At 43.2% G+C, this 72,089-nt stretch overlaps 2 protein-coding genes and 1 long non-coding RNA gene across 4 annotated transcripts; all 3 read left to right on the plus strand.

The window, feature by feature from the left end:
* The first annotated feature begins 31,323 nt into the window (after positions 1 to 31,323).
* On the plus strand, positions 31,324 to 36,790 carry LOC110504324 (oligodendrocyte transcription factor 3-like). Its single transcript, XM_090220708.1, has one exon. It carries the CDS (start codon positions 31,677 to 31,679, stop codon positions 32,445 to 32,447), a length of 771 nt encoding a protein of 256 aa, XP_090076834.1. The 5' UTR covers positions 31,324 to 31,676; the 3' UTR covers positions 32,448 to 36,790.
* Positions 36,791 to 45,178: 8,388 nt separating this feature from the next.
* LOC110505447 (BSD domain-containing protein 1) lies at positions 45,179 to 52,088 on the plus strand. 2 transcript variants are annotated; one of them, XM_021584671.3, is made up of 11 exons: positions 45,179 to 45,455; positions 46,381 to 46,444; positions 46,699 to 46,815; positions 46,944 to 47,111; positions 47,582 to 47,636; positions 48,543 to 48,658; positions 48,816 to 48,884; positions 49,402 to 49,486; positions 49,588 to 50,079; positions 50,207 to 50,310; positions 50,429 to 52,088. In XM_021584671.3, the coding sequence occupies exons 1-11, from the start codon at positions 45,445 to 45,447 to the stop codon at positions 50,453 to 50,455; spliced, it is 1,308 nt and encodes a 435-aa protein (XP_021440346.3). In that variant the 5' UTR covers positions 45,179 to 45,444; the 3' UTR covers positions 50,456 to 52,088. The 2 variants fall into 2 exon arrangements, with proteins under 2 accessions (XP_021440346.3, XP_021440347.3); XM_021584672.3 differs by having other exon boundaries at positions 45,443 to 45,762.
* A 179-nt stretch (positions 52,089 to 52,267) lies between these two features.
* On the plus strand, positions 52,268 to 52,846 carry LOC149972084 (uncharacterized). The gene is made up of 2 exons (XR_016491936.1): positions 52,268 to 52,495; positions 52,616 to 52,846. It is a non-coding gene; the product is annotated as an uncharacterized LOC149972084 (long non-coding RNA).
* Positions 52,847 to 72,089: the final 19,243 nt, after the last annotated feature.

The raw sequence follows: 72,089 nt of genomic DNA on the forward strand, positions 1-72,089 counted from the left end.
CGCTGCCAAAGATGCTTCAAAATAGTACTGAGTAAAGGGTCTGAATACTTATGATATGTAATATATATACAGTGCCTTGCGAAAGTATTCGGCCCCCTTGAACTTTGCGACCTTTTGCCACATTTCAGGCTTCAAACATAAAAATATAAAACTGTATTTTTTTGTGAAGAATCAACAACAAGTGGGACACAATCATGAAGTGGAACGACATTTATTGGATATTTCAATTTTTTTTAACAAATCAAAAACTGAAAAATTGGACGTGCAAAATTATTCAGCCCCCTTAAGTTAATACTTCGTAGCGCCACCTTTTGCTGCGATTACAGCTGTAAGTCGCTTGGGGTATGTCTCTATCAGTTTTGCACATCGAGAGACTGACATTTTTTCCCATTCCTCCTTGCAAAACAGCTCGAGCTCAGTGAGGTTGGATGGAGAGCATTTGTGAACAGCAGTTTTCAGTTCTTTCCACAGATTCTCGATTGGATTCAGGTCTGGACTTTGACTTGGCCATTCTAACACCTGGATATGTTTATTTTTGAACCATTCCATTGTAGATTTTGCTTTATGTTTTGGATCATTGTCTTGTTGGAAGACAAATCTCCGTCCCAGTCTCAGGTCTTTTGCAGACTCCATCAGGTTTTCTTCCAGAATGGTCCTGTATTTGGCTCCATCCATCTTCTCATCAATTTTAACCATCTTCCCTGTCCCTGCTGAAGAAAAGCAGGCCCAAACCATGATGCTGCCACCACCATGTTTGACAGTGGGGATGGTGTGTTCAGAGTGATGAGCTGTGTTGCTTTTACGCCAAACATAACGTTTTGCATTGTTGCCAAAAAGTTCCATTTTGGTTTCATCTGACCAGAGCACCTTCTTCCACATGTTTGGTGTGTCTCCCAGCTGGCTTGTGGCAAACTTTAAACAACACTTTTTATGGATATCTTTAAGAAATGGCTTTCTTCTTGCCACTCTTCCATAAAGGCCAGATTTGTGCAATATACGACTGATTGTTGTCCTATGGACAGAGTCTCCCACCTCAGCTGTAGATCTCTGCAGTTCATCCAGAGTGATCATGGGCCTCTTGGCTGCATCTCTGATCAGTCTTCTCCTTGTATGAGCTGAAAGTTTAGAGGGACGGCCAGGTCTTGGTAGATTTGCAGTGGTCTGATACTCCTTCCATTTCAATATTATCGCTTGCACAGTGCTCCTTGGGATGTTTAAAGCTTGGGAAATCTTTTTGTATCCAAATCCGGCTTTAAACTTCTTCACAACAGTATCTCGGACCTGCCTGGTGTGTTCCTTGTTCTTCATGATGCTCTCTGCGCTTTTAACGGACTGAGACTATCACAGTGCAGGTGCAGATATACGAAGACTTGATTACACACAGGTGGATTGTATTTATCATCATTAGTCATTTAGGTCAACATTGGATCATTCAGAGATCCTCACTGAACTTCTGGAGAGAGTGTGCTGCAGTGAAAGTAAAGGGGCTGAATAATTTTGCATGTCCAATTTTTCAGTTTTTGATTTGTTAAAAAAATTTGAAATATCCAATAAATGTCGTTCCACTTCATGATTGTGTCCCACTTGTTGTTGATTCTTCACAAAAAAATACAGTTTTATATCTTTATGTTTGAAGCCTGAAATGTGGCAAAAGGTCGCAAAGTTCAAGGGGGCCGAATACTTTCGCAAGGCACTGTACATGTTAAAATATATGTCAATATATTATTTTTACGTAAGCGGCAGCTCACACGCTCTCCCTTTTTAAGCCGGGCCTTGAAATGGCCTGTGTTGTTTGTTATCCCATAAAAAGCCCACAAAACAGATGTCCTTGACTTAAAAAGAGTCCTCAAAGTCACAGTGATGAGAGAGTTGACCGGGCCCAGAGATGCCTCTGTATGTTGGTTATATTCCCTACTAGAAAACCAAAGTAAGGAGGTCTGGGACATCTGTCCCACTATGCAGGAGGCTAACAATGGAGGGACAAAGTTAATACAGCCGTGAGCCCCTCCAGCTCTTCCTCTCCTCCTCTCTTTCTCACAACGGATAAATGGGAGGCGGATTTAAATTACTTTTCAGAGCGAAGAGAACAGGCTTCAAGTGCCCCGAGACATATCTGCTTCCTCTTCCAAAGCTGCTGAGCTTTAGAGCTGCAGATTTGGAAAGAAAGGCGATAATGTAGCAATTTATCTGTAGAGTGCGAGTGGGATTCTGTAATCTGCTTCTACTCCACACCAGCAGTCAGAAAATAATATCATTTGTTTTGTCTGGATGTTCTATTAGTAATGGTCATTTTAAGGGCATGGGTTGAAATTCAGGCAAATTACATGTCGAGGAGAAAATTGGAACAGAAAATAAGTTGAGCTGATGGGCTTTGTGTCCTTTAGAAGAAGGACATGTGAAATGTGATCCTCTGCTTTACGGCAGAGCATCCTTTACCTCCTTTCATGTCTCCAATACAGAGGAGGTTGATAAACACAGACCTAAACCACTACAGGTCTAGCAACACTGTAACAAGCACACTGCACTCTGAGTCCCTGCCGCTTTGCCATCACGCTCCAGGCAGTAGTCACGCCTTAACCACAGATCTAGGATCAGATCACCTTATACTTCCCTTCCAAACTATTAGGGGGATGAAAATATCAGTGAGGCGCAATATCTACCACCTGCTCTGGCCTACTGTTCTGTCGGCATCTTTGACTTAGTCCTGATTTGTAGTTTTGTGGTGGCCTTAGCTCCCGTGGTGGAGGAGGTTTTCTCCTTGGCCTCGCTTTGTGCATTTAAACTCATGAATGTCTGACAACGCACATGTCTTCCAGGATCTTCGGCCCCCTCCTCTAGCCGCCCTGACGCCATTATATATGGAGCGGACACCTTCACCTTCCCATGTGTAACTCTGTGTTGTTGTTTTTGTTGCACTGCTTTGCTTTCCCTTGGCCAGGTGGCAGTTGTAAATGAGAACTTGTTCTCAACTCGCCTACCTGGTTAAATAATGGTGAAATAAAATGAATAAATAAAAAACTCGCAGATAGGGGCGAGATGGAGACGAAAGAGGAAGGAAAGGAGAGAGATGGAGAGATGAAGAAATGTAGAGGGTTTCCGAGGTTTGCCTACGGAGTCATGTAAACATGTATCTCCTCCCCTGGGTGGCTTTTAGCATAATATCTTTCGACATAACACAAAAACTAATGAATAATGCAACCCAATAGAAGAATGAGTGATGCATTAATTACCTTAATGGTCATAACTACTATATGTCAGTAATAAATATCCCATGATAATCAATCCCTAATCTACCATGCACACCGTGTCATTAGTTATATGGGCTAACTAGACTTCACATCCTTCAGATTGTGCCATCCTGAGGGAACTCACCTCTCGAACCCAGTGTTACATCTATTAGTTACATCTATTAAATCTATCTATTAAACATCTTCCTACTTTCAAAACAAAATCACGACCTCATTCATACTGAGAGTCTTTTTCTGAGTTGACTGAGGGCAGACTGAACAAACATCTGGATGGGTAGAAGCCCCAGGGAATAGTAATATGAATCCCATAGGGAGGTGGTGGTGGTGAGGTGGCTGCCACTTCAAAAGACCAGACCAGCTAGCCTCAGCCTCAGCTCTCTCTCTCTCTCTCCCTCTCTTGCATAACGCTCTTCCTCTCCAATCTGCCAGGCAAATGTGTCTCACTGCATTATTCATCCTGCGAGCGGAAATGAGTGATTCTCAGAAAACACATCCGGAATGATTGTTTTAAGTCTGAATATTAAAAGGGCCCTCTGTGCCCTAATATGATGTGCAGTGTTGGGGTTGGCTGTGGTAACATGACGTCTTCCCTTGTAATCAAACATATGACTGAGCTGACCCACACAGTATGTTATAGTGGTTTTTAAAATGAATGTCATTTCAAAAGTTATATATTTGAAATACAGTAATAAAGTGTAATCTGCGACCGTCTAGCAATCCAAAGGCTGTGCATTCGTTTTAGCTAACCCTTCCGCTAGTCTTATTCTAGACTTAACCCATTTCACCTAACCTGCTACGTAAATTCTCCTAACCTTTGTCGTTTTAGTTCTCCTAACCTTTTAAATAAATGATCTTAACCTTTTAGTTAGTACCCCTAGTACCCCGCCAATGAGAATTATGGGGAGAATTTGTTGTTATATGCAACAAGAAACCTGGTCTCAGAGAATCACGCATAATGCTATACGTCCTCCAAGACATATGCTAAGGTACAGCATCCAATTCTTATGCTATTGTACGATCAGGTAAGACATATGATACATATGTACGTACAGAATAATACTAATTGCCCTGAGACCACGTTGATGGGCTGCACAGCACATTGCAGTTTTATAGAAATACTTAAAATAACCATGTTTGATTGACACCACTAGGGGGCACACCAGCTCTTATAAAGTTAGTCTCTAGATCCATGTCATCTGACGGCAAGCATAGAAGCCATCACTTTCATTACAGACAAGACAGCACCGGAGAACAGCCAAATAACCAGTGAGATATTAATAATAAAATACTAGCTGAAAGCAATTATCACAAATCTCTCTGAAATCTTTCCAATGTTTGCAGTGCCTCATTGCCCTGAAACCCTTGAGGTAAATGTGACCTTTCTCATCCACCTCACCACATTCCACAGTGTGTATGACAGCATGTGAGCAGAAAATAATCCAGTCTGAAAGGAAAGGAACAAATTCAATAATTTACAGGATATTCTTTAATATCTAAACCCTACCCAATTGAGGATCATGTTTTATACTATTGGCCTGTATCTAACCAAATCCTGAGGTATTGTGAATGTGATCTGATCCATTTCGGCTCTCTTTGTATTTGTTTTGATCTCAGTGAGTCCTCCCTGGTCTCCCTGTGTGTGACCCTACCCTGGCCCCGCCCAAAGCCATGTTCATTTTCTTAGGAGACAAAAGCGTGGCCCTTGGTCCCGCTGGTCCTGTGGTGGAGGTGGCGAGGCTCCGCTGCTCCCCTCCGGTCCCAGGGCCGTGTCACGCTGGGGCCCCTCAGGGGATCATGTCCTGAAGCCTGTAGTATCAAAGAGGCCCCTGGGTCAGGGGGCCGAGCAGAACCTGGGTTAACCCCCTGTGCTCCTTGCATTACAAAGACATGGTACGTTCCCACTCTTTAACACTCACTTTCGCAAAATATGCGTATATCAATGATCCCCTCAAAGACCTGTTGTTCACCCTCCCACTGCTACATACAGAGCAGAACAACTGGGACCTCACGGTGAAACTAGGGTCTCTCTGTATAGTTTGTTAGATCCTACTGCTCACCTATTCAGTAGGATTGTTGACCTTGATTGAAAGAATGGTCTCAATGATATTCATTCCATGTAACTTTATAGATGACTATCTTTGGCTATAACATGCCTACAGTAATTAGTCAGTCGTTGGAAAATGTGAAAATACGCATGACCTAGCTAACGATAAGAATGTTAAAACGTTTTGTTGTTCGGGGATACACAGTGGAAAATATGCACATCCTTTTATTGACTGTTACAAGCTGTGCGCTGGAGATACTTATTTTATCCATCTATTACAGCAGAAACGACATTCACCCTTCGGCTATTCTCCAACCAAAACCCTCCTCTTAGGTAACTCTGAAAATAGACTTTTTAGGTTGACAGGCCTCAGAGAGACAACTGCACAGCAACTTCTCTCTCATCCTCCAATACCATGTCCTCAGGATGTCCCTGGGTGGAAGTGGGAACACTGTTTTTGCCATTTTAGTCTTGATTTGAGAACGATCTGTTTGGTGTTGAGGGTGACAGTTGAATATGCTGTAATGTGACCTGTCCTTAGAGATTAGTATCCCTATTACTATTACATTGTGCATTCTGAAGCACCAGTCACGCTATGCTAAATGTAATTTTTCATTGGATGAAGTTGAAATGTTGATGATTCAAACTTTTTCATCATTTTTCATAGTTGATGGCCCCATCAGCCATATTATTACATTCATAAAGATGTCATTGCATCTCCAATCCCTTTATCTCCTCCATTTCCACTGATATGATGATTTTCCGTGGTGAGACACATTATGCAACACTATAATAGACTTGCCATTCAAAGTTAATGGGATTATATTTCAGTCTCTCCATTGACATGTTTATACACAGCATTATGCTGAAAACCTTTCTGAAATAGATTGTGTGAGATGTTTGTTGCTGTTGGATATTTAGTGAATTTAGGAATGTGAACTGACAAAACTGTAGTGAATTTACTGTGATACCATATCAAATCCAAGTGTATCTAATGGTAGGTTCATTCTTATAATAGCACAAAATCTATGTATATTTAAGTCTGTGTGCATTTAAACATGCAAATTCATTTTTACTGTTGGTTTTCAATGAAAGTCATTATCTCAAAACATGGCTTTTTACTCTCTATACAGATACACTGTGACCACTAGTCAGATTTGCTAGTGAGTCCATCCCTTCTGCTCAGTTGACCATAACAAAATTACATTTAGGCTCTGTTATTATTATCAGTCCCCTCAAGGCCTTCCAGCTGCTCAGCAGAAGGCGATTGTTTAAGAGATCATAGTTCAACTAAAATGATCAACTAAAATGGTGGGAGGCAGGAGACGTGTAGAGGGGGAATGGTTCAGTCTTACAAGAGTTTCCTCTTTCTCTGATGCACAATAAAACTGGGATAAAGACTGGAAGTGAATGGCTGAAATGGGGTCACTGATGGAAACAATGGCAGAAGAGGAGAGAGGAAATCTAATGTTTGCAGATGCTAAGTTTTATTGAGCACCAATGGAGGAGATTTCTTTATGACACTTTTTTGTAAAACAGAACAGCAGAGTTCCCCCAGTCCTGGTTGGGAGTGGCAGAGTGGCCCCTGTGCAGCAGTGAGAGGCCCCTCCATACGGCCTAGCCTAAATGGCAGAGCACAGGTCGTAATGGGCTGGCACCTCCTTTATGCCTGCCTTTGCCCACATTGTGGAAATGAGGCCATGTCTGTTTGTTGTTCTGGAGGCCTCATGTCCTGTCCATCAACGTCACAGACCAGAGACGCATAAGAGGAGGACTAGAAGGGGTCTCACCCTGTCCAATCTGTCCCGCATTGGGCTTTACAACCTGGGATCCTACATGTTGCCTATCCCAACCCAGACCCATACATCTCCATCAGAGTCTTTTGGGACTGACGGCTTTTGTATCGGCTCACTCTAGCTGCCAGGACCTGTCTCTACACTGCTAACAGGGGTCTAGGCAAAGCTGCTAACTAAACAATAAGGCATGGGCCTGACCAGCCCTGACTCTGCAATGGTTAACCAGTGCCCAGCCCACTCACTCCCCATCTGAGCCCCGTCCCGGCCCCGTAGCCCCCAGGGTCTTTGTGGGGACAGGGTTAATGTTTTAAAGGCTGGAGCGGAGCCTGTCCCCGTTCAACCCACTGTCCCCCGAATATACTGAAGTGCAGTCACTAGAGATGTACTTTTTAGGCCTTTTGTTAAGTACTGTGTGTTCTGCATTAAAATCTACAGCACATCATTGCCCTGTGGATCCCTAAAGGTTTGTTGCCCAATAGTTTTTACTCTGCTTAGGATATAAAGGTTTGATATTATGCTGAGTAAAAAGTTTACAAATCAATCCATCTTCATCAATGTAAAGATCATATTAGTGAACGCTATAAGTCGGCTTGAAGAGGATGATGAAATACAGATTGCAAATCAATTCCAGGTCGACAGCATCAATCATTTACTGCTGAAGGAATATCAGTATTACAGTCCCACAGGCAACAGGTGGATGCACATCTGTTACCGTGTGCTGCCGTTTTGATGTTTCCTTCCTTCTCTCAATCTCTTTATCCCTTTATCCACAACTCTCTCTTCTACTCCACCCTCCCTTCCTCCTAATACAGTTGGGAGGTGAGGTCTATGCATCTCTCTTTTCATTGTTCCCTCTCTCTCTCTGAGCCCTGCGTTTATGACCCTCATGAGCGTGTATTGATATTTGATGCCACACTCAGCAGGGCAGGTTCTGTAAGTCCAAACTCAGGGGCCTCTGACTCTCCATCAGGAAAAGAAAAGACAAAGAATAGTATGAATGACAAAAGTGCTTTAAATCTACAACCCGCATGCCACGGCAAAGCCACACATCCATATGGCATCGGCCTGTAGGATCCTATGAGGAGCAGGTGCCTGTTTGGCCTAATGAGACAACACAACAGTCAGGAAAAAGAGCTGCAAGTTAGCTCCATCCTATAAATCAGATCTGACATTATCACCAAGGGCCATGACAATGATGTTATTGGCATTTCCGTGGTAGTGAAACAGTGACAGACTGAATGACTTGTCTTTGTTCCATCCAGCCCTATAGAGAGGGGAGGTCTGGAACACCATCCCCCTCAGTCCTGTTCAATAACTCCAGTTCCACTAGTTAAACAACAGGAGGCTGATGAACCACAGGGTCGTGGCCTCTCCATTGTTATGCTATCAGAGTGGAACAGGACCTATTTAGGTGGAGAGGCCAGTGAGAGTTTGGGTTTCTGTGGTAGTGTGAGTGGGTGGGTGCATGTATGCCCATACATGTGTGTCAGGGGAGAACGACTACTCCGTCTCATTGAAGCCACGAAGTTCAAGGCCTACCACGGTACAGCAGGCATTGTTTTCTGAAAAAAAGGATCCCTCATTATTGTGAATGGGAAAATGTCAATCTACCTGATCAATCTTTGTGTAAAATAAATACAAAAATCGAAGACAGTCATGGTACCAATAATTGTTTCTATTACACCAGATGTATGTCCTTGAACCAATTATTTTAAAATCGCACACAAAGGTCGTAAGGATAATTTAGTTTCTGACAGCCTGCAGTACCCCGGTGCGCCTTCAACTTGAGATACTCAATGAGAGGGGGCAGCACTGAGCTAGCCTGCAACATCACATTCTGGAGTAGCTCAAACTGAATGTGTGACACCATCTTAACTGACTTCCTTGGCTTCAAATGAGTCTTCACATAGGAATGAATGGTGTCACCTGATCATGGCTTTGTTCATATACAGTTATCGGTGTGTGTTTTTGTGGAGATATCTCAGCCTGATGTCATAGACTAGACATAACATATTAAATGTAAATCCGGGACATTTAAATTAGTATGATATGATACGTTTGGTATAGTTACACAAGACAGATGGTTAATTAAGGCAAAAACTAAAGTAGGGTGGATGGTCGGGCTTTTAATGCTAACATTTAGCAACCCAAAGGTTGCGAGTTCAAATATCATCACGGACCACTTTAGCAATTTAGTTAATTAGCAACTTTTCATCTACATACTAATTTTGAGCTACTTTGCAACTACTTAACATGTTAGCTAACCCTCCACATAACCTTAACCTGAACCCTTTTAGCTAACCCTTCCCCTAACCCTTAACCTAACTTCTAAACTTAAACTTAACCTTAACCCTAACCCCTAACCTAGCTAATTTTAGCCAGTTAGCTAATGTTAGTCACATAGCTAGAATTCATAACATATCATACATTTAGAAAATTCTTAACATATTGTACATTTTGCAAATTCGTAACATATAATATGAATTGTAATTTGTAACATATCATACGAAATGGGTGATGGACTTCCACAAAGGAATAGATACCAAACAAAAACGTAACATATCATATTAAATGGCATGTCTCTGATTTATGTACAGAACAATACGAAATTCTCTGAGACCAGGTTGGATATCCTGACTATCTGTAAATTCTTAACCGTTACAGCTGTGGTATTTCCTAGGATTGTGACATGCCCAGGCAGAGCTAATCTCATGATTATAATTCAGATCTGCCTGAATGCAAATGAGCATTTCATGGGTATTCTTAATCTCCCACCTGAGCCCATCTGTGTGTGTGTGTGTGTGTGTGTGTGTGTGTGTGTGTGTGTGTGTGTGTGTGTGTGTGTGTGTGTGTGTGTGTGTGTGTGTGTGTGTGTGTGTGTGTGTGTGTGTGTGTGTGTGTGTGTGTGTGTGTGTGTGAGAGAGAGAGAGAATCGGGAGCAGTTATTGTAAACACACATCATCATAAAACAGAGTGCAAACGTTTCTGTAAAATGAAATTGTAACTACAATTACAACCCTGAATATCTCACATGGCCATAACCTTCTTTAGTTTTATTTCACCACAAGACCACAAGCACTTTGGGTATCTCGGATCAAACAAATCAGCGCAATAAACCTTGCAGTCCTTTAATGCCCTGACAAGGCATGTGACCATTGAAGTAAATTACACTTATTCATTTAAGTTCATCAAACCATCAGCCAATAAACCCAATTGTGTGTCACTAACCTGTCTGATGCCATCAAAGAGTTGATAGACAGAAGGAGCACACTTGATTTGAATGGGCCTGCACATCACTTCAGGAGGACGACGCACACACGCACACCCTCCACATCCCGTCAATCATTGGTGAATGAGGAGGCACAGTGGCCGCCAACACTTGTGTTTTGTGTGCTGTGACCTCGGGGTCAGCAGTAAGTAGCTCTGTGTTGACCACAGACAATAGGAGCGCATCATGTACTCCACATACAGTGGCGTCTCAATGGACACATGGCAGCTCCTATCCACAGATGGGAAAGGATGGGGGGGACGCGTTGCCGTGGTGAGGGAGCACAAGCGAAGGTAATGGGCTGAAACAATGGTGCTGATGAAAGCTAGGAGTCGTGCCTGGGCGTTGGGGGGAGAGATTATTGGGTGGCAGGTCTCCTTGTTATCAGTCAGGACGACACTGAGGGGGATGGGGCAGAAGGGCTGCACTGTGGCAGAAGTGTACAGATTGGGGACACAAAGCCATCTCCACGCACCAGTGAGCAGCCAACTGTTCAAAAGTGTGACCGGCACAATGGCAATCTGACACACTGGGCTCATCAGAGCCGAAAACAAGTGTTTGTGAAGAAGGAGATTGTGTTAGGGTGTGTTTGGGTATGTTAGGGGGATAGATTGATAGATAGAAATGACTTACCCAATACAAAGATGGAGAGATAATTTGATCAGCCTATTGAATTATTCCAATCTGACAGAAGAAATGTCCTGTTAGAATAGAGCAATAGGTACCTGGACTTGTCTGATGATTCTAGAATCAATACTGCCACTGACTTAATCTTTTCCCTAATCTTCTCACAGACTAGACTACCCAGGATAAAGTGTTGGTGATGGTATTGTCACATCTTCACATGGAAAAAAATAGGAAGTCACAGGATGGACTGTTGAGAAGATTGCACTGTGTCGCATGTGTGCACTATATGCCCTGCTGCCAATGGCCTTGTAGCATAACCAAACACAGACAGTGTATGCCTAAGAGAAAGTAAACCATCGTAGTAGGTATATTTAGGATATGTAGTCTACCCATAACTTCTTGTGGCATTTTGAGACACAGACGACCAAGCAGTGTGTAAGCGGCCCAGGGAGGGGGCCGTGATTGGGGTCTCTGACACCTGATGGAGAGCTGCTGGACTGGGCCTTCTCACCCCTGACAAGGGTCTGCTCCTCTCCTGGACCTGGGCTTGTCCCCTTACTGTCTCTGACAACACTCTTTCCCTCTCTCTTTTCTCTCCCTTCCTCCCTTTATCTCCTTCTCCCCTGTCGAGCCCCCCTGCACTCCCTGTGGTAGTTGTGGTGTAATTTATGAAGCCCTAGCAGCATGGAGCAGAGCTGTGTATGGGACAGCCTGCTGACTGAGTTCTATTCAGGTCCAGAGGACAGGGCCACAACTCCTTTCATCCCCCCATAATCAGCCTCCCTCCCTGTCCTGGGGAGTGGCGGGGATGCTCTCCTTCCAGTCCCGTCAACATGTTCCCCAGCCACATCCGCATAAAGATTAAGGAACCTTAAGAACAGTGTGCAGGGAAAGTTAGTGACTCATAAACAACCCAGGGGATTTCCATAGCGCCCTTGTCTTGTTTTTGTCATTCAGATAATGCAATTGTTTCAGGCTGTGTAAATGAATAAATCACAGTGCTGTTTGTGCTGATGCTCTGTGATAACAAAGGCTGCACTCCCTGTTAACAGAACACCACTCTGGCTGTTCATCTAAACTCTGTGAAACAACTTGTAAACTCTCTGCTAAGACAGTTGAAGTGAGCAAATGAATCAAACATGGAGTGTCTTTTTCTGATAACATTGCTGGTTGGCTACTGGGGAACCCATCCCACAGCTAGCTTCCAAAACAAAGTGGGGTTTGAGATGGAGATGAATAGTCTCTTGCCAGTCTATCTCTGTTGTTGTTCTCTGTGGTTTTGATGCTGTGTCCTCTGCAGTGCCCCATCACCCACAGGTCCAGATTAAGCCCTGATGTGTACAGAGCGTCTCTACTGATTCTGTTTAACAATGACAGAGAGAGAGTGGTGGAGCTGTAAGGTACACAGGACAGCGTTTGCTCCTCAGCTTAGTGCTTTATTGAGCCATGATGGGCCTAATCTGGCGTGATCCTCTGTCGCTACAAGCATATGCCTGTGATAATGCCCTCATTTTCTGGTCACCGGAGCACTTTCATGGGACGTGATCCCCAAGAGGTGGCAGAAGGGGGTCTCTAAACCCTAAAATGGAGGCTCACGGAAACCCTGAATGGAGGGAGAGGTCTTTAAAGGCGTGGGCCAGTGAGGAAAGTAAAACACTTTCATTCAGGGTTAAAGAGAGTGGCTACTCTTTCATCTGTTACAGCCGTGGCTCTGAGTCCCTTCTGTCTCTCTGTGTGGCCCATCGCTTCTGTAAACACATGAATACGAATGAAGGAGAGGGTTTAGTCAGGCTCTCACATTTACACATGCAGACTGAGCAAGAACCTCGTTGTCATCAGAAGGGGAGATGTTGTCGCCTTTGTGCTCTTATTGTGATCCGAAACAAGTAAAGGAAAGTATTGCACCAAATACTGTACAATATCTAGACTAAAATAGACACAAACGGATGACCAGTACATGGAATAGTGACTTCCCTGATACGTGTGGAACATAGTCTGGGTTTGAAGGTCAAATCATCCATTAGAAAGTGTATGTGACTAATAGGAGTGAAATAAGAGCCATTGTGTCTGACATTAATTAGGACCGAGCCCAATTAGGAGTCTAAGTTTCCAACAGCCATTTTGGCTAGCAGCCTAACGATGGGAAAATCCATATGTTCTGAATAAATCGCCTATGTTGTCTCTCAAGGTTTGTCCAATTATATGATCCTTGAGAATGGGCCAACCCTAGGAAACCTGCAGAGCCCCCCTCTTGTAACAGAGGTAGGGGGTCCTGTTGACCCACTTGATTCTCTTCTGAATAAAGTTTGTGCATGTGTGTTTGAGGAGCACATAGAAACACACACATGACTCACACAGAGTAAATGTACACTACCGTTCAAAAGTTTGGGGTCACTTAGAAATGTCCTTGTTTTTGAAAGAAAAGCAAATTTTTTGTCCATTAAAATAACATCAAATTGATGAGAAATACAGTGTAGACATTGTTAATGTTGTTAATGACTATTGTAGCTGGAAACAGCTGATCTTGTATGGAAGATTTTATGGAATAGCCCATTATCAGCAACCATCACTCCTGTGTTCCAATGGCAAGTTTATAATTTTAAATGGCTAATTGATCATGAGAAAATCCTTTTGCAATTATGTTAGCACAGCTAAAAATAAAAACTGGCCTTCTTTAGACTATTTGAGTATCTGGAGCATCATGTCTAGTTTGAGAAATGGAGGCCTCACAAGTCTTCAACTGGCAGCTTCATTAAATAGTACCAGCAAAACACCAGTCTCAATGTCAACAGTGAAGAGGCGACTTTGGGATGCTGGCCTTCAAGGCAGAAAGAGGAGTGGGAAAAATCTAATGTCAGAGTTTTTGCTCTGACATGCACTGTAAACTGTGTGACCTTTACAAATAATGTCCAATCAATTGAATTTACCACAGATGAACTCCAATCAAGTTGTAGAAACAGCTCAAGGATGATCAATGGAAACAGGATGCACCTGAGCTCAATTTTTGAGTCGCATAGCAAAGGGTCTGAATACTTATGTAAATAAGATATTTCAGTTGTTGTTTCTTTAAAGTAAATTTGCACAAATAAAAAGATATACAGTGCCTTGCGAAAGTATTCGGCCCCCTTGAACTTTGCGACCTTTTGTCACATTTCAGGCTTCAAACATAAAGATATAAAACTGTATTTTTTTGTGAAGAATCAACAACAAGTGGGACACAATCATGAAGTGGAACGACATTTATTGGATATTTCAAACTTTTTTAACAAATCAAAAACTGAAAAATTGGGCGTGCAAAATTATTCAGCCCCCTTAAGTTAATACTTTGTAGCGCCACCTTTTGCTGCGATTACAGCTGTAAGTCGCTTGGGGTATGTCTCTATCAGTTTTGCACATCGAGAGACTGAAATGTTTTCCCATTCCTCCTTGCAAAACAGCTCGAGCTCAGTGAGGTTGGATGGAGAGCATTTGTGAACAGCAGTTTTCAGTTCTTTCCACAGATTCTCGATTGGATTCAGGTCTGGACTTTGACTTGGCCATTCTAACACCTGGATATGTTTATTTTTGAACCATTCTATTGTAGATTTTGCTTTATGTCCCAGTCTCAGGTCTTTTGCAGACTCCATCAGGTTTTCTTCCAGAATGGTCCTGTATTTGGCTCCATCCATCTTCCCATCAATTTTAACCATCTTCCCTGTCCCTGCTGAAGAAAAGCAGGCCCAAACCATGATGCTGCCACCACCATGTTTGACAGTGGGGATGGTGTGTTCAGGGTGATGAGCTGTGTTGCTTTTACGCCAAACATAACATTTTGCATTGTTGCCAAAAAGTTCAATTTTGGTTTCATCTGACCAGAGCTCCTTCTTCCACATGTTTGGTGTGTCTCCCAGGTGGCTTGTGGCAAACTTTAAACAACACTTTTTATGGATATCTTTAAGAAATGTCTTTCTTCTTGCCACTCTTCCATAAAGGCCAGATTTGTGCAATATACGAGTCTCCCACCTCAGCTGTAGATCTCTGCAGTTCATCCAGAGTGATCATGGGCCTCTTGGCTGCATCTCTGATCAGTCTTCTCCTTGTATGAGCTGAAAGTTTAGAGGGACGGCCAGGTCTTGGTAGATTTGCAGTGGTCTGATACTCCTTCCATTTCAATATTATCGCTTGCACAGTGCTCCTTGGGATGTTTAAAGCTTGGGAAATCTTTTTGTATCCAAATCCGGCTTTAAACTTCTTCACAACAGTATCTCGGACCTGCCTGGTGTGTTCCTTGTTCTTCATGATGCTCTCTGCGCTTTTAACGGACCTCTGAGACTATCACAGTGCAGGTGCATTTATACGGAGACTTGATTACACACAGGTGGATTGTATTTATCATCATTAGTCATTTAGGTCAACATTGGATCATTCAGAGATCCTCACTGAACTTCTGGAGAGAGTTTGCTGCACTGAAAGTAAAGGGGCTGAATAATTTTGCACGCCCAATTTTTCAGTTTTTGATTTGTTAAAAAAGTTTGAAATATCCAATAAATGTCATTCCACTTCATGATTGTGTCCCACTTGTTGTTGATTCTTCACAAAAAAATACAGTTTTATATCTTTATGTTTGAAGCCTGAAATGTGGCAAAAGGTCGCAAAGTTCAAGGGGGCCGAATACTTTCGCAAGGCACTGTATATATATTTGTTTTGTCATTATGTGTAGAGTGATGAAAAAACGTTTTTTAATCCATTTTAGAATAGGACTGTAACGTAACAAAATGTGGAAAAAGGGAAGGGGTTTGAATACTTTCCAAATGCACTGAATGCACCTATTTAAGGTGTTTTCACACTTGGTCCCTTTCAGACAATTCTTGCGAACTCAATACGGTTTGCTTCATTTTTTGTGCAGTGTGAACACTCCAAAGGAACTAAAACCCTTCAAAAGAGCCCTGAAGCAAACTGAACTGAGACCATCGGGAGAGGTGTTCTGGGTCCGATTCCCTTTTGATGATGTGCAGGTTTGAGGAAAAAAAATGTGTGCTGTTTTTGGATATTAATTAGTGATTGTCATTGATGCACATTGAGTTTTTACCTCAGAATATTTGTTTGAAATATGTGTTCTATAGGCTAAGAGAGCTTCATAAACTGTTTATTCAATGGTGGGGTTTGAATAGTTTGAGAAGACAACAACATACTTAGGTTACAAAAGCAATACTAGCTCTTAAAGGGGAAGTAGCCTACATTGGGTGGAGAATGTTCAATTCCAGCATTATTTATTCTGCAGTTATTCTTATGCTATTTATTCCGTTACCAATAATATTTACATGTTAATAATATCTTCTCATTTCAATTATTATGTCTAATATTTGAACTCAATGCAATCTATTAGCTTCTAAAATGTAAGTAGGTATATCTATCTGTCCGATAAACCTTTATGATGGAAGGGCTTGTCCTGCACCTTGTGAAAACCAAGAGCGCATTGAGTGAATGTTGGGAAAAGATCTTGGTTCTGTTTTGGAAGCTAATTGATTTAATTCCATCAGAATGTCTTATTGGGAAGCTAGATATACCTACTTACATTTAAAATCAAATACAATTTTATTTGTCACATGCACCGAAAACAACTGGTGTAGACTTTACCGTGAAATGCTTGCTTATGAGCCCTTCCCAACATGCAGAGTTTAAAAATAATAAAATTGCATTTTAAAATAGTAACACAAGAGGAATAAAATAAAATACACAAGAACAGAGCTATATATATATATATATATATATATATATATATAGAAGTATGAGGTATTTGAGGTAGATACAGTATGTACATGAAGTCAGGCTAAAGTGACTAGGCATCAGTAAAGATGAGTCAAATAAAGAACAGAGTAGCAGCAGCAAATGATGAGTGTAAAAGTGTGCGTGTGCATGTGCATGTCTGTGTAATGTGTATGTATCTGTGTTTGTGTTGTGTTGGTATGTGTGTGTGTGTTATGTGTGTGTGGATGGCAGGTAGCTCAGCCCCAGTGATGTACTGGGCTGTCCGCAACACCCTTTGTAGCTCCTTGCGGTCTAGGGCGGTGCATTTGCCACACCAAGCGGTGATACAGCCAGTCAAAATGCCTCTCGATGGTGCAGCTGTAGGGCCCATGCCAAATCATTTCAGTCTCCTGAGTGTCACGAATACCACCGAAGGTGGCTCCCCTTCCTGTTCGGGTGGCGCTCGGCGGTTGTCGTCGCAGGTCTGCTAGCTGCCACCGATCCCTTTTTCCTTTTCGTTTGTTTCTGTCTAATTGTTTTCACCTGTTCCTTGTTGGGGTTTTGGGATGGGTGTTATTTAAGTTTGTTTTGCCCGCCGGTGTTTGTGCGGGGTTGTTGGTTGTTACGTTTGGTGATGTATCGTGTTTGTTTTGGGTTTTCGTTGTCCAGTGTTTGTAACTAGGTTTTGGGTTTGTTTAGCACCAGTGTTTTAGGGCATTCACCCATGTTTGGACCTGTTACATTTTGAAGGACATTAAAGCATTTTTCCGTTATCTTCGCTCTCTGCATTTGACTCCTCACTCATCACTCACCCGACGTTACAGAAGCCCGCACCACTAGATGGAGTCAGCAGGAGCAGCGACCACCCCTCTCCCCATGATGGAGGAAAGAGTCCTTCATCATACGTCCATCCTCCATCGCATTGGATCAGCAATGGATCAGATGATGGAGAGGATGGACTGTTGGGAGAGGAGTGGTCTCCCTACTACCCCACCTACCCTCCCACCAGCAACTCTACCATCTCCTCCAGCGGGATCCGGTGCCAGCGCTCTGCGCATCACGCCTCCGAGGGAGTACGATGGAGCGGCGGCAGGGTGCCAGGGATTTCTGCTACAACTCGAGCTCTACCTGGCCACCATTCGGCCTGCTCCCTCAGACGAGGAGAGCGTGAGTGTCCTCGTCTCCTGCCTGACGGGTAGGGCCCTGGAGTGGGCCAACGCCGTCTGGAATGGGCACGACTGAGCGAGGGGTCACTACCTGGAGTTCACCCGCCGTTTCCGGGCTGTGTTCGATCATCCCCCGGAGGGCCGAGCGGCGGGTGAGAGGTTGTTCCATCTCCGGCAGGGGACGAGGAGCGCGCAGGACTTTGCGTTGGATTTCCGGACTTTGGCCGCTGGAGCAGGGTGGAACGACAGGGCCCTGATAGACCATTACAGGTGTAGCCTAAGAGAGGACATCCGCAGGGAGCTGGCTTTTCGGGACACTACGCTTACCTTGGATGAGCTGATCGACATGTCTATCCGGCTAGACCATCTGCTGGCTGCTCGCGGACGTTCTGAAAGGGTCCTGTCAGTTCCACCTCCTGCTCCCCCCGCTCCTATTCCTATGGAGCTAGGAGGGGCTGTCTAGGGAGACCGGAGGAGGAGGCTCCTCCTGTACCCATTGTGGCCGGAGAGGGCACACTTCCGGTCGGTGCTGGAGGAGTCCATCTGGGAGTCGAGAGGGCAGGCAGAACACTCCTCGGTCACCCCAGTTGAGTCAGCACCACACTCTCCCAGAGCTTCCTGTTGGTCACATGTTTTTGTTAATCTGTTTTCTGAAGTTTTTCCCCTCTCTCCAACATAAGGCGCTAGTCGATTCAGGCGCAGCGGGGAATTTTATAGATCGCGGACTCGCCCAGAGGTTGAGGATTCCGTTGCACTCCTTAGATAGTCGACCGTTAGGGTCAGGGCTGGTCAGGGAGGCCACGATTCCTCCGGAGATGATTATGCAGGGGAATCATAAGGAGCGGATTAGTCTGTTCCTTATCAATTCACCTGTGTTTCCGGTGGTGCTGGAGATTCCCTGGCTGGCTATTCACAATCCGAAAATTTAGTGGAGACAGGGAGCTCTCCAGGGGTGGTCTGATGAGTGTTCAGGCAGGTGTTTAGGAGTTTCCATCGGTGCGACAACGGTGGAGAGTTCAGACCAGGTTTCCACCGTGAGCATTCATGCTGAGTATACCTGCTGGTGTTTGTGCGGGCTTGTTGGTTGTTACGTTTGGTGATGTATCGTGTTTGTTTGGGGTTTTCGCTGTCCAGTGTTTGTAACTAGGTTTTGGGTTTGTTTAGCTCCAGTTAACGCTAACGGAACTCCCCCCATTCAGCTGAAAAGGTGGCGCGGGATTATTATTATTTTTTTAAATATTTAACTTTCACACATTAACAAGTCCAATACAGCAAAAGAAAGATTAATCTACCCATCTTGTCCGATTTTTTAAATGGTTTACAGCGAAAACACAACATATTTATGTTAGATCACCACCAAATCCAAAAAAACAGCCATTTTCCCCAGCCAAAGTCACAAACGCAGAATTAGAGATAAAATGAATCACTAACCTTTGATAATCTTCATCAGATGACACTCATATGACATCATGTTATGCAATACATTTATGTTTTGTTCGATAATATGCATATTTATATCGACAAATATCGGTTTACATTGACGGCATGTTCTGAAATGCCAAAATATCAGGAGTAATTACAGAGAGCTACATCAGATAACAGAAATACTCATCATAAACTTTGACGAAAGATACGTTTTACATATAATTAAAGATACACTGGTTCTTAATGCAACCGCTGTGTCAGAGTTTTTTTAAACGTTACGAAAAAAGCATACCATGCAATAATCTAAAACGGCGCTAAGACGCAAATATATTTCTCCGCTCAACAGAAATACGAAATTACATCATAAATATTCCCTTACCTTTGATGATCTTTCATCAGAATGCAGTGCAAGGAGTCCTAGTTCCACAATAAATCGTTGTTTTGTTCCATAACGTCCATTACTAGTGTCCAATTAGCTGCCTTTGCTACCACTTTCAGCTCACGTGCCCAAAAGCTGACGCTGGTCCAGGCGAACACGGACGAAACCTTCAAAAATATATATTCCAGGTTGAATAAACTGGTCAAACTAAGTAGAGAATCAATATTCAGGATGTTATTTTCTTATATTTCCAATAACGTTCCAATCGGAGCATTCGTTTTCGTCTGCAGTCAAATGGAACGCAGGTGATATCAACAGACAATTGCGCAACCAGGAAATGGCATTCTGCCAGGACAGTGAGTCATTCCCCTCCCATTCGGTCAAAATTCACACTAGGATGTTCATTCCACGTTCTACTGAATGCTGACATCTAGTGGAAGGCGTAGGAAGTGCTAACAGATCCATATCTTGTTTGGAAGTGAATAGGCGATGACGTAAAATTCGACCCGCTTTCAGAATTTCCACGTCCTGTTTGGAAGATTGCCTGCCCTATGAGTTCTGTTATACTCACAGACATAATTCAAACAGTTTTAGAAACGTTTCTATCCAATAGTAATAATAATATGCATATACTAGCAATCTAGGACAGAGTAGGATGCAGTTCACTATGGGCACGCAATTAATCCAAAGTGAAAATGCTGCCCCCTATCCCTAACAGGTTTTAAAAGATGAGACTGTAATGTGTACGTTAATAATCGGGGAGTACAGGGAGTACAAGGGGTGAATTTAATAAATAAATAAACATAGAACAAAACAAGAAAACACGAGTAGCGACATGAAACATATAAACAGAAACAATAACGCCTTAGGAAAGAACCAAAGGGAGTGACAGATATAAGGAAGGTAATCAGGAAGGTGATGGAGTCCAGGTGAGTCTGATGAGGCGCTGGTGCGCGTAAAGATGGTGACAGGTGTGCGTAATAATAAGCCAACTAGCGACCTCGAGCGCCGGAGAGGGAGTAAACGTGACAGAGTCACAATAATTGTAATTAGAAGATTATATTAACATGTAAATATTATTGGTAACAGAATAAATATCAGAAGAATAACTGCAGATTACATCATGCTGGAATTGAAAATTATACACACAATGGGTCCCTATAAGAGCTAGAAATTATATTGTATCCTACGTTGTGATTTTCACCAAATATGTTGTTAACTTCTCACACTATTCAAACCACACAATCAAATAAACAGCTCATGAAGCTCTCAGCTCATAGATCACATCTTACCAGTGGCGATTTTAGCATGTAAATCTTGGTGGGGCAAACTCCCCCAACTTTTGGGGGGATGCATGCCAGCAAAGCCACTACAGAACACAACACTAAACAATACATTAATTGCACTATAATGGTGACAAACAGTGCCCACAAACTGTTAGGGCCTACATAAAGCTGTCCCAACAGCAGAGTCCCAACCTTACCACTGCTACATCTGGCTATTAGTGGAGCCTTGTCTGGCAGTGAAACAGTTCATTCAGCCTCATTTACTTCCTTTAGAAAAAGCATAGCTGATATGGCTGACTTGTTTAAACAAATGTGGTTTCTCCTGACAATTGAGATGTACAAACTATGGAATAAGGGGAGGACGAGCGGATAAGAGGCAATCTGTAATTTCGATTAAGACATTTAAAACATTTTAACTAGGGACATTTTTATTTACAATGACAGCCTACACTGGCCAAACCCAGACGATGTTGGGCCAATTGTGCGCCGCACTATGGTACACCCAATCACTGCCAGTTGTGATCCAGCCTGGATTCGAACCAGGGTGTCTGTAGTGACGCCTTAAGCACTGAGATGCAGTGCCTTAGACTGCTGCGCCACCCCAAATTAATGAGCGAGTTAGGACGGACATAGTCAATATAACGATATGTTCAGAACTTTTGAGATGTACAGTGACAGAATTCGGAACCTGGGCCATTCTTACAGTATTATCCTTGTACACCAAGTCAGAACCATAGGATAAAAAAGGGGGCATATAAGCAGACAATGAAAGCTCTTACAATATTCAATGATTACATTTTTCTAAAACAGGCTATAGGCTACATGTGCACCACCAGGTCAGAACAGTAGGCGAAATTATGAGGAGAAAAGGGACCAAATTATTAGGGTGAGGCACATGGGCTACTAACAGCTTACTACACAACATACACTTAATATAATTGTTTAACTACAGTATACATATCTCCCTGGCATATTACATCATTCAAAACGTATTTTCCCCAGTCGGAGTTCCCAGCTGGCTTCCCAGTTCTGGCTTTCCTGTTGTTTTGAGCACGGCAGAAGTCATGCTGGATTGACCAATGTTGAATGTTTATGCTTTTAAGCTTGGAAAAGAGACCCTTAAACCCAGACTTGGAACCACACAGGCTAGTGATTGCTTTGAAATGCTTGCAATTAGCCACTGATTTCTTCCAAACCACTCATTGTTGAATATGCAATTTCCAACTTGTTGTGTAATGTTTATGTCCAATGGCCGACGAGCACAGACACGTTTAATCTATCTTTTTTAAATCTTAAAAAAAAAAAAAATGTACATTGTTTTGCAAACTGATATGTAACATGTATTAATGCCCAAATAACATGCAAATCAGGCAAAAAAATATAGGACCCCACCTGCCCTGAATGACAGGTCGCCACTGCATTTTACGAACAAATAATCTGAACTAAAAACTCAAACACATATTTTAGAATGTCTGTGCATCCTTGACAATCACTAATCAATATCCCAAAACAGCACGTTTTTTTCCACGAACCTGGGGTGTAATCATTAGCCAAAGAGTCAACTAAAACCAGAGTTTCTATTGGACAAATTCAATCCCTGTTTCAGTCCTTCTGCTCCCGTTTAAGAAACGTTTTGCAACAGAATCGGCAGAAGGAATACGCCCCTGCACTTCATCATCTTCTCTATTTTGTGGCACCAATGTGAGGGGTTATGGCAGGGGAAATGGTGTTTCAGTAGTCTAGTGTGTGGTGTGGGAATAATGATAAGAGAAACCTGCAGAGCTTTGTGTTCACATTGACCTAAAAAAGGGAATCGGGGGCTCTTTTGAGGGGTCTGAGTGTTCACACTGCACAAAACATTAAGTGAACTGCACTGAGTTCACAAAAATTGTGAAAACACCCTAAGTAGCAGAGTAGTAGTTGGTATTGCATTAGTCAAGAGGGAGAAAACGTTACAAAAGTGAGTTCTACTTAAACCTGTACCTACAGGTCAGGCTTTTCTGCCCTAGGCCATTCCTCTGCAGGACTGAAACTGCACAACATAACACAAAAAGCACTGTCTGATGTTTTCACCAGCACTCCACCCATAATATTTCCCTCAGTGTAGGCTAGTCTTGGCAACATGTCACAGGAAATTCCAGAGCAAGAGACAAAAATGTGCTAGTGAGAATAATAGAGGAGTGATGTGGAGAATAGATGGAGCTGGGCTTCATATCTCTGCCATGTGATTAAGAAAGAGACAAACATCTGGACAATAGCGTTGCTGGAGCCATGTATGATCACATATAACCTCATGAAAGGGCTTTGTGAATACAGCAAATGTGGGGTATTCCCCTTAAGCAATTCAGCATGTTGTGGTCATATGTAACAGAGTTATTATTGGTGATTCAACTTGCCACTCTATTGTAAGCCAATGGGTTTTTTGGTTTTAGTTTTGTCTTGCCTTCACGTACTCAACACGGAATCTTACTGGCTGGTTTGCGTGGCTTGCTTACGAAGGTTGGTGATTTTTATACTCTGAAGTGCAGATCGGAGTGTTGAAGTTATATCGATTTGTTTGTAAACATTGCTGGAATATTGTACATGAGATGTGGTGTTTCCTTTGTGAATATTTGTGGTGCATTTCGTCTAATATAATTTTAGCCAATGCTAGCTGGTTATTCACTGTGTCTGGGGGTGTTATGTATACTGAACATAAATATAAATACAACATGCAACAATTTCTATTTTTTTACTGAGTTAAAGTTCATATAAGTAAATCAGTCAATTGAAATAAATTAATTAGGCCCTCTATGGATTTCACATGACTGGGCAGGGGTGCCAAGCAAAGCCGAGCCACCCACTGGGGAGCCAAGCCCAGCCAATCGGAATGAGTTTTTCCCCACAAAAGAGCTTTATTACAGACAGAAATACTCCCCAGCACTCCCCCTCAGACAATCCCGCAGGTGAAGAAGCAGGATGTGGAGGTTTTGGGCGGGTGTGGTTACACGTGGTCTGCATTTGTGAGGCCGTTTGGACGTACTGCCAAATTCTCTAAAACGACGTTGGAGGACGCTCATGGTTAGAGACATTAAATTCTTCCTGCCAGTCAGCATGCCAATTGCACACACCCTCAAAAACTTAAGACATCTGTGGCATTGTGTTGTGTGACAAAACTGCACTTTTTAATGTGGCTTTTAATTGTCCCCAGCACAAGGTGCACCTGTGTACTGATCCTGATGTTTAATCAGCTTCTTGATATACCACACTTGTCAGGTGGATGGATTATCTTGGCAAAGGAGAAATGCTCACTAACAGAGATATAAACAAATGTACACACAATTTGAGAGAAATAAACTCCAGTCAACAAGTGCCAAACCAGCGCACGCATGCAGAGTGTAGAATGATCTGTGGTGGCTGCGTTGCATGACGTGCTATCCGTACTGTTTCTCTATCAGATAATACATGCGTGATACAATTAAACTCCTTTTTTCACAATTCCTAACATTTAAAACTAGTAAAAATTCCCTGTTTTAGGTCAGTTAGGATCCCCACTTTATTTTAAGAATGTGAAATGTCAGAATAATAGTAGAGAGAATGATTTATTTCAGCTTTTAAATCTTTCATCACATTCTCAGTGGGTCAGAAGTTTACATACACTCAATTAGTACTTGGTAGCATTGCCTTTAAATGGTTTAACTTGGGTCAAACGTTTTGGGTAGCCTTCCACAAGCTTCTCACAATAAGTTGGGTGAATTTTGGCCCATTCTTCCTGACAGAGCTGGTGTAACTGAGTCAGGTTTGTAGGCCTCCTTGCTCGCAAGCACTTTTTCAGTTCTGCCCACAAATGTTCTATTGCATTGAGGTCAGGGCTTTGTGATGGCCACTCCAATATCTTGACTTTGTTGTCCTTAAGCCATTTTGCCACAACTTTGGAAGTATGCTTGGGGTCAATGTCCATTTGGAAGAGCCATTTGCGACCAAGCTTTAACTGACTGATGTCTTGATATGTTGCTTCAAAATATCCACATAATTTTCCTCCCTCATGATGCCATGTATTTTGTGAAGTGCATCAGTCCCTCCTGCAACATAGCACCCCCACAACATGATGCTGCCACCCCATGCTTCCCGGTTGGAATGATGTTATTTCGCTTGCAAGCCTCCCCCTTTTTCCTCCAAACAGTTATATTTTTATTTCATCAGACCAGAGGACATTTCTCCAAAAAGTACGATCTTTGTCCCCATGTGCAGTTGCAAACTGTAGTCTGGCTTTTTTATGGTGGTTTTGGAGCAGTGGCTTCTTCCTTGCTGAGCGGCCTTTCAGGTTATATCGATATAGGACTTGTTTTACTGTGGATATAGATACTTTTGTACCTGTTTCCTCCTGCGTCTTCACAAGGTCCTTTGCTGTTGTTCTGGGATTGATTTGCACTTTAGCACCAAAGTACGTTAATCTCTAGGAGACAGAACGTGTCTCCTTCCTGAGCGGTATGATGGCTGCGTGGTTCCATGATGTTTATACTTGCGTACTATTGTTTGTACAGATGAACGTGGTAACTTCAGGCCTTTGGAAATTGCTCCCGAGGATGAACCAGACTTGTAGAGGTCTACAGTTCATTTTTCTGAGGCCTTGGCTCATTTCTTTGATTTTCCCATGATGTCAAGCAAAGAGGCACTGAGTTTGAAGGTAGGCCTTGAAATACATCCACAGGTACACCTCCAATTGACTCAAATTATGTCAATTAGCCTATCAGAAGCTTCTAAAGCCATAACATAATTTTCTAGAATTTTCCTAGCTGTTTAAAGGCACAGTCGACTTAGTGTATGTAAACTTCTGACCCACTGGAATTGTGATACAGTGAATTATAAGTGAAATAATCTGTCTGTAAACAATTGTTGGAAAAATGACTTGTGTCATGCACAAAGTAGATGTCCTAACCGACTTGCCAAAACTATAGTTTGTTCACAAGAAATTTGTGGAGTGGCTGAAAAACTAATTTTGATGACTCTAACCTAAGTGTATGTAAACTTCCGACTTCAAATGTACATAAATATTTAGATTATCTTCCGTCTTTTATATGTCTGTCACATATAACTTCTACATGAACCCTGTGGCAAATGTCATTATAAGAAAGTGTTATAACCTGTAGTGTGTGAGTAATCAGAGTCAGTGTGAACCAGCACACACAGACACACACACACACTATGCGTGTTATAGTTATGTTAATGAAGCCTCTGTGGCCAATGCAGAGCCATGGAGGAATAGCCACGCTACGCAGGATCTTAGAAAGTTAACCGGCCCAATCTAAAGAGCTTTACGGTACTGAAGAAGGGCAAGACAATGCATCGCCCACTCTTTAGTATCTTTTTAACTACCTCCTCCTCTCTGCAGGGCCCCCTTCCAGTGATAGTGATGTGATTTCGCAGACTGTTTGGGGGCTTAGTCGTATTGAATCTGACCCCATTGTCTTTATCCGTGGTTGAATTTTACCTAGTCTGCCATTAACAACGTTCTTGTCTAGGTTTAAAGCGGCAATCAGCACTAGAACAATAACAAAGCCCACTCCCCGCCCCTGTTTCTGTAAAAAAAGGTGAAGCATGGGGCTGGAGAAATGTAACCACTCTCAAATTCATAGACAGAACTATGGATGCAAGGACTGACCACCATGATATCAACATTATAGTTTTAACCAAAACTATTTTGAGGCTATATAGGGTTTATTTACATTTACTTTGTTTACAAACATTTGAGTAAAACAAGCTTATACTGTATTTCGGGTTCTGATGGGGTTCGACAGTGGAACTAAGCTCATAAGGCATTTCTAAGTTATATTCTTCAAGAATCAATTGGTATTAGTGGAGGCTCCTCAGAGGAGGAAGGGGAGGGCCATCCTCCTCAGTGAATTTCATAAAAATAAATATAGTGAAATGTAATTTTTTAAATCCTTTTAGATAAAACGATACTAAATATATTCTTGTCAAATAATTGATTAAAACACACTGTTTTTCAATGAATGTCTATAGTAGCCTCAACAGCACTCTGTGGGGTAGCACCGTGGTGTAGAGGGAGGACCGCTAGTTTCCGTCCTCCCCTGGGCACTTTGACTTCAATACAAAACCTAGAAGGCTCAAGGTTCTTACCCCCTTCCATAGACTTACACAGTAATTATGACAATTTCCAGACGATGTCCTCCAACCTATCAGAGGCCTTGCAGCATGAACTGATATGTTGCCCATCCAATCCAAGGAACAGAGAATGAATCTAGTACTAAAAGCATAAACTACAGCTAGCTAGCACTGCACTGCATTCATTATTGTGAGTAATTGACTCAAAGAGAGAGAAAGACAATAGTTGAATAGTTTTGAACAAATTAATTTATTCAGAAATGAAGGAGAAGCGAGCGAGAGAGAGAGAGAGAGAGAGAAAGAGCTAGCTATATTTTGTATTTTTAAAAATATTTTTTTACTTTCACTTACTTAGCTAGTTCAGCCTCAAACACAGACTCAAACAGAGAGGGATGCTGTGTTAGCTAGCTGGCTATGGCTATCCAACACTGGAACTCTTCCTTATCAAGGTAAGCTTTTGGTTTTATTAATTTATTGCCACCGGGGCCTGCCGGTGTAACTGCTAAATTGCTTGCTGCTGACTGTACTGTACATGATTGTAGCAGGTTTACAAACACGTTAGTTTTAGTAGCTATGTTGACTATGATGTTAATATGGTGACAACGATGTAGGCCGAGTGTAGCGATTGGCAGATATGATAGGTCTGGTTTGTAAAAATGTTTTTGCCTAGTCACAGACAGCTGATGTGTTGTACAATGAAGTCCACAAGCGAAGGGAAACGGTAAGAGGAGGAGAGTGCGTCGATGCGATTCCCCTCTTTATGTGATCAGGGGTGTATTCATTCTGTTGAAAAACGTTTCTTAAATGGATGAAATGGGGATAAACATACCTGAATTTGTCCAATAGAAAATGATTACACCCCAGATCAGCTAGGTGCAGGCAAGATTGTGCATGGCTGGATTGAATGTGTCACTGTCTGTCACCGTGATTACTCAAATTTCTCTCGACCTGTGCACCTACATTGTAAACATTCATTCATAGGCTAAGTTGTTGCAACCTCATGATGAGTGTAGGAAAAATTAGAGTATCATGTAGTAGCCTAATCCTATCAATGTTACATTGAGCTGGATGAATTGAATATGAATAACAGTCATCCAATATGCTCCAATATGCTCATAGAATAAATAATCCTCCCTCATCTTAAACGGCACCGACCGCCACTGATTGGTGCACATGATTCATTTATAAGTACAAAAATGGTTGTAGTAACTGCTGATTGCCCCACATACAGGGTTCCATATCAAAGTGTATTAAATATGTCAATGTCAAGATCACTATTCTCAAGGCAGTACCAAATATTTATTATTACTGAACTTTCCTGTTCTTATTAAGATTGAGGTATTGTTTTAAATATTGGGTTACGTTTCCCTCCAAATGAAATGCAACAGTGTAACGATTCTCTTCTTGTGAAGTAGAGGCGGACCAAAGCGCAGCGTGGTGGTTGTTCATTGTAATTTATTGACGACACTATAAACAAACTAACGAAAAAACAAGAAACGTGAGAACTCAAAACAGCCCTGTCTGGTGCAAACACAAAAACAGGAACAATCACCCACAAACACAGTGAAACCCAGGCTACCTAAGTATGATTCTCAATCAGAGACAACTAATGACACCTGCCTCTGATTGAGAACCATACTAGGCCGAAAACATAGAACTGCCCCAAAACATAGAAAAACAAACATAGACTGCCCACCCAACTCACGCCCTGACCATACTAAATAAATACAAAAACAAAGGAAATAGAGGTCAGAACGTGACAGTACCCCCCCCCCCAAAGGTGCGGACTCCGGCCGCAAAACCTTGACCTATAGGGGAGGGTCTGGGTGGGCGTCTGTCCGCGGTGGCGGCTCTGGCGCGGGACGCGGACCCCACTTCACCATTGTCTCAGTCCGCCTTATTGTCCGCCTCCGTGGCTTACTCACCATGCCCACCCCTCTCAATGACCCCACTGGACAGAGGGGCTGCTTGGGACAGAGGGGCAGCTTCTCGGGACAGAGGGACAGCTGCTCGGGACAGAGGGACAGCTGCTCGGGACAGAGGGACAGCTGCTCGGGACAGAGGGACAGCTGCTCCGGGCGGAGGGGCTCTAGCGGCCCCTGGCTGACTGGCGGCACTGGCGGCCCCTGGCTGACTGGCGGCCCCTGGCTGACTGGCGGCCCCTGGCTGACTGGCGGCCCCTGGTTGACTGGCGGCACTGGCGGCCCCTGGTTGACGGGCGGCACTGGCGGCCCCTGGCTGACGGGCGGCACTGGCGGCGCTGGGCAGACGGGCGGCACTGGCGGCGCTGGGCAGACGGGCGGCACTGGCGGCGCTGGGCAGACGGGCGGCACTGGCGGCGCTGGGCAGACGGGCGGCTCCGGCAGAGGCGCCGGACAGGCGGGAGGCTCCGGCAGAGGCGCCGGACAGGCGGGAGGCTCCGGCAGAGGCGCCGGACAGGCGGGAGGCTCCGGCAGAGGCGCCGGACAGGCGGGAGGCTCCGGCAGCGGCGCCGGACAGGCGGGAGGCTCCGGCAGAGGCGCCGGACAGGCGGGAGACTCCGGCAGAGGCGCCGGACAGACGGGAGACTCCGGCAGAGGCGCCGGACAGACGGGAGACTCCGGCAGAGGCGCCGGACAGACGGGAGACTCCGGCAGCGCTGGAGAGGAGGAAGGCTCTGGTAGCGCCGGAGAGGCGGGAGACTCCGGCAGCGCTGGAGAGGAGGAAGGCTCTGGACGGATGGGCCGGAGAGACAGCCTGGTACGGGGAGCTGCCACCGGAGGGCTGGGGTGTGGAGGTGGTGACGGATAGACCGGGCCGTGCAGGCGCACTGGAGCTCTTGAGCACCGAGCCTGCCCAACCTTACCCGGTTGAATGGTCCCGGTCGCCCTGCCAGTGCGGCGAGGTGGAATAGCCCGCACTGGGCTATGCAGGCGAACCGGGGACACCGTGCGCAAGGCTGGTGCCATGTAAGCCGGCCCAAGGAGACGCACTGGAGACCAGATGCGTAGAGCCGGCTTCATGGCACTTGGCTCGATGCCCACTCTAGCCCGGCCGATACGCGGAGCTGGAATGTACAGCACCGGGCTGTGCACCCGCACTGGGGACACCGTGCGCTCCACAGCATAACACGGTGCCTGCCCGGTCTCTCTAGCCCCCCGGTAACCACAGGAAGTTGGCTCAGGTCTCCTACCTGGCGTAGCCATACTCCCTGTTAGCCCCCCCCCAAGAAATTTTTGGGGCTGACTCCCGGGCTTCCATCCACGACGCCGCGCTGCCTCCTCATACCAGCGCCTCTCCGCTTTCGCCGCCTCCAGTTCTTCTTTGGGACGGCGATATTCTCCTGGCTGAGCCCAGGGTCCTCTTCCGTCTAATTCGTCCTCCCATGTCCATACCTCCTCGCGCTGCTCCTGCTGCTGCTTTTTCCTTTGCCCATTACCACACCGCTTGGTCCTGTTGTGGTGGGTGATTCTGTAAGGGCGTTCGTCTGTAGGAGGAGGAGAAGCGGACCAAAGCGTTCATATTTTAATAAATCACTACACATGAACAAACTAACGAAAACAAGAAATGTGAGAACGCAAAACAGTCCTATCCTGTGACGACAAACACAGTGACAGGAACAATCACCCACAAACACACAGTGAAACCCAGGCTACCTAAGTATGATTCTCAATCAGAGACAACTAATGACACCTGCCTCTGATTGAGAACCATACTAGGCCGAAAACATAGAAATGCCCCAAAACATAGAAAAACAAACATAGACTGCCCACCCAACTCACGCCCTGACCATACTAAATAAATACAAAACAACAGAAATAGAGGTCAGAACGTGACAAACAGATAAAACATAATACATACAGAATGTCCATCACTGTGATCAATTTCCAGCACTGGCAGCACATGTATTGAAATGATTACTATATTATGCATCACTTTGGTGAATGTCCCCCTGACACTGGGATAATTTTTTTACATTTAATTTTGCACATTGTTTATCCCACCATAACCATTACGGTTAACGTCTTTACATACTTGCAAATTTAGACCACTGATGAAAAACTCTGTCCTTTATATTTTCACATGTACATGTGAATCTTCACTGATGAACTGTGAGGTGCCTTGTGTTAACTAAACAGTGTTTTGTATGTCTTAACACATACGTGTGAACCCAGGCCTGCTCTAGTTAATGTGTGGTGATTATGGAGAGTTAAACGTGGGTGTAGCGAGGTGGGGTGGTAAGGGTGGGCTCTGAGGAGTGAAAGTGTGTCCCTTCTGCAATTGGCTGCGAGTCTAAATGTTTCATTATGCGTCTCATTGTTCCTTTGTTGGGACGGGGGTATAAATGCACCCCTGTAGAGCTGCAGAAGGACAGACCGCTGACGAGGACCAGACATAGCACATCTCCTGCCTTCGCCTGCTGTATCTAGCTATCTACTGAGCTCTGACAGAAGTACGAGTGAGAGAGCATTGGCCCTCAGCGAGCGGTGGGGGAAAAAAGAGTGAAACATTTTTCAAGAACCTTTTACCAAAGGCTTTGGCTCTAACCTCAGCTGCTTTGGGGATTTAGTTGTCTTTTCTACTTTCGTGTATAACGTTTATTTTTTTACTTATTCAACGGCTGAGATGGATTCTGACGCTGGCTCCAACTCCAGCCGCTCCTCATCTCCAGACCTGGTGGTGGATGACTCCATGGGTAGCTTCTTCTCCAACAAGATGTTTCAGGCCTACTGCCAGGAGGAGGGGGCAGCCAGGGCTGCCGGCCAGGGCAGGGCTGACCGCTGTGCTGGGGGAGGCAAGAGCAAGACCCGGGCTGACCTCAAAGAGGGTGACGATGTGCAAGACCTTAGGCTGAAGGTGAATGGCAGAGAGAGGAAGAGGATGCATGACCTGAACCAGGCATTAGATGGCCTGAGAGAGGTCATGCCCTACGCTCAGGGGCCCTCTGTTCGCAAGCTCTCAAAGATCTCCACCCTGCTGCTGGCCCGTAACTATATCCTCATGTTGTCCAGCTCTCTGGAGGAGATGAAAAAGCTGGTTGGGGATGTGTACGGAGGCAGTGGTGCCCAGAGTCGCACCAGCCACCCCCGGATCACCCTTCCGGCCCCCACAGCCCATCTCCCACTGCACCCCTTGGCCCAGAACCTGCACTCCCTAGTTGGCAGCACGGCCTCAGCTCTCCACCACCCCTCGCCTCCCCCTGCTCCAGCCCCACACTCACCGCCCTCTGCAAGCTACATGGGCTTCCACCATGCACCGGTACAGAGCCTGCTGAAGGACCCTCTCCACCTAGCCAGCTCCTACAGGCACTTCCCTGGAATGCCCTGTCCCTGCTCGCTCTGCCAGCCTCTACCAACCACCGCATCCACCCTGCACAGCTTTTCCATGGGCAAGTGAGCAGGCAACACTCAGGACTGAAGTTGAGGCCCAACCCAGGACAAAGAAGCTCACTGCCAGTGGACTGAGAAAAATAGTTGGTTTAACTGTAAAAAAAACACTGGTAGCCTCAGGACCTGTACATATTTTGTATATAGTGTATCTTTTATTGAGTATGTCGCTGCTATTTTTCCAATTGACATGCCTTGTTTATATTGAAAGGATTTAAAATGCACACACAGGGACCATTTCATACGGTTGTTCTTTGAACTAACAGCAAGAATAGCTGCTATGGCTATTCAATATCAGTGTTACTGAAACAAATGACAAAGATGGAAAGTACTGTGTCCTTCTGTGCAGGTGTCCTATTTTCCTAAATTAAACTTTTGATATGAAAAAAAACCGAAAATGTTCTGCTGTTTTACTTGAGACAGTCCATTTATATCAGAAATGTAAATCTATTAACATCTACTTACATTTTTATTTGCATCAGACTATTGTGTTTTTGAGCATGTCGTTCATGTTTTTAATTTTCAAATTGGCTGCGTAGCACTACAATAGTAAAACACAACTATATTATATTTACCATTGCTGTGCACTGTATTTTAGGGTCTCTCCATGGTAGACCCAGGAGGGTGTAGTAGTTAGCGATGCTGAACAGGGGAGATGGGCGTAGAGTAGAGAGGGTGTTGGTTGCTAACCAGCCTAGAGGAGAGGCCTACCCCTGAGCTAAAGAGAGACAGAAGGGCCAGACAATGCAGCTCTGCAGAGGGAGGTTGAATGTGGCACTCTGAGCTCTGGGATCATCCATCTTCACTTCAACAGGGTGTGGGAGATGAAAGGGCAGCGCGGGCGCCAGGATGGCGATTCACTTTTGTCTGGCGCAGGCGGGGGGACAGGACTGTGGCCTTCTCATCTGTGGGCCAGAGGATTTGTCACTGTCCCTTAAGGACATGGCTGTGTTCATACCTAGGGCGCATCTGAATAATGCAAGTAAATATGGGTAATTTTTACATAGGATGTTTAAACATAAGAATACACACCAAGTCTTATTGGGAGATAATAGTGTATATGGCATTATTGTAACTTCAACTTTTTTATTATTTAAACCAACAAATCAAAACAGATATTTAAAGATAAAAATATATCTTCATGAAACCAATTATATTAAAAAATGATAGTCAATGATTGACTGGCTTTACCAAACACTCCAGAACAATGACATATGTGGGATGGAAGCCACAGACATGTATTCACTCAAACCCCCAACAATGACTCACCCTCACTTAGCAACAAGTCAAGCGTGTAAAATACATGCTTATCCTCCCATGGCTGATGGATGAGGTGGAGATCAGGGGAGAAATTAAGAGATGTAACTCCTCAGTCCCCCTTCAACCCCCTCCTCCATGAGAGCTCTGAATAGAACTGGACAATAGCTGTGCATGGGACACAAAGACCGGGTGAGGCCAAGCTCTCGTGCCTGGGACACAGGCCCCTTCCATTCAATCTACATTTCATCATGGTAACAAGCGCCGTTGGGCCAAAAGGCCTGACACCTCGCCTGCCACAAAGGCGGTTAGCTCTAATTTATGGGGCTATTGACACTGTAAAGAGCCCCTGTCAGTACTCTGGGACTGTCAGCTGTGGGACGTCCCAGTGGGGGGAGGCAGCTGCCAGCCCAGCCAAGGGAGGGGCCTTCTGTGGTGCTCCGGCATCACCTGGTCCCTGGTCCCCTGACACTGGGACCCTGAGTCCTTCCACTAGCCCCCCCCCCCCCCCCCCCCCCCCCCCTGTATTTTGGGCACAGGTGGAATTGGGAAGCAGAACACATTGTTCGGATTAGTGGGATCGGCCTCCCTTTGCTGATAATTAGGGACACTTACTTGTGCAAAGCTGGTGTTTTTGTGTCGCTAGCTGATGGTGTTAACCCACGAAGCAGCAGCAGGATGGAGAAGGTGTGGGTGTGTGGGTGTGTGGGTGTGTGGCGTGTAGTGGATATGCATCTTAAATCATACAGCGCCTTTCCGAGCCATTATGGCCAGCCACTGTTGTCCTCATAGTGCTTTTATGTGCTGTCTAAAGTATGTATGTTAGGAGCATATGCTGTGAATAGGCTACCATGTTTAGGAAACTCCACATTAAACACATAGAACATAGGATGTGTGAAGTAAAAAGGGCTTTTAATGTGAAGGTTTTATCATGTTGAATGAGTAGTGCATGGTTCATGATACAGGCTTATTTCTACATTACCATGAACAGCTGTGAGGCTTGACAATATTTTGGGATTTATCCATTATTAAAAATGATAAAACATAAACATGAGGGGTAAAAACATGCAAAAATTCAACAGCTTTTTCAGTAGCAAGAAAAGTACCTGATAGTAGCTAGGTTTCCATCCAATTGGTGACAGATTTTCATGCAAATATTCTAAATTCTGCATAAAACAATATGCGCATTTTCCCACCAGAGATGTGTTTCCATCAAATTGACTTGTTGCGCATAAAAGGCTGTGCCGTGAAAATTACTTTTGCGGTTACATTTTTTGCCAGCAAAATGTTTGTGTTAGAGTATATAGCGAATGTGCCCACTCTGGTCTTGGCACGTGTGCTCTACCCAACAGTTTGCAGATGTGGGTATACAGTAGTCTACATTATGAGATTATTATGGACAAAAGAGTGAGATTATTTTATTTGTCAAACGGCAGCCAAGAATCAATCATCATGACCCTCGATATTTATTGGAAAGGAGCACAAGCTCATCACCTTGCACTTTCACCACCCTGTGAAGTACATCATAATTGATTTAATCTGTTGCCTAATAAACTGTATGCTTTCCTGAGTCGAAGTAGAAGGACCACGCACCATGTCAACGCCTTCGATATGATGGTTCTCATATCAATATTTGCACATAAAGGCATTTCCACAGCCATTTCTCACATTCATACATTTTACCAACACAGAACAATCCCACCTTGTCTAGCGTATTTTCTTTTGTCCACGTTTGAAAATGTACAGTACCGACAGATTTGCTGTTTCCATCAGGCCTGTCGTGACATTTTACTCTAATAAAAAGGTTGGATGGAACATCGGAGAAAAGAAAAGCCTCAAACTGAGTGGAGAGTAAAGACTGCATAGTCAGGATTTCCACTGCTATATACAGTAGCCATGATCATGCTAGCTAGCGGCACCACCCCATAGAGACAGATGGATGAGTTAACAGTTAACGGGAGGGAATGCTAATCAATAGAAGGGTGTGTGTTACCCTGGGCTCAGCAGTAGACAGGATCGACAGTTAATTAGGGAACTGAAGGAGACAATTAAGGGGATTGCGAGTCTGGACAGAGGAGACATATTGCAGAACATACGCACACATTGTACTTCGTCTGGGTACAGGGGATCTTCAATTAAGGGAGAGCACTCCACCAGAAGCTTGCAGCCTGACCTTTTTACTATCAGCTCAGTAAAGTCTGGCTCCCCTTCACCCTGCATACTGATGAGGGGGAAACACAGCTGGGATAGGGTCAACACACACACACACACACACACACACAGGCCTGGGAATTCGTGTAGACCCGTTAAAGTTTGAGTAACATACGGGCAGATTAAATCTGAATGCTAATCATGTGGCTAAGTGAGTTAATGATCTACCTACAACAAAATATGAGTTATCAGACGTCCTGTGTCTAGGTGGAGACAGTGCTATTGACTGGCAGGCCACACTTTACCTAATTTATCATATTGAACAAGCTCAAACTAGTTCAAAATGATAGCCTATAGACCATGAACATCAGAAACCATAAAAAAGTATTTGCATCCCATTAAAACCTGCTGCGACTCTAGGGGCAGTATTTTCATTTTTGGAAAAAAAACGTTCCCGTTTTAAACGGGATATTTTGTCAGGACAAGATGCTAGAATATGCATATAATTGACAGCTTTGGATAGAAAACACTCTAATGTTTCCAAAACTGTAAAGATATTGTCTGTGAGTATAACAGAACTGGAAGTGAAAAAAAATCCAATCTGGAAGTGCCCCAGGTTTTGAAAGCGCTGCGTTCCAATGAGTCCCTATTGAGCTGTGAATGTGCCATCAACGAGCTTACGCTTTCTACATATTCCCCAAGGTGTCTACAGCATTGTGACGTAGTTTTACGCAGTTATGTTGAAGAATAGCCGTAGGCGGACACATTAAGTAAGTGGTCACATGGTGGCTCCGAGAGAGATTCTCCGTAAAATACAAAGGTAGCCATTACTCCAATCGGTCCTACTGAAAAATGAATTGTCCCGACGGATATATTATCGAATAGATATTAGAAAAACACCTTCAGGATTGATTTTAAACAAGGTTTGCCATGTTTCTGTCGATATTATGGAGCTAATTTTGAATATTTTTCGCCGTTTTCGTGACTGCAATTTCTGGGCAATTTCTCAGCCAAAAGTGAAGAACAAACGGAGCTATTTCGCCTACAAAAATCATCTTTTGGGAAAAAATTTACTTTGGCTATCTACCTGGGAGTCTCGTGAGTGAAAACATCCGAAGTTCATCAAAGGTAAACAATTTAATTTGATTGCTTTTCTGATTTGTGACAAGGTTGGCTGCTGCTAGCAAGGCATAATGCTATGCTAGGCTATCGATAAACTTACACAAATGCTTGTCTAGCTTTGGCTGTAAAGCATATTTTGAAAATCTGAGATGACAGGGTGATTAACAAAAGGCTAAGCTGTGTCTCAATATATTTCATTTGTGATTTTCATGAATAGGAATATTATCTAGGGATATTTATGTCCATTGCGTTATGCTAATTATTGTCAGGTGATGATTACGCTCCCGGATCCGGGATGGGGAGTATCAAGAGGGTAATGAGTGATACAACCTTTGCAAGGGCATAATTAGCCAAATATGCAAACCTAACCAACTGTCTGGCTCAGCCCTAGCCAATTACCTAAACTCCTCCACGGAGTTGAGCGCAGACTAGAGTTTGACTCCTCTATGTGTCGATACTTCAAAAATGTAAATTCTTACCCTTACCATGTAGCTATTTGTCCTCTGTTTTTGCGAGCTTTTCTTTGTTGCTGAAATGCTTACTTTTTATTAAACGTTAATCAAACACAACCACTGAGTGTGACCTCATTGCTGTTGCTCTAAGATAGATGGCAACTAAGTGTGAATGCGCATGTGCCAATTGAAACAGTCGGTGGTGGTTGTATTTGAGTAACATTTTATTTAAAAATTACTGCGTCCAGAATACCACAGTGGACTGCAGTGACTGCACTTTTACTGCAGTTTCAAAACTGCAATCTTTTTTTATAAGGGTCATAAAGTTAATGATTATGCTTTTTTTGATATCGCTGCCACAGAGAATCTGACTACTGAAGAGTATTTCTGTCTGTTATGAAATCCGTACGGATTTCAGCATACAAAAAAAGGCACGCAACAACAGAAGACAAACACAGGTACACAGTAAGGGTTTAAGAATTATTATTTTAAAGTATCGACAGACACATAGCATTTCGAAGGAGTCAGAGGTTCATTTTAAAAAACTCTAGTCTGCGCTCAACTCCGTGGAGGAGCTCAGCCCTAAAGGCTTATTCTGAAATCTTTGTTTGGCTTTCATTTTAGCTGGCCCTAACAATAAACACAAGTGGGTGCAAGGTTGGGGTTCAATTATGATAGATTTTTAAGCAGAATTTGAACGCAATGTTAGATTTAGTTTTGCCCTTATGAGAAAACATTGCAGTCAGAGCGCAGTATGCTGCAAATACTGCTTCCAAAAAAAGAAATATTACTGCAGTTACACAGTTACAATGCAGTATAATTGCAGTTATTCTGCAATTACTGCGTCCAGAATACCACAGTGGACTGCAGTGACTGCACTTTTACTGCAGTTTCAAAACTGCAAAATTCTATGTAAGTTTTACATATTAGCAGATTATTCTTTTATATCACACAAATTGACAACATTACAGGCTAAGAATGGACAGAGAGATATGTGTATGTGTTCTCCAATGCCAAATCAGTGTGTCTTGATAGCAATGAAACTGTCCCTGTTTGCAAATAATTTAATCTGAGATGTCATTAGGAATCTGAGCATGGTACTTTCAAAGGTTAGGCCTACCTTTCCACCCCAGACAAAGTAGGCCTACAGATGCAGAACATTTTAAACTTCAACTGCTGGCTACTCTTCTTCTGTGGCTTAACTCAATGAGAGAAGGCCACAAGTATTTCCCTAAAAGCTGTCTGGGTTTAAACATCTTCTATTGTACAGAACGTGAAAAGCTTTATCAATTGATAGTGACATAATTGGATTACTTCCCAAGCAAAGCACAGCAAAGTTGTCTCCTCGGCTATAGAAGGTTGTAGCTCAGCCTCTGAATGTCAGAGGAACTAAACAATCCCATATCGATCATCGGAGACATGTTTTTCCCAGCTATTTTACAGCTTGTTTCTAGCATACAGCACTGTGGACCAAAGCGCCGTTATAAATCACTTTATATAATCCGTTTTTTTTAATCTAACAAGGGGTAGGCCTGTTTTTTTTTGCCATTTCTTTAATAAAAAGTAGGCCTATGGCATACCTTCTCATACCACCTAAATTAGAGTCTTGGTTTTAATTTAACAGCCCTTCACTGACATAATGATGGGTCGTTCGCGAACGAACAGCCCTTTTTGAGCTGAGCTGAAAACAAGGTTTTTCTGTAGATCATTTCCAAAATAATTATTGAAAGAGGATGAATCCTCAATGCAGAAACAATAAATAGTGGGGAGAGCGTATCAATCTGTTCCACCTAATTTGTCCAGTGTTTAAAAAAAAAAAACTTTTTTTTTGCAGGCCTAGGTTTCCATCCAATTGGTGACAGATTTTCATGCAAATATTCTAAATTCTGCATAAAACAATATGCGCATTTTCCCACCAGAGATGTGTTTCCATCAAATTGACTTGTTGCGCATAAAAGGCTGTGCCGTGAAAATTACTTTTGCGGTTACATTTTTTGCCAGCAAAATGTTTGTGTTAGAGTATATAGCGAATGTGCCCACTCTGGTCTTGGCACGTGTGCTCTACCCAACAGTTTGCAGATGTGGGTATACAGTAGTCTACATTATGAGATTATTATGGACAAAAGAGTGAGATTATTTTATTTGTCAAACGGCAGCCAAGAATCAATCATCATGACCCTCGATATTTATTGGAAAGGAGCACAAGCTCATCACCTTGCACTTTCACCACCCTGTGAAGTACATCATAATTGATTTAATCTGTTGCCTAATAAACTGTATGCTTTCCTGAGTCGAAGTAGAAGGACCACGCACCATGTCAACGCCTTCGATATGATGGTTCTCATATCAATATTTGCACATAAAGGCATTTCCACAGCCATTTCTCACATTCATACATTTTACCAACACAGAACAATCCCACCTTGTCTAGCGTATTTTCTTTTGTCCACGTTTGAAAATGTACAGTACCGACAGATTTGCTGTTTCCATCAGGCCTGTCGTGACATTTTACTCTAATAAAAAGGTTGGATGGAACATCGGAGAAAAGAAAAGCCTCAAACTGAGTGGAGAGTAAAGACTGCATAGTCAGGATTTCCACTGCTATATACAGTAGCCATGATCATGCTAGCTAGCGGCACCACCCCATAGAGACAGATGGATGAGTTAACAGTTAACGGGAGGGAATGCTAATCAATAGAAGGGTGTGTGTTACCCTGGGCTCAGCAGTAGACAGGATCGACAGTTAATTAGGGAACTGAAGGAGACAATTAAGGGGATTGCGAGTCTGGACAGAGGAGACATATTGCAGAACATACGCACACATTGTACTTCGTCTGGGTACAGGGGATCTTCAATTAAGGGAGAGCACTCCACCAGAAGCTTGCAGCCTGACCTTTTTACTATCAGCTCAGTAAAGTCTGGCTCCCCTTCACCCTGCATACTGATGAGGGGGAAACACAGCTGGGATAGGGTCAACACACACACACACACACACACACACAGGCCTGGGAATTCGTGTAGACCCGTTAAAGTTTGAGTAACATACGGGCAGATTAAATCTGAATGCTAATCATGTGGCTAAGTGAGTTAATGATCTACCTACAACAAAATATGAGTTATCAGACGTCCTGTGTCTAGGTGGAGACAGTGCTATTGACTGGCAGGCCACACTTTACCTAATTTATCATATTGAACAAGCTCAAACTAGTTCAAAATGATAGCCTATAGACCATGAACATCAGAAACCATAAAAAAGTATTTGCATCCCATTAAAACCTGCTGCGACTCTAGGGGCAGTATTTTCATTTTTGGAAAAAAAACGTTCCCGTTTTAAACGGGATATTTTGTCAGGACAAGATGCTAGAATATGCATATAATTGACAGCTTTGGATAGAAAACACTCTAATGTTTCCAAAACTGTAAAGATATTGTCTGTGAGTATAACAGAACTGGAAGTGAAAAAAAATCCAATCTGGAAGTGCCCCAGGTTTTGAAAGCGCTGCGTTCCAATGAGTCCCTATTGAGCTGTGAATGTGCCATCAACGAGCTTACGCTTTCTACATATTCCCCAAGGTGTCTACAGCATTGTGACGTAGTTTTACGCAGTTATGTTGAAGAATAGCCGTAGGCGGACACATTAAGTAAGTGGTCACATGGTGGCTCCGAGAGAGATTCTCCGTAAAATACAAAGGTAGCCATTACTCCAATCGGTCCTACTGAAAAATGAATTGTCCCGACGGATATATTATCGAATAGATATTAGAAAAACACCTTCAGGATTGATTTTAAACAAGGTTTGCCATGTTTCTGTCGATATTATGGAGCTAATTTTGAATATTTTTCGCCGTTTTCGTGACTGCAATTTCTGGGCAATTTCTCAGCCAAAAGTGAAGAACAAACGGAGCTATTTCGCCTACAAAAATCATCTTTTGGGAAAAAATTAACTTTGGCTATCTACCTGGGAGTCTCGTGAGTGAAAACATCCGAAGTTCATCAAAGGTAAACAATTTAATTTGATTGCTTTTCTGATTTGTGACAAGGTTGGCTGCTGCTAGCAAGGCATAATGCTATGCTAGGCTATCGATAAACTTACACAAATGCTTGTCTAGCTTTGGCTGTAAAGCATATTTTGAAAATCTGAGATGACAGGGTGATTAACAAAAGGCTAAGCTGTGTCTCAATATATTTCATTTGTGATTTTCATGAATAGGAATATTATCTAGGGATATTTATGTCCATTGCGTTATGCTAATTATTGTCAGGTGATGATTACGCTCCCGGATCCGGGATGGGGAGTATCAAGAGGGTAATGAGTGATACAACCTTTGCAAGGGCATAATTAGCCAAATATGCAAACCTAACCAACTGTCTGGCTCAGCCCTAGCCAATTACCTAAACTCCTCCACGGAGTTGAGCGCAGACTAGAGTTTGACTCCTCTATGTGTCGATACTTCAAAAATGTAAATTCTTACCCTTACCATGTAGCTATTTGTCCTCTGTTTTTGCGAGCTTTTCTTTGTTGCTGAAATGCTTACTTTTTATTAAACGTTAATCAAACACAACCACTGAGTGTGACCTCATTGCTGTTGCTCTAAGATAGATGGCAACTAAGTGTGAATGCGCATGTGCCAATTGAAACAGTCGGTGGTGGTTGTATTTGAGTAACATTTTATTTAAAAATTACTGCGTCCAGAATACCACAGTGGACTGCAGTGACTGCACTTTTACTGCAGTTTCAAAACTGCAATCTTTTTTTATAAGGGTCATAAAGTTAATGATTATGCTTTTTTTGATATCGCTGCCACAGAGAATCTGACTACTGAAGAGTATTTCTGTCTGTTATGAAATCCGTACGGATTTCAGCATACAAAAAAAGGCACGCAACAACAGAAGACAAACACAGGTACACAGTAAGGGTTTAAGAATTATTATTTTAAAGTATCGACAGACACATAGCATTTCGAAGGAGTCAGAGGTTCATTTTAAAAAACTCTAGTCTGCGCTCAACTCCGTGGAGGAGCTCAGCCCTAAAGGCTTATTCTGAAATCTTTGTTTGGCTTTCATTTTAGCTGGCCCTAACAATAAACACAAGTGGGTGCAAGGTTGGGGTTCAATTATGATAGATTTTTAAGCAGAATTTGAACGCAATGTTAGATTTAGTTTTGCCCTTATGAGAAAACATTGCAGTCAGAGCGCAGTATGCTGCAAATACTGCTTCCAAAAAAAGAAATATTACTGCAGTTACACAGTTACAATGCAGTATAATTGCAGTTATTCTGCAATTACTGCGTCCAGAATACCACAGTGGACTGCAGTGACTGCACTTTTACTGCAGTTTCAAAACTGCAAAATTCTATGTAAGTTTTACATATTAGCAGATTATTCTTTTATATCACACAAATTGACAACATTACAGGCTAAGAATGGACAGAGAGATATGTGTATGTGTTCTCCAATGCCAAATCAGTGTGTCTTGATAGCAATGAAACTGTCCCTGTTTGCAAATAATTTAATCTGAGATGTCATTAGGAATCTGAGCATGGTACTTTCAAAGGTTAGGCCTACCTTTCCACCCCAGACAAAGTAGGCCTACAGATGCAGAACATTTTAAACTTCAACTGCTGGCTACTCTTCTTCTGTGGCTTAACTCAATGAGAGAAGGCCACAAGTGTTTCCCTAAAAGCTGTCTGGGTTTAAACATCTTCTATTGTACAGAACGTGAAAAGCTTTATCAATTGATAGTGACATAATTGGATTACTTCCCAAGCAAAGCACAGCAAAGTTGTCTCCTCGGCTATAGAAGGTTGTAGCTCAGCCTCTGAATGTCAGAGGAACTAAACAATCCCATATCGATCATCGGAGACATGTTTTTCCCAGCTATTTTACAGCTTGTTTCTAGCATACAGCACTGTGGACCAAAGCGCCGTTATAAATCACTTTATATAATCCGTTTTTTTTAATCTAACAAGGGGTAGGCCTGTTTTTTTTTGCCATTTCTTTAATAAAAAGTAGGCCTATGGCATACCTTCTCATACCACCTAAATTAGAGTCTTGGTTTTAATTTAACAGCCCTTCACTGACATAATGATGGGTCGTTCGCGAACGAACAGCCCTTTTTGAGCTGAGCTGAAAACAAGGTTTTTCTGTAGATCATTTCCAAAATAATTATTGAAAGAGGATGAATCCTCAATGCAGAAACAATAAATAGTGGGGAGAGCGTATCAATCTGTTCCACCTAATTTGTCCAGTGTTTAAAAAAAAAAAACTTTTTTTTTGCAGGCCATCTAAAAATTAGGACAGGTAAACATTTATTTGATTATGCATTTTCCGATCTGACAATGGTAGCCTACCTTTTGGACTTTACATTTGAGATTTGCAATGTTTTTCATGGTTCTAAGTAAACTTTTAAGCATTTTCAATGTAGAGACATTTGTGAGACAAATGTGCTTGCTCTTTTACATGAACAGAGCCCAATGAACCAGCTCACTGAAAAGACTCGGAATGCCCATCACTACACTGACATGGAGGTAGGCTATTTAAAGAGTGCATGGTGGGTGGAGGAATTGACCGACAAATCTAGGGATATAGTACCCTATTGCCTACCTCGTATTTCTTAAGTAGCAAGAAATAGGCTCCAACACAAAGCCCTCTTGTTAGTAAAGTCTAATTAAAATTAAGAAGTTGAAATGAACTATGCCTACTCGAATTTGCCTACTTTCAGGACCATGATCTATTCATTTCCGATTGATTGTGCCATGGCTGTTGCCTCAAGTTTCAGCACCACAATGTGGCTTATTGTGAGGCCAATAACTCTGATAAATAGGCCTACATCATGGTCAAGAAACATATAATAATAAAATATATTTTAGTAGTAGCACGCTATCAAAGTTGACCTCCGGTCCTCCTCATTATCATGCTCTCCTCCTCAAACAGAACAGAACATAGGCTATAGGCTAGTCTGCATGCAAGACAGTGGCAACCTGTCATTCAGGACAGGTGGTCTGTTTTGAGCCCCACATTTTTAGCAAAATTTGTGAGCACAGCACAAGGTGAGTCCAAAAATGTATTGTATGCTACTGCATAAATTATGTAATATATTTAGTCTATTTACCCCTCTCAATTTTGCCTACTGTTCTGACTTTGTGGTGCACACGTAGCCTATAACCTGTTTTAGAGAAATGTAATCATTAAATAATTTCGCTGCCAGACAAGGCTCCACTGGTAGCCAGGTGTAGCAGTGGTAAGATGTTGGGACAGCTTTATGTAGGTTTGTGGGCACAATTTGTCACTGTCATAGCGCAATTAATGTATTGTTTTGTGTTGTGTAGTGGCTTTGCTACTAGACACTTATTTTTTTGCCCCACCAAGATTTACATGCTAAAATCGCCCCGGGTGCAAGTTTGTGCATTTTTTGGAATAGGCCTAATGAAACAGTGGTTCCCAAACTTTTTCACTCAGGCCCTCCTTCCATTATTGGGGAACAGTTTGCTGTTTTAAAGCTCATTTTCTTGCAACTCTATACATTTTGCCAGGTCTCGTAATGTTTGAGTCACTCAAATATCACAACAAAATCTATGGGCTAAAAAACATTAGCTGACATGGGCTAGTTGATCTGGACATTTCTGACCAAGTAAATAGCTCTCTAAGGTACGCAATGACTGACATGACAAGATAAAAACTGATGATGCACTACCCAATTTCGAAATGGCACCTTGTGCATTCTTCTATCAACTTTCAAGAGTAAATTGAAAGCACCCCCATTTTCCTCCAGGTACTCATTATGTAAATGTTGACCCATCCCTAACCATGATCCTTTGCAGACACAGACATAGTCCTAAAAAATTGCCCAAAGAGCTAATAATGAATTTGGAAAATAATAATACATTTTACACGAGCTATCTACCCTGAAGCTGTATTTAGTAGAAGCAGATACAAACTGAAAAGTATTTTTAGAGAGACAAGCTTATTCCTAATTCAGCAGGGTCAGAGTTCAGTAAGTGCCGGTGATGTCGTCATGGTCTGAAGATGGCTGAAGGGTGAGTGAGAAGTCGCAATATAGTTTTTGTTTGATAAATTAACCATCGTATTATTATCACACTTTTGGCATGGGTTTTCTTCATATAAGATGTTGCTTCCTTCATATTTAGCTCTTGCTACATTCACCCATTTCAAAACGTTCTGTCTGTTCTCGAGGCAATGTGAGGAAGTCCGTCTGTGTTTGTTTACCAAAATATTGCACCAGCTGGTTAGCTCGATGGCTAACGTTAGGTGGCTAGCTAGCAGTGACGAACAGACTGGTTGCTGCCTAGTCGCAGAGACAGACGTATTAATCGCGTGACAAATGTAATTTGGTCGATTATTACTACCTCCTATTGTATTTATTTAAGGCGATTGATAAAATACAGTTCCATGGTTCCCACCGTAACTAACTTTGTTAGCATGACAGCTAACTAGCTAGGCTAGTTGCTGTATACATCTAATGCACATTCACTGGGGTGTATTCATAACCTCTTGCAACTGAAATCGTTTAAGAACCAAACGAAATTAAACAGAGCAAACGGAACAAAACGGGAAGGCACCTACCTATATTTGTCCGAGAGAAACAGTGGACATACACTCCTCTGACAGCAATCTAGCCAGTTTAGCTGACTGGCTAGCCAACACATGAGGTCTATTCATTACGCCAATTATGCAACAAACAGTTTACTCCAAACTGAAAACGTTTTACAACAGAAACAGCGTAATGAATACACCCCAGGTGTTGGCTAGCCAGTCAGCTAAACTGGCTAGATTGCTGTCAGATGAGTGTATGCACACTGTTACTCTCCTGTCTGGCCAGATTGTAGGTAACGTTAGCTAGGCCATTAACATAGTTAAGTATCTAAAATGCAAGATATGTATTGCATGACATTGCCCTGTTGATCCATTTTTAAGTCTCATCACCATGTCTCTCGACTCCAGGGAAGGCTGCGAAGGCTGGTGGGGAGGCTGGCTTCACCAAAGCTTCCAGGCCGTCAAAGATAAGGTAGGCATCCATGCTAGCCTGCACAGATAATCAAGTTCTCTCTCCTTATGATGCATAATAAGCTACAAAATAAACTCGCTGGCTATTTTGTTATGTGCTGTTTATCAAGCAGGCAAATTCAGTGTTTTCTACATGACTCATGATAAAACATAAAAGTCAATGAATATCCTTGTGACGTCCAATGTGTGCTGCTATTGCAGACATCTTACCTTGTTTGGACTTGCCAATGTAACTCCAACATTTTGTTTTTACAGTCATCTGAGGCGTATGAGTTTATAAAGCGTGACCTGACAGAGTTCTCCAATGTAGTGCAACATGATACTGCGTGCTCCATCGTCGCCACAGCAAGTGCTGTTAGAAGCAAACTAGCGGTAGGCCATTTGGTTCTTTACTATGGGTCACAGTGACCCATATGAGAAAAGCTCATATGCATCGTCACTTGGTTATTTATAGGCATACTTCCTGTCTGACATATGCCACCTATCCCACTTTGTTTCAGGTGGAGGGCTCCTCTGACACCACAGAGAAGGTGAAGAAGAGTCTGTCCAGTTTCTTAGGCGTGATAACAGACACCCTCGCTCCTCCCCAGGACATGACCATCGACTGTGATGTCATTACGCTAGTGGCAACTCCTGCAGGCACCACAGAGGTGTATGACAGCACCAAGGTGAGGATGTTTAGACTGTGTTTAACTAATCACCGTGACCGTGTCATTGAACTACTTAAGGAAGAGATACTATGCTGTTTTACATTTTACTGCACTTACTGCTAATATACAAGAATGTATCTCAGAAATGTTAACATTGTTAGAGCTTCTCCCCCACCTGTTCAAACATGTACGAGTGGTTAGTCTCAGAAGTGTTACTGAGCTCCACAGCAGAGGGGATGGTTTATCCACAGATTTGTGCTTTAGGCTTCAAGAGATAATTTTTTTTTTGATATCATAACACAGTCTCTTTGTTGCAATACTAGATACCAGGGTTGTATTCACTAGGAACCAAACGGGCAGGAACCTACCTGAATTTGTCCATTCCAATAGAAACTAGTTTTCGGTGCAAAATACAACTGTTTGGACTAATGATTACACTCCAGAACACATGTTGTCACTTGAGTTACAGTTTGTGTTTTGTTCCCTAGGCTCGTCTCTACAGTCTACAAGCTGACCCTGCTACATACTGCAATGAGCCTGACGGTGAACAGTTCACAACTTTCTTTTCCATCTGTTTCTTCACTCTTCTGATTATATTCAAGAAAAGGTCATGTGCCATGCAATGTCACTAACCAGGCTTCAGTGCCTTCAAAACATAAAAAAGCCTACAGAATGGCAATGACAAGGGACTAAAGGCCCTATGTAATGTTTAGTCTGGAAGTCGTGATGGATTCTCTTGGTAACTTTGGAAAAGGGAATGAAAATAAATGTTCCGGGCAGGGTCCCATTCAGACAGTCAACTCTCCCAACAAATCACAAGTTTGGATAGGCGGGGCTTAAAATGCGATCAGAAATTGCTCATGAAATACTCTTACCATAACCTGTAGGCAGACCTGCCAGAACGTTGCTATTCGAAACCAAAATTTGCAGGCAAAACTTTTGCAGTGGTTTTAGTGAAGGTAGTTAATTCAAATTAGCCACTTGTGAAATACATTAATTAAAATAACCTCTGATCTCCATCTTGTTAGCTGATATTTTGTGTCCTGGGGATGTTTACATTAGGGCAACAAGCAAATAAGGCAGTGACGTAAGAACTCCTCCCATTCCTCTTGCCAAACTAATGTTGTCTAAGGGCTCTATTCAATCTGAGAGACAACTAAATGTCTTAAAATGCGCTCCTATAATCCAAGCCTGCAAGCACTCTCGATGGATTTTTCTGAAGCAAATGTTACGTGTTTTCAATTTCTGTGTAGTGGGCATTAAAATCAGGTTTATGGATTGGGCCTACCCATTAACCATGGTCAAAATGAACTCTTATTACAGTGAATACAAATAACTTGTCAGGACAAGACTTGGGAAGTTTGGACTTCTTATTTTCATGCGGTTAAACTGTCAAACATTGTAGTGTCTTGGGTGTATTTTAAATGTGTGGCCTGTGTGTTGTCCTAGGTCCCCTAGAGAAGTTTGATGCGTGGCTCTCCTGCTTCAGTCTGGAGGAGAGGAAAGGAGAGATCTCTGACCTCCTGGTCAACAGCCCCTCCATCAGGGCCCTTTACACCAAAATGGTACACTTATCTAAACCCTCCTGTTAAAAGGTCTTATCATAGAAACACTAGAGCTTAACATTATTTACCACATTAATAGAATGTAAGTGAATTATTCTTGTTCCTAACAATACAAAATCTGGGTGTAAAGTAGCATATTATGCATTTTCATTCCTAGGTGCCAGCAGCTGTAGCCCATTCTGAATTCTGGCAGCGGTATTTCTACAAAGTCTTTCAGTTATACCAGGTAATTCCCACTTTTGTTACTGGCATGGATAGGTCTTGTGAACTGTCATGCACCCACTTCTATTACGTTAGAAAGTAAACTCTTCCCTCTGCTGGACAGTTTGGAGAGGGGCCTCAGAGCTCTGGTAGGTTAGTAAAGACTCTGGGGAAAACATTGAGATTGTGAAAGCTAATCTCAGCACCCAGAGCCAAATCTGCTACTCGATTTGGGTTCAGATGCTTTCCAATGTTTCTTAACAAAGTCCACACCCTCTTCTGCCAAAGCCCGTTCCCAGCCCCTTCTTCCTTTTCTGGAAAGTCCACCTGTGTTTATAATATTTTATGTACTGCATGCTGACAAAATGGAGGTATCTTACAATGTTTTCGATGCAACTATTTCACAGGTAAGTTGTGTGTATTAGATCATTTTCAAGTTAAAATACCCATCACCACTTCATAGCACCATCTCCCTGAATACATAAAAACACAATCTGGTACTGTTCTGCTGATGGGTAATAACTATTGTGACTGACCACCAGGAGGAGGCGAGAAGAGTGGCCCTGAAACAGAGAGCAGAGCAGACTACCCACACAGAGGCTCTGGGCTGGGAGGAGGAGGATGAAGGTGTGTTGGATAGTGGATTTCACAATGGTGAAATGTTTTAGATTAGTGCAGGTCTGTCTCATGTGACTCACTGTTCTCTCTCTCCCTTATTTCTACCCCAGATGATTTCCTTGGTGCAACGTCTTCATCTCGCCTAAACTTCACACCCCCATTGGAAGACCCCGCGACCCAGCTGTCCCCACTCACACCAGTCACCATGGCGACGACCCCGCTCAGCCCCATCCCGTCGCCAAGCGGGGAGCGCTCCTCTACCCTCTCCCTGAGCAGCGACAGTGGCAGCCTGCCCACCCAGGTGGAGTTGAGACCAGCCAGGCCACATCCTGCAGTCGTTGAGCTGGCCCAGAAACTCAACAAGGCCAGCCTGGAGGAGAGCGAGCCAGAAGGGCAGCAGGAGGAGGAGAGTGAACAGGGGCAGCCTGAGGTTCAAGTAGAGGCCCCAGCCCAGCCTGAGTCCACAGGGAAAGCTACAGCTGAGAGAGTAACAGTCCAGGCTCCTACCACCAGACCAGAGACAGAGGGGCCCCAGGACCTGAGGGTGTTTGAGCTCAACTCTGACAGCGGGAAGTCTACACCTTCAAACAATGGCAAGAAAGGTAAAAGGACATTCTATTCAGCTATTGATGTGACTGTGATTTGATTGAATAGGTCCTAAGCTGTTTGTGTCGTAGAACAGTGTTAAATGGTCCTATCTGACCCTGTGCTCCCCCCCAACCCCTGCAGGGTCCAGCACAGATGTCAGTGAGGACTGGGAGAAGGACTTTGACCTGGACATGACAGAAGAGGAGGTGCAGATGGCGCTCTCTAGAGTTGCCGCTGCAGGAGAGGTGGGCTAGGATGTATTTGTCATATTTCTTGTTGTATTTCTTCTAATCTCAAACTATAACAAAGGATAACATGCCTTCGAAACAATTGTGTTGAACTAAATTACATGTTATTTTTCAGCTGGAGGATTGGGAGAACTGGGACTGACGATTGCCGTGCCATAGTGTTTCTATCCCGCCATTAAAGCAAGTTCTTGGCCGACGAACCATGCTTAACATGTTTTAACTCTTTGTCAATGCCGTCACCATGTCACATTTGTTCGTAGAGGAATGTCTGATGGGTTTGGACCATTTTGCTGAAAGCTCTAGCAGAGCAATGGAAATCCAAGGCAATAAGATTTGTGAAGGCACCATCAGCTTTCAGTTTGTGCGTATAAGTCTCAAGGCTGATGACTCAGTCTTGTTGGTTATTTCTTGGAACAACTTATGACTTAGAGAATGACACTAGTTTAGTTGGTGTTCCATTTGACTAAAGCTATGTAACATCTATGAGGATAGGTTCCCCACATAAGGGGAGTTGCTGCTCTCTCTGTTCTGAAATGCCACTAAGTACATAGTTGCTAGTAGTTATTCCTAGTTATAAGTGGGGGGGATTATTATTTTACTTCAGGCTGCCGAATAGCCATAAACTGTAACGCTGCTTATCACGTTACATAAGATGGAGTTCTTCACATGTGATTTATTGATTGGTGAATATGATTTAAACTTGTTTCCCCCCCCCCCTCAAGTGATTTATTAACTTGTTTATCTCTTGCAAGTGAATATTCAAAATATACTTTGGCCTTCATAGAGAGCATTAATTTTGGATTCACTCACAACTCTAGATACATGGCCTTGTCAGACACACTGTAGTGCGGAAAATATATCTAAATGTTTTGTCACACAAGACACTGATCTGAGTCTAAACCCAACTAATCCATGTTCTACGTTTTGACTTTGTTTTGGTCTTTGTCCTGCTTAGTAATTGATGTGAACATATCTCTTCTGTAACCTCCAGAGGCCATGTCTCCTTTTTATTTCTTGTCTCTGCTACACTAATGTTCACATCTATTATGCTATCAGGCCTGTTTGTCTATTATTCTGGGTAGGGAGGGGCTCGTGTTGTCAATCATCAAGAGAAGATCATTATGATGCAATAAAGAGGTGCCATGGTGCTTGAGTTTTGGGCTTGGATGTCTGAGGGGGATATGGTCTTATGTTATTTTGGATGTAAAATAATTAATGAGTAACAACACAGACTGCCGATCCCACAACCTGCTGTGCTTAGTATGGTATTGACAGACTGCACAACAGCTCTGGAGTTACCAGTGTGCGGGGAGTCGAGGCAGTGAGGGCTTTGTCTGCTTGATTTATGTAACGATACTGCAGAATGCTAGCCTATACTGTATTGCTTCATGCTATTCTGATATTTTATTGTAATAACTGTTGTCTTCGTCAGTGTAAACAGTGACCAACACAAAGCATAAAGATGTAGTCTACAGATCTTTACAATGACTGCTTTTTATTTGAGTATAATTACTCTGTGCTTTGTTTTGCATGGCAGTGCAATCACATGCATACAGTTCTACAGCAGATGTACCGTTTTAAGTTGTACGTTTCTGGTTACTAGTAGCTTGTTGGAGGAATTACTTAATAATGACTTGATATGTTGCATGTCTCATGTATTTCACTTGACATATATTTGCACTTTAAACACCAGTACGTTTAAAGCTGTTTTTTTAGGCAATTATTTTTCTCTATTTTTCAAATGAGCATTGTCATTAAAAAGAGCATAATGCAAATGGTTAGTCATTGTCTGCACATTTGTAGGGGGAAAAAAGTTAGTGGCTGTAGTTTGTCTTCAACTCTGGATTTCTAGAAGATCATTGCTGCTGAGAAGTGAACTTGTCAAGAGCTGAACGTTTAGGCCATTATGATGGGGTTCACCTTTGCCAGGGTAACGGTAACATCGCTACGTAGGCAGGCGTCATCGCTCTGGTTTTACACCACATCGGACGTCGACAGTTTACAAGCGTTGAAGGTCTGCTTAAAAATCAACCATGACAAGGCACCACCTCCAGACTAGAGTTTACAAAAAGAGATCGCTGCCGGGGGGCCATTTGGGTCTACCGAAATTCATTTTAGCCGCAAAGAAGTCTCTATCTGCAACATGTCCATTAACCGACATCGATGATGTCCCGATATCTCGGTAAATATGCCTTGTCTACAGTCCTGTTAGCTAGGCCTAGACCACGAATCAGTGATTCAAATATGTGACGTTTTTTTCCCTTTTTTCTCAATAGTTGTTTTTCTCTTTTCCCACTGATAGCCAGCTGCGCAGGTGTCCAGGTAACCACTGCCTAACCGTTTGGCGTGAGGATGTTTGTTTAGCGTCCATGGTGAACAATCCCTCGCAGACCCCGGAGGGCTGAGTAGGGAGACCGAACAGCTTGTCCTCAAAGGGGAAAAAGTAGCAGTCTAATTGCTCGTCTTACAATATCAAATTGGATTGCAATAATTATTGGAAATGCGTCAATAAACGTTAACATTTAAATCCAAACTTTGTCCTTTTCTAATAAATAAATAAATCTTATTTATTGTACTGATTTCTGTTTGGTATGGCTAAATACTGTACCATGGAGTAGAATCGACACTGATGTCTCGCCTGGCTTTAGGGTATTTTTTTCAAAGTAGGCCACCCGGTGGCAGTGTTGCCTCATTTACTTCAGATTCAGAACATGCCTCCTTTTCCACCCTTTTCCAATGGTTGACGCTGCAGCACTATTGTTTACCAATTTAATCCACTGGAGCTAATTCTGAATTGGCATTTATGATTCACAATTTACCCCGTCACAATAGATCCCCATTTTCTCCATGTCCTGAGCCACAATGGGTATTTGTGCAGATACCATCTTACTGCTATAATGGGGCAATGGCAGCCATCCTTTAGTTGGAGAGATGCTGCTTGATTTTTGATTTCCACATAAATGGATGCATATTAACACGTTGTATATTTCATATCTGAGGTATTTATTCTCTAGTTTCCCCTTTTTATAGTGGTTGACGTGTGTATGGGCTTGGCTTGTATGGTTCTGATGGCAGTTGTGGCGTGTGACTGCGGTTAATGTAGGTCACAGAACAGTTTGCAGAGCCTGTTATTTTGACCCTTTTGTTTTCTAACATGGATGCTTCCCTAGCATGGATGCTTCCCTAGCCCTCTCCAAGAAATGGCCATGATAGACATGAACAATAGAATACACATACAATGCATTCGGAAGGTATTCAGACCCCTTGACTTTTTCCACATTGTGTTACCACATTGTGTTACATTACAGCCTTACTCTAAAATTGATTAAATTAACTGTTTTCCTCATAAAAATCTACAACACCCCATAATAAAAAAGCAAAAACAGGTTTAGAATTTTTCGCAAATGTATTACAAATAAATACGAATACTTTATTTACATAGGTATTCAGACCCTTTGCTATGAGACTCAAAATTGAGCACAGGTGCATCCTGTTTCCATCCATCATTGAGATGTTTCTACAACTTGATTGGGCATGATTTGGAAAGGCACACACCTGTCTATATAAGGTCCCACAGTAGACAGTACATCGCTGAGCAAAAACCAAGCCATGAGGTTGAAGGAATTGTCTGTAGAGCTCTGGGACTGGATTGTGTTGAGACACAGATCTGGGGAAGGGTACCAAAACATGTCTGCTGCATTGAAGGTCCCCAAGAACACAGTGGCCTCCATCATTATTAAATGGAAGAAGTTTGGAACCACAGAGACTCTTCCTAGAGCTGGCCCCCCGGCCAAACTGAGCAATCGGGGAAGAAGGGCCTTGGTCAGAGATGTGACCACGAATCCGATGGTTCTCTCCCATTTCGCGTATGTCTCAGCACAGAGACAGGCACACTGCCAATGGAGGGCTCTGCTCTGCTTTCTGTCTTTGATTCTCTAACTTTTCTCTCTTGTGGAGGATTTTTGAGATGTATCATGGCAGTTGAAAGGATTGCTAAAAGGGTTGGATAGAACCTTTAGGAGAACGTTTCAATTATACCATTTTAATTATTTTACCTACTATAATGGTAACTTGCATGCTACATTACCACATACAAATCACAGCACACTGTTTCATAGAGACCACCTGAATTCTCATATAAGGTCCAAGGACTCCAACTGGACTTGTACGCTGAACATAGTGTATACATTACATTCTTGAAACTATCCTCTCTTGGAGCCTTTTAGTCAGCAGAAGTGCTCTGTAGGAATTTCCTGTAAGGAATGACTGCTCCCTTGGCTTAGTGGTATGTGTGCTTTACATTTAGGCATTGGTACTACAGTTGTTAATCTAAGTACAGCCTGTTTTAGCAGTAGCTACTGACCATATGGAATGCAATGTAAGCAATGTAGGCTACTGTAGGATTTATTACACAGAGTGAGCTCAGAGTCCTGCTAGTACAGTAATAAATAACCACATAAGAGGAGATAAATGTGTTGTAATAAAATGCAGTAATATAGTCTACCGTACCATCCAGTGAGAGAGCAACATGGTAGCTACAGTCCCTAGATTTTCCTATCTACTCTGCTGCTGAAGCTGCACTCCCTAGTCTGCTGTTGGCCACGCCCAAAATGCACAGCTATTTTTAGCAAGGCTGCATCTTTATGAAGTAAAGTATTATTTATTTGGACGGTTCATGTTTTTACTTGCAAGAAGTTAAACATAAATAAACTTGACAGTTGTCTGTAGCCTATACCAAGGTAGTCCCCTGACTCCCCTCCAAAGTGGCATATTGCAGTCTTCCCTCCTACTCTTCAAACGTGCTCTGCCTCTTCATTTTCTTACCATCTCCCTGTCCCCCTTTCTCTCTGACACACACACACACACACACACACACACACACACACACACACACACAGAGAGAGAGCGAGGGTGTCACGATGAGGTCATTGTCTTGAGAGAGAGCATTATGCTGTGCACCCTAAAGGTAGAAACCCTGTAACCTCAATGCCTTTCAACAGGTACAAAAGACTGCGATTGGAGGAGGAGGTTGAGCACTATGGAATGTGTAATCAGGGCTTGGAGACTGACTAGATCTCCAAATTCATACAGCTGTGTGTGAAAAAGTGTGTGTGTGTGTGTGTGTACATGAGTGCTTGTGAATGTACATGTAGGAGTGTATTCTCTGTTGGTTTTCATCTACACGCACAGACACTTGACTATTAGCAATTTCTTTAATGAAAAATGTGTGCGTATGGGAATTGTCTCAAACTATCTGACATATTTCAAGTTATAACTCACTAGACTACATGGTAAGGAGACTCTGTTCTCTGAGGTCTCTGTTGACTCTTGAAGGCTCTTGAGATTCTTCTGACTTTTCCAAACAAATTTAGCATTTTCCAAAGTTCAGTGGTGGGAACGGGCCACTTTGTTTGTGCTAAGTGGTGTTGGGGAGGAATGTGGGTTTGAGTTGGAAGGGCAGCGGACGGGGGGAAGCTATGATAACTCCCCCTCCATTCAGATTTAAGGTCAGGACAGAGGGGCTCCTCTGTAACCACGTCAGGAGACTACTCTGCCTGCTGCCAAAACAAATGTTTACTTTTTGTTCCCTAGTTTATTCTTTACGTCCCTGTTCCCGCTCTCCCAAGGGATGGTGAAGTGGGGTTTCCTTCTCCTTCTCTGTGCACATGGACAATGACGGAGAGATGAATGATTCTCATCAAGGTGAAGTTGCTTCTACGTTTGTGGAGGGTTTGTGTGTTCTTATTGTAAGAAAACATGCAGGCTAGACCTGTACAGTATGTACTCTTTTTTTGTGAATGCTTTAAAGAGTGAATTGACACATTCTTTGCGTATACGATAAATCTGCGATAAATTACAGTACATTCATTTTTGCGGGAGGTGCCAGAGCTGGGGGATATGGACAAAAGTCCTATCACAATGAATGTAACACGTTATAACAAAAAATACAACAATTACAAATGTTTTTAATTAACAGTTACTTTACATTAGCGGTAGGGCTCTAGACAATTTTTTTCGTGTGCCAAGTAAGACAGCTGAGATGGTAGCCTATGTTTAAGAAAGTAAGCTATTTCATCTAACATATCCAGGAAATGCATGATTGATATTTTGATGGTCAACCTGTCAAAATAGGATCCAGAATGATCAGATTTATTTTTGGCTCTTCAGAGAATTTGCCGACATCTTTGTGCATATTGGCCAATGGGCTATATTATACACCACCAGAGGAAGTGGGAACTCAAAACACCTAGCTAGATTGCCAACTCTAAATGTGATATTGTTGCTAGATAGCCATGTAGACTAATTGGTTAATCTATCCGTAAATGTAGGCTAACGACCTACAAAGACTTTCCAGCGCTAGGCCTAGGCTACTTGATGTAGGCCTATTCAGTGCAAATTGTTCCACGGGCTCATCAAAACAATACTACACAGCCTACTCTGGATGTAAATTGGTGCCATGAACTAAAAACTAAGAGATAAGAAATACATGAAATATACTCACAGAAAAGCTGTGACTCTCCTCTCTGTAACTAGAACAATAGTTGCTTTGAAAACTCTATTTTTCCCGCAATAGCATTTTGTGCAACGATCATATGCCTGTGCTGCTCAGAATGCATCTCTCCCTCCTCTGTGCGCACAGTGGGGAGAGGGAATGAGAGTCAGCAGGCGACAGTGAAACAGGGACAGGCAGATACTTTCATTGTAGGAATCCACGTAATGTATTTATTACTGTTGACCAAATAATGGTTTTAGAACAATCTACAGAAACGTTGTGTAGCAAAGTTAAGAAAATGACCGACGTAAGCAAAATGCTCCTGTAGGAGGAAGACAATGTCAGTGTCAGTCATTTTCGGTTTATCGTCCCAGCTCTAGTAGAGAACCCTCTCTGACTGACCTGTCCAGTGACCTCTGTCCTGTTCCAGTTCCTCTCTTTGAATGTTCCGTCCCTCCTTCCTGCTCCATTTTTCTCCCATTCATTCACTCATTACCGTCCCCAGACTCCTCTATCTTCTGACCTGGGACACCAGCAGACCCATTCATGTCTCACACGCTGTTTCATTCCCTGCTGTCATCAGCCAGACAGTAATTGAGTATGAGAGTATGAGAGTTGCTGTGAAGATGCAGTGTGGAGCGAAGGGCCAGTCTCCGTCTAGCCTCATTTCACTGGTTGCAGCGAGGCGGATTAAAGTCTGACCATCGCCGCAGTCATTCAACAAATTAAGGCTGACACGAGCTGTTATGTCAATTTTCCACAGAAATCGCAGAGGCAAAATGGTACAGTTCAAAGGATGGCTATGTTATCAGGACCTCTTGTTGCCTGTGAGAGGTTACGCCATATAATTAGTTATCCATGATATATGTATTGTGCCCCAGCATTTCTAATTGTGTAGTAGAGACCACCTTCTACTGTATACATTGAGGTTAGAGTTAGAGAGGCAGGAACTATGCGGTGTCCCTTGGTTTCTGTCATGTCTCAGCAAGTCTGAAAGTCTCTGTGCTCAAGGCCACCTCAACTTATTGAACTAGAGTAAACGAGATGCTGATGGAGGTCCACTTACCCGAACATCAAGAGCTTTTTAAGCTGGCACTGAGAGAGGACCAGTGGCTACCCACATCATATGGACATCGGGTGGATCTTGTATCTTGAGGTTGTGCGTGTGTGTGCGTGCATGTCTCCTTGTCTGTGTCTGTGTGTGTCCTTGGGTGTGTGTGTTGTATGTATGCGTGTTCTGAGAAAGAGGCTAGTGATAGTGTGTGATTCAGTGTGGAGTGTAAAACCCAGACAGCTGGAGGAAAATTAGCTTGGCATTTGCATGATCACTCACCTAACGACGAAACCTTTCCCAAACGCACCTTTTAAAACTAATAAATTCATAATTTAGAAGTTGAAAAATAACAAGGATCCACTTGCATCTACTTTATATTTAGAGACCTGCTATATGTGAACACCTAAAGGTTCATGACTGACATGCCTTTGTCATGCTGATGAATAGCCCAACCTGCTCATCCCAGCGTCACACCGCCCCAGCGACCCTGGAGAACTGTACTGCAACATTGCCTCATCCAGGGGATCTGATTGAGACAACCAGAATGCCATCTGCCCCTCGACAAGATTACACCAGACTGGGCCAAGAAATCCTCCAGCAGACAAGATTAAATATGAATTATTGGGCAGGAATGGCTGTGTGATAGAGAGAGAGAGAGAGACTGTCTCTCTTAGCTTTATATTTCTGCCCCCTTGTTTCTCCATTTTCTCTAGGTCTGCATCAGACACTGTCTGGAATTCTATTGGGCTACCTTTCTCAAATTTTATGTTTAGAGTGTTACATTTTTATGTTTATGAGTCTATGTGTATTTCCATGTGTTTTTAGATATCCTGTTTTGAATCTAGACAGTTCTTCTCCTACCCTACTCTCTTTTAAACTTGAAAGAATGCAGCCTTATTCCTGTCTCTCCTGGTGGTTGATTTTCACCGGGTACAGAAAAACAAAGAGGACATCAAAAAACAACTGAAAGCCACTGGAGAGATGAGGACTTTAGAGGAGAATGGTTACCATGGAAACTGTGCTTTTCTGTTCCCTCCCTGTTTGGTGTTATTCGTTTCCCTGTAACGGTGTGCACAAATTAGCATAACCCAACCTTGTTCCACTCCACCCGTATGGGCTTGAGAGTGATCGCTTCGGAATGAGCCTCATTCTGGAATCCTGACACAGTTGCTGTTGAGCCACTGCTCATCAATGGGACTGACTGTCATGTACGTTGACTGTGGTCAAAATATTCTCTGGTCATTACTGATACTATACAACATTTTCAGACACCTTCAAGCTCTCACGGGGTATACAGAGCTATACACCAATACAGTGCATTCGGAAAGTATTCAGACCCTTTGACTTTTTCCACACTTTTTTTACGTTACAGCCTTACTCTAAAATTGATTCAATTGTTTTTTCCCCTCATCACACACGCAATACCCCATAATGACGAAACAATAAACGGAAATATCACATTTACATACGTTTTCAGACCCTTTACTCAGTACTTTGTTGAAGCACCTTTGGCAGCATCGAGTCTTCTTGGGTATTACGCTACAAGCTTGGCACACCTGTATTTGGGGAGTTTCTACAGATTCTCTAAAGCTCTGTCAGGTTGGATGGGGAGCGTCGCTGCACATCTATTTTCAGGTCTCTCCAGAGCTGTTCGATCAGGTTCAAGTCTGGTCTCTGGCTTGGCCACACAACTAACAATTTTTTCAGAATGGCACAAATTCCCCGTGTGTGGACATTGAGACTTGTCTGAAGCCACTCCTGCGCTGTCTTGTCTGTGTGCTTAGGTGAACCTTTGCCTCAGTCTGAGGTCCTGAGCGCTTTGGAGCAGGTTTTCATCGAGGATCTCTGTACTTTGCTCCGTTCATATTACCCTGGATCATGACTAGTCTCCCAGTCCCTGCCGCTGAAAAACATCCCCACAGCATGATGTAGTCACCACCATGCTTCACTGTAGGGATGGGGCCAGGTTTCCTCCAGATGTGACGCTTGGCACACTTGGTTTTATCAGACAAGAGAATCTTCTTTTTCATGGTCAAAGACCTTTAGGTGCCTTTTGGCAAACTCTAAGAAGGCTGTCGTGTACCTTTTACTGAGGAGTCGCTTCCGTCTGGCCACTCTACCATAAAGGCCTGATTGGTGGAGTGCTGCAGAGATGGTTGTCCTTCTGGAAGGTTCTTCCATCTCCACAGAGGAACTCTAGAGCTCTGTTAGAGTGACCATCGGGTCCTTGGTCAGCTCCCTGACGGTCCTTCTCCCCCGATTGCTCAGTTTGGCCGGGCGGCCAGCTCTAGGAAAAGTCTTGGTCATTCCAAACTTCTTCCATTTAAGAATGACGGAGGCCACTGTGTTCTTGGGGACCTTCAATGCTGCAGAAATGTTTTGGCCCCCTTCCCCAGATCTGTGCCTTGACACAATCCTGTCTCAGAGCTCTACGGACAATTCCTTCAACTTCATGGCTTAGTTTGTGCTTTGACGTGCACTGTCAACTGTGGGACCTTATATAGACAGGTGGGCTTCCTTCCAAATTCTGTCCAATCAATTTAATTTACCACAGGTGGACTCAAGTTGTAGAAATATCTCAAGGATGATCAATGGAAACAGGATACACCTGAGCTCAATTTTGAATCTCATAGCAAAATGTCTGAATACTTATGTAAATAAGGTATTTATTTGTCATTTTTAATAAATGTGCAAACATTTCTAAAACCTGTTTTCACTTTGTCATTATAGAGTATTGTGTGTAGATTGATGAGGGAAAACATTTATTTAATACATTTTAGAATAAGGCTGTAACATAACAAAATGTGGAAAAAGGAAAAGAGTCTGAATACTTTCTGAATGCACTGTATATACTGAACAAAAAATATAAATGCAATATGTAAAGTGTCTACATCCCTGTTAGCATTTATCCTTTGCCAAGACAATGGCATATCAAGAAACTGATTGAACATCATGATCATTACACAGGTGCACCTTGTGCCGGGGACGATAAAAGGCCACTCTAAAATGTGCAGTTTTGTCAGACAACACAATGCCACAGATGTCTCAAGTTTTGAGGGAGTGTGCAATTGGCATGCTGACTGCAGGAATGTCCACCATTCAATTCTCTTGCAAAAACTCTGTTCATTTATCTACCATACGCTGCCCCTAATGTTGTTTTAGAGAACTTGTCAGCACGTCCAACCGGCCTCACAACTGCAGACCACGTGTAACCACGCCAGCCCAGGACCTCCACATCTGACTTATTCACCTGCGGGATCATCTGAGACCAGAAACGTGGACAGCTGATTAAACTTTGGGTTTGCACAACTGAAGAATTTATGCACAAACTGACAGAAACTGTCTCAGGAAAGCTCATCTGCGTGTTCGTCATCCTCACCAGGGTCTTGACCTGACTGCAGTTCGGCATTGTAACCGACTTCAGTGGGCAAATGCTCACATTCGATGGCCACTGGCATGCTGGAAAAGTGTGCTCTTCACAGATGAATCCCAGTTTTAACTGGAGCGGTGTGTATGGCGTCGTGTGGGCAAGCGGTTTGCTGATGTCAACGTTGTCAACAGAGTGCCACATGGTGGCGGTGGGGTGCAGGCACAAGCCACGGACAACTAACATAATAGCATTTTATCGATGGCAATTTGAATGCACAGAGATACCATGACGAGATCCTGAGGCCCATTGTCGTGCCATTCATCCACCACTATCGCCTCATGTTTCAGCATGATAATACACGGCCCCATGTTGCAAGGATCTGTACACAATTCCCGGTAGCTAAAAATGTCCCAGTTTTCCATGGCCTGCATACTCACCAGACATTTCACCCATTAAGCATGTTTGGGATGCTCTGGGTCGATGTGTACAACAGCGTGTTCCAGTTCCCGCCAATATCCAGCAACTTCACACAGCCATTGAAGAGGAGTGGGACAACATTCCACAGGCCACAATCAACAGCCTGATCAACTCTAAACCACAGAGATGTTGCACTGCATAAGGCTAGCGGTGGCTACACCAGATACTGACTGGTTTTCTGATCCACGCCCCAATCTTTAAAAAAAAAGTTATCTGTGACCAACAGATGTATATCTGTATTCCCAGTCATGTGAAATGCATAGATTTCCTCATATGAACTGTAACTCTGTAACTGTAATTGTTGCATGTTGCATTAACATTTATGTTCAGTGTAGTATGCGTTTTAAAATTAAGATGGATACTCTAAGACAGTTATTCAAGAACACAGTGTTGTACGTGGCTTGTTGCTTATTTCTTTAATGTGGTGGTGGGGAATCTTGGCTGGCTCAGAGAGAGCTTTCTTTAAATAGCGAAAGAAATCCAGATATGCATTTATTGTACCCCCTCTGAGCTCTTGTGCACATGGTTCCTGTTTTCACCGCTTTGCTGAAGTTCTACAGTGTCTGTCTGTGTCTATGTTTTTCATCAGCTAATTACAGCTCTCACTATGTATGTGGATCCTATCAGTCAGATCCTCCATTCACATCTGTTGCATCACACACAATTAGTCATAATAAAACCTTTCTATGCGGCCACTCTATTCTCATGCCAGTTCAGGCCCTTTGTGAGAGGGTTGGTTCCATTCCATGTCCATTGTGACCTAATTTTTTTCTTCTCTCTCTCTGTCTCTCTGTCTCTGTCTCTGTCTGTGACGCAAACCCTCATTAGGCCTGTGGTGCCAAGCCTCTCCTGATCCCCATCATGTGGTACAATCGAATTGCCATTGGCAACAGAGGCCTCACTTACCGCCCAGGCATCTGGAGAATGCTCCTTATAACCAGCCAATAGCATCACACAAAGAGCTCATTTTCCATTCCCCTATCACCCTAAAGGCACTGTGGTGAACGGGTTCTTTTTGTCCTCCTCACGTAATGTCCTATAGCTATGTGACTGTTTCCCTATATGGCTTACAGAGCTTTCTCCTGACTTAACCCAAAGTTCACTCTATCCTCAATAAAAGTTTAACCTCAATTGGCCTATGGTACTAGGCAGTGAACTGCACTGCGAGGGACGATGGTAAATGCATTAAGATAGAAGCCTTAGGATATAGGCTACTCACAACACCTTTACAGAGTGGGACACAACTGGTACAATGTATTCCATTGTTAGCCATACACTGAATGGCACAATCAGAGGTCTGTGAATGAAGAATGGGCCATATGGTTTTTCTATTACAGCATTGCATAATGAAAGAGTGCCTATTTTCTTGGAGGATTGTATACATGTTCAGGGTGCTATGCTTTGTCCCACCTACCTCGACATGGGCCTTAGTGCTAGGGAACATCAGGTGAGCTGCACGTGTGTGTCTTTGGGGGATGAGTTTATCCAACAGTTATTTTCCATTATTCATTCCAGTAGTCCAGAAGTAGAGGATAAAGCTGTGGAGGGAAAGAGGGAGGGGGCTTGTGAACAAGGCCCTAAACTTATTACCTGACCATTTCCCTTTCTAAAATGACACATTTATATTCATAGTGCTGCCACTAAAATAAATACCAAGTCCTTTGAAAGTTAATGAAATAGCTGTGGCGTGCTCCCACAATGATGGGCCAGCACAGAGCTGCCTCTGGCTGCCATGGCAACGCACCCACCATTGATTTATATAGCTGATAATTAGGAGTACATACGAGGGAGCCTGCAGGTGGACACACACACACACACATACACAAACAGACCACACTAAAACACACAGACGCAAAACCACAAAAACTCATTAGAAAAAGTCAAAGCGAAGCTCACCTGCATTAATACCAACCAAACAGACAGACAGCACTAGTCTAGTCGGCAGACCGAGAAGAGCCTTCTTCATTGGTCTATAGAAACAATACACCCTTTTATTGAACAAGCAGATAAATCTAACACAGTACCACTCTCATTTATAGTATGGATATATCTACTGCAATGTTAGTGGTTTCTTCAATGGTTAACAAAAACTGACTCGTCAGTCTGCGGATTGGAGGAGTCTTCCAGAGGTTGTGTAGTATTGTCTGTAGACCCGGCTCTTTTGTGAGCCGGCTCTTTTGCCTCCAAAAAGGCTCTTGAAAAGAAATGTTTTGTATTTTTTTAAGTCAAACAGTTTGCGATAGTTTGACTATGATTGGTGTTAAAAGAATTCTAATTCAATCATTAAATGAAATCATACTCTACCTTCACCACAATGTATTTAAAAATGCATTGGTTTGTTTTGAGAAAGAATGCTATTAAACATTTGTATTTAAAGTAACTTTTTAATGTATATAAACAAAGTGCATATAAATGTAACCATTCAAAACTAATACAATCTGAACAACATAATAGAATATTGCACCATCAAAGAAAAATAAATAACCGCAGCACCCCACTTAAAACATGAAACTGGTCCCTCTTTTCTCCCTCTTCTTTATTGTCATGTTATAACCAGCAGCACACAGCAATGCTGACCATATTTGGCTTTTATGAGAGATTTGCATTCAGAAATGCAAGCTGCCTCACTTTCAAGGGACTATTGCGGTTTCTTCTCTATGTAATTATTTGTCCCGTTTTCGAGAAGACTCTCAGAGGGTAGGGATGTGTCCACTATGCAGAGTCTCCTTGTCAGAGCCACAAGAGGCCTTGTTCTTCCACCAGCTCAGAGGATCTGCAGATCTTTGGAGGAGGGGCTCCTCCAAATAGGATCGGACCTCCATTATGGCATCTGCTGAGGGATTCCTTCGTGCTGCATCCCCAGTTGCTCTCTCGTCAAACAGCATCCAAACAGCAGACGTTTGTGGCACTACTGCTGGTGCTTCTGCTCAATCTGATCCCTCTTCTTCCTGTTTCCCTGGTGCCTGAGCCAGCTGACTGCTGGGGCTGTCACTCCCTGCTGCTGAGGTTATTCTTTGAAGAGCCTAATCAATTGCTCTGGCATCACTGAAGGCTAACTTCTTAAACCTGTGGCCAAGTGCAACGGTTTCTGATAGCATGTTGATATTCTATTCAGTGGAACTTCCTGTCCATTGATGAACATAGGGTGTCCATCAACTCTGTCACATGTCCTGTGATTACATTTGCTTCTCTCTGGCAGCTGGCTGTGATTCGCTGCAGACCTTTACACAGGAGTATCATTTTTGAGGCTGTCACATAGCTGAAGAGAGAGAACAGTAATTTATTAGTTCAGGTTCATGTTTTGTCTACTGATACTACATTCTCATCTACATATACATATATAATACGGGATTAAATAATGATGTAGTAATAACTGCTTACTGTACCTCTCTCCACTGATCTATACAGTGACCTGCTTAGGGTTCCAGGACTCTACACACCTCCTCCACCACCTCCCATTCCTCTTGGGTCAGAGCATCAACATGTGCATTGACAATGGCCAGGGTAGAGATCATGGCATCCTTTCACCTCAACATATAAAATGTTGAATTCCGCCTTGTAGTGCAGTCTTGTTTAGGCCTCAGCTCAGGCGTTGTGTAGACTTTAGTTTTTCAGCACCTACTGTGCTCCTGTGGAAGTATTCCACAGCTGCTTTCACTTTGTCCACAGTGGGCTTCATCACCTTCAGAATATCTCTTACAATCAGGTTGATTGTGTGGCTGGAAATCGGTGGCAATCATTTAGCCAATGCAATATCAATTTGGCCTTGTTTTGCTACAGACATAGACTTTGGCATAATCTGGTCCATAGAAGACTGCGTTGCTGTGGGTCGCGGAGGTGGCCTACTTGACTGAGTGGATACATCTCCATGTGTGGAGGTGCTGGCTCCACCACTATCACTAGCAGGCCCGCTAGTTTCTGAAGCTCCTCTGCAGCTCCTCTGCAGCTAGCTTCACAGTTGGGTGCACAGTTCGCATATGCCGGTGTAGGTTGTGCGTAGAACCGGCTTTATATGAGATTTTGTGTTGGCAAATTCTACACTGTGCTCTAATATTGTCTACATTATTAAAATGCATCCAAATGCTACTGTGCTTCCGACTCCTCATTTTCCAGCTGTTGTTTTCACAGCTGTCCTTCCTCTCTCTCCTCGGCTGCTAGGTGTGTGACTGTGAGTGAGTTGGCTCGGACCTCCCTCACGCATCTTTGGTTCATACTACATGTCTGATTGACAGAAACAACAGGTGAGGCTGTTAGTCTGAGCAGACAGTCAGAACGAATGTGTGCGCTTGAGCATTTAGGCCTATATTATTATATGTATTTTTTCATTTTTTTGAAATAGTTAATTATATTAATTTAAATCTTTTGAATATTCATATCTTAATTTTTTAAATATTTGTATAAATATATTCAGCTCTTCTGATATGCGAGCCGGCTCCCAGCGTTCTCTTAGAGCCGACTCATTTGCGAACGACCCATCACTAGTAGACAGATCGAGGTTCCTCTCCATGCTCCGTAATGCAGCCGCAGCAGACTAATCCTGATCAGAGGATCCCCTCTGGGTGATTTGGAGTGTGAAACTAATCCAGCCAAATTGGTCTCATCAAGTGAAATTGAAAGCCAATGGCTGTGTCTAGACTTGGCAATTAAGGCCGTTTTTGTATTCTGATCATGAAGTTCTGATCATGGAATTCCGAACACATCATCCGTCTACACCTGCATTTAAATGTGTCCACATTGTGTCCGGATTCCTTTTTCCTGCGCTATATTCAATAGCCAGTATGCATTCTGCAAATGGTGGAATAGGCTAAATATGATAGCACAACAACGACTTGATGGCAGTAGCTAACTACTGTAGCTACCTAGCCAGCCAGCCTCTGTATCTAGCCAGCAAACTAGCAAGCAAAGCTAAAGGGATTGCTAACAGGTTAATTCTAGCCAAACAATAAATTGTTTTTCTAAATATTAGCAAGCTGGCTAGCATTTATGAGACCAACAAACGTGTTCCCCACATGCTGGGAACATAGGCCTATTTCTTCCAACGTTATAATGGAAGGTGCCTCTCGGGGTCTTGTAGGCAGAGTGCTGATGACGTCGCCCACTGTATGCTCTTTCGGTAGACTGATTGCATCTCGACTGAGGAAAAATTGGCACACAAGATGGCTCCCTAACCACCACCTAAGGTGGTCAGACCACAATGGGACTTTTGTCAATCTTGACCCGTCTTTTCAATGCGATCTTTGTATTCTGATAGCAGAAGTCGCATGTAAGTGTAGACAGACACGACCAATGACACTCTGGCACTCTAGGCCTCACTGTCGCTTCTTTTACCCCCCTTTCTTCCCCTCCCCTCCCCTCAAATAAGATAAAATGTTATTATTTAGAGGGAACTGCTTAGTTACGAGCACATTTCCAACAGTGTAGAGTTAAAAAGTAATACAAATATTTGCTAAATAAAAAAGAAAATAGTAACAAAAACAATACTGAGGCTATATACAGGGAGTACAAGTACTGAGTCAATGTGCAGGGGTATGAGGTAATACAGTATGTACATGTAGGTAGGGGTAAAATTGACTAGGACATCAGAATAAATAATAAACATAGTAGCTGCAGGGTATGAAGTGTGTCTATGTGTGAGTGTAATAGTGTATGTGGCATCAATATGCATGTGTGTGTGTGTGTGTGTGTGTGTGTGTGTGTGTGTGTGTGTGTGTGTGTGTGTGTGTGTGTGTGTGTGTGTGTGTGTGTGTGTGTGTGTGTGTGTGTGTGTGTGTGTGTGTGTGTGTGAGAGAGAAAGTGTACAGTATGTACTGTGTGTGAGTGTGTGGGTAGAGTCCAGTGAGTGTGCATAGAGCCAGTGCAAAACAATTAAATACATAATTGAGAGGGTCAATGTAAATTGTCCGGATAGCCATTTGATTCAATGTTCAGCAGTCTTATGGTTTGGGGGTAGAAGCTCCGGTACTGCTTGTCGTGTGGTAGCAGAGAGAACAGTATGACTTGGATGGCTGGAGTTTAGGGCTTTCCTCTGACACCACCTGATATAGAGGTCCTGGAAGACAGGGAGTTCAGCCCCAGTGATCTACTGGGCCTTACGTGCTACCCTCTGTAGCGCCTTGCGGTCGGATGCCGAGCAGTTGCCATACCAAGCGGGGATGCAGCCAGTCAAGATGCTCTCAATGGTGGAGCTATATAACCTTTTGAGGATCTGAGGGCCCATGCTAAATATTTTCAGCCTCCTGAGGGGGAAGAGGTGTTGTTGTGCCCTCTTCACGACTGTGTTGGTGTGTTTGGACCATGATAGGTCCTCAGTGATGTGCTCTCGAGCCGCTCTACTACAGCCTTGTAGATGTGAATGGGGGCGTGTTCAGCCCTCTGTTTCCTGTAGTCACACTCCCCTCCCTCACTTCTTCATCCCGTGTAAATCTGGTCACACTGTGGTTTTAGGTTCCCTCTGAATACAGGAGAGGGTTTTGATACTCACCTTAGACCGCACAGCTTTGAGACATTCACGCTCACACATGGCACATTCATACATATATGGCATATACTCGAGTGAGCGCACGCACACACACACACACACACACACACACACACACACACACACACACACACACACACACACACACACACACACACACACACACACAGTCCAATGTTGAAATGCAGTGCAGACAGCCATCGTTATTTCGTGTGACACCTCTTCTCCTTCTCACTCCATTTCTGAAGGCGTTACTACAGGGCCCAGATCCAGAGCTGCTCTTCCCGACCAACATTCCACGCACACATACACACACACGTTATGTTATTCTATCCTCGTGGGGACCTAAAATGTATTTCCATTTAAAATCCTATTTTCCATAAACCTGACCTTAACTCCTAACCCTTAACCCTTTACCTAACCCCTAAGCCTATATTAGCCTTTGTCCTCATGGGGATGAGGGAAACATCCCCACGAGGGACAATTTCCCTTGTTTTACTATCCTTGTGGGGACTTTGGGGGATTTTAGGTCCCCGCAAGGATAGAAGAACACACACACACAGGTGACATGACTAGATTGATGAGGGCCACCACAAGGCCAAGTGCTCATCTTTCATCAGACAGGTTTATCAAAACAAAAGTGCACACTCTCCCCCCTCACACACTCCACCCCAGCCTAAAGTCTCAAACCATAACAAAAAATGATGGATGATGGTGTGAAATGTGACCTTTCTTTTTTCTTTTTTCTGTTGATCCCTCCTTCCCCTCCAACCCCCTGCATGTCTTATCTGATTCTGCCTGGTAGAAATGAGGAGGAAAAGAGGGGGGGGACGGGGGGGGACGATGACTCTGGGTGAGTACTTGGTGGATGGGGGATGAGGGAGGAATGGGGTACATTTGGGAGAGTAGTGGGTGGTTGTCCTCAGTGAAACCATATTACATGACATCCCAGGCCTTAGTGGGAATCAGTATTTTCTCTCTGAGACTTGATGCGAGTCTGGAGGAGGAGGGGGTTTAAGGGTGTGGAGCTCTATTCTGTCTCAGACCTTTCTCCAGACGTGAGATAAATATGGAGCATATTTCATGTAGGATTGGGGGATCTGTCCCCCCTGTCGCTGGTCTCCTTAAAATGCTGCGGTTTCACAGAGGGAGATGAAGCCATGGAGGAATACAAGGAGAGACAGTAACCAGGAGCCGGTGAACTATCCTCGCCACAGCAGGCACACACACATATTTCCAGAACGTCACCCATTGTCCGACCGCCCAACACAATGACACCCCTCACACACCAAGTCCCACATTAATACCATACCACAAACTCCCAGTCTCAGGCTCAACATACCAGAACTATACCAACTGTCCCAGTCCCATAGCTTCTAAACCACGTGCGTCAACCTCCTTCCACAGAGGTTCCGAGTGTCTGCTGGTTTTCACTCCTCCCGTGTACTTGACCGAATAGATACGGTCTCTAATTAGTAAGGAGCTCCCCTCACCTGGTTGTCTAGGGCTTAATTGAAAGGAAAACAACTAAAACCTGCAGACACTAGGCCCTCCATGGAATGAGTTTGACACCCCTGTTCTTGACCAACAGGGCCTCAATCACAACCCTTTAAATGCTGAGACTGAGTTTACTATACTGTAGCAATCCACCAGACAACAACGTGACAACAAACCCCTCCACCAAATCCCAGCCGCCTGTCCATCCTCATTGTTTTATTTCTTCTGACCACATATTTTGCTTTGTTGACAAGACACTTTTCATTCCAGCCCTTCCCTGCGCCCCTCTCACTATCTGCATAATAAAGTATTGGAAATCATACTTCACAGATGGTTTGCTGGATGTCCATACTCATGAGAGCTGTTTTCTTTCTGTATGGAGCCTATACGTTAATGTCTTTATGGGTTACACAGTGTTTACATCCAGCCATAATGTCTTGAGGCCCAGAGCCACTTGAGGCCACTCACATGAGGAGTGGTGGAGAAATAATTATTTTTTTTCCCCCACGCTATTATGGAATGATCTGCTCATAAAAACGCATTTCACCTCTGACCATAGCTCGTGTTATTCAAATCTCTCTCTCTCACACATGTACACACGCACTCAATCTTTCTCTCTCTCGTCCATCTGGCATGCGATCAGCTTCTCCTGACTTCAGGATACCCCATTGGCAAACAAACCAAGTTTATCTACTCTCTTGTTTTCTCCTGAATTCCCCTTATCTGGTTTCTGGCATCTCTCTCACTCCTTCAAGTGAGACATTTCATTGGCATGCATGAAGAAGAGAGGAATTCTCCACATCTCTGAGTCCTGCCCTCCGTCTCTGAAAGAAAGAAAGTGCTAATTGTTTTTCATGTGATGAGGGGAGTAACCCAGTCTAAATACCAGTCTGTTTAGCTATCATTCCACTTCTTGACACTCCTGTTATGCTAAATAGTTTGCATATGACACGGAGTACAAGCAGTGGAATGTTAGCCAAACAGACTGGACCCAGGCAAGGAATAACCCACAAGTTATCTGATTTTCCAAGGGGGTAGCACAGAATCACAGGAGTAACATTATACAGTCCCTGTTCCCTGGCACATGGTTTTCATTTTCTTAGCCCTGTTGAACCAGTAACCATGCACGTCACTGTTATTCATCTTCTGCTGAGTACGTTCATCCCTCCCATCTCAGGCCTGACTGACTGTGTATGGCATTTATCACGGAGGATCTCAATGAGCTCATAATTGAATCAGGGTGGATGAAGGTTGACTGTATTTTGGTACGCTTGATTATTGTGAGCGAAGATTTGGTATTTCGTTGCTTGGACTTTATATTCAATGTAATCTGACTTTCATGCTGACTAGACCAGGCACGCGCGTGTGTCTGCCATTGCGCACTTGTTGATTTTGTCCATCCACACCAGACGCGATCAGGACACACAGGTTGAAATATCAAAACGAACTCTGAACCAACTATATTAATTTGGGGAGAGGTCGATGCACATTAAATATTCATGGACATTTATCTAGCTAGCTTGCTGTTGCTAGCTAATTTGTCCTCGGATATAAATGTTGGGTTGTTATCTTACCTGAAATGCACAAGGTCCTTTTTTTCTGTATCTTTGTAGATTTTTTACTAATTTTTTGAGTCACAAAATCATGTATTCTCTACTCCGACAATTAATCCACAGATGGAAGAGGAAACCTAGTTAGTTTCTGGTAATCTTTCCTCCTTTAGTCTTCTTACTCTTCTTCTGTGGACTTTATATGGCGGTTGGCAACCAACTTTAAGGTGCGTTACCACCACCAACTGGACTGGAGTGTGGACCTCAGTTTATCTGTCAATCACTCTCGTGGGTATATGCTACTAAAATAGAACCAAGTTCTATTTTCGCGCTTGGCTATGCAGACGCTCGTTGACGCGGACAAGCAGTTTGGATGAAATGATTGAATAACATGTATGTGTAAATGTATTTTGCTACGCTCGCGCACATAACGCTAGTGTAATCAGACTTTCTATACATTGAAAATGCTTTCCAATCAGTAGATCAAGGTGTAGCCTTGACTATAGATAGTCACTATGAGTGGGTGGAGGAGCTATCTAACGCTCTACAACCATTTGCTTCATCAATACAAGGTGTAGCTAATCTGATATGTGTTATATTAAAGAAACTAAAACACGCGTGGGAGAGGGCCAGCCTATCGGTAAAGGAATGACTGTACTCTCTGAGGCTCTCCACACCCCCGCCCTGCTTTTGCAGGGCCTGATACACACAGCTGAGGGGCTGAGTCAGGGGAGAGTCCAGAAGGATGACTTTATTAACTCAGAATAATGGTCCAATCTGCACATGAAGCCCCCCTCCCTTCCCTCCCCTAATTCGCCAGTCCCTGAACTCCAAACACTGTTGATGTGTAGACTCCC

Source organism: Oncorhynchus mykiss, chromosome 25 (genome assembly GCF_057628025.1).
Source record: "Oncorhynchus mykiss isolate SJ-2025 chromosome 25, ASM5762802v1, whole genome shotgun sequence".
NCBI lineage: Eukaryota > Metazoa > Chordata > Actinopteri > Salmoniformes > Salmonidae > Oncorhynchus > Oncorhynchus mykiss.

Coding starts and splice junctions, on each gene's coding strand:
- LOC110505447 (XM_021584671.3), top strand. Junction 48,659..48,815: donor GGGCCCTTTACACCAAAATG/GTACACTTATCT, acceptor TTTCATTCCTAG/GTGCCAGCAGCTGTAGCCCA. Junction 50,311..50,428: donor GAGTTGCCGCTGCAGGAGAG/GTGGGCTAGGAT, acceptor GTTATTTTTCAG/CTGGAGGATTGGGAGAACTG.
- LOC110504324 (XM_090220708.1), top strand. CDS start 31,677: ATGGATTCTGACGCTGGCTCCAACTCCAGCCGCTCCTCATCTCCAGAC.